The sequence below is a fragment of the Microtus oregoni genome, unplaced genomic scaffold (assembly GCF_018167655.1).
Source record: "Microtus oregoni isolate MIOR12 unplaced genomic scaffold, Mior012 000077F_ref0000221, whole genome shotgun sequence".
In the NCBI taxonomy this organism is placed as follows: domain Eukaryota; kingdom Metazoa; phylum Chordata; class Mammalia; order Rodentia; family Cricetidae; genus Microtus; species Microtus oregoni.
Genome location: NW_024544029.1, coordinates 3,689,599 through 3,755,332, shown reverse-complemented (window position 1 = coordinate 3,755,332; position 65,734 = coordinate 3,689,599). Strand labels below are relative to the sequence as shown.

General features: G+C 50.4%; 2 protein-coding genes and 1 long non-coding RNA gene across 7 annotated transcripts; 2 read left to right on the top strand and 1 right to left on the bottom strand.

Annotated features, from left to right (window-relative positions):
- The first annotated feature begins 6,370 nt into the window (after window positions 1-6,370).
- Rapgef3 (Rap guanine nucleotide exchange factor 3) lies at window positions 6,371-32,108 on the top strand. Of its 4 annotated transcripts, none has more exons than XM_041642581.1 (28): window positions 6,371-6,910; window positions 7,346-7,558; window positions 13,377-13,430; window positions 13,519-13,625; window positions 13,818-13,939; window positions 14,122-14,290; window positions 14,859-14,943; window positions 16,150-16,210; window positions 16,296-16,372; window positions 16,546-16,692; window positions 17,012-17,124; window positions 17,392-17,480; window positions 17,735-17,841; window positions 18,029-18,175; window positions 18,257-18,339; window positions 18,905-18,944; window positions 21,335-21,419; window positions 21,732-21,878; window positions 24,368-24,465; window positions 24,813-24,938; window positions 25,018-25,199; window positions 25,465-25,555; window positions 25,667-25,717; window positions 26,573-26,660; window positions 27,054-27,118; window positions 28,242-28,296; window positions 28,379-28,450; window positions 29,684-32,108. In XM_041642581.1, the coding sequence occupies exons 1-28, from the start codon at window positions 6,905-6,907 to the stop codon at window positions 29,800-29,802; spliced, it is 2,799 nt and encodes a 932-aa protein (XP_041498515.1). In that variant the 5' UTR covers window positions 6,371-6,904; the 3' UTR covers window positions 29,803-32,108. The 4 variants fall into 4 exon arrangements, with proteins under 4 accessions (XP_041498515.1, XP_041498514.1, XP_041498516.1 ...); XM_041642580.1 differs by having other exon boundaries at window positions 17,735-17,856; XM_041642582.1 differs by having other exon boundaries at window positions 6,372-6,910; window positions 17,735-17,813; window positions 18,016-18,175; window positions 29,684-32,107.
- An 8,473-nt stretch (window positions 32,109-40,581) lies between these two features.
- On the bottom strand, window positions 40,582-45,583 carry LOC121441469. Of its 2 annotated transcripts, none has more exons than XR_005973464.1 (3): window positions 45,533-45,583; window positions 41,692-41,799; window positions 40,582-40,875 (listed from the first exon to the last, which is right to left on the bottom strand). It is a non-coding gene; the product is annotated as an uncharacterized LOC121441469 (long non-coding RNA). The 2 variants fall into 2 exon arrangements; XR_005973465.1 differs by lacking the exon at window positions 40,582-40,875 and adding an exon at window positions 41,077-41,588.
- Window positions 40,584-59,208, top strand: Endou (endonuclease, poly(U) specific). Its single transcript, XM_041642675.1, has 10 exons — window positions 40,584-40,638; window positions 45,555-45,677; window positions 49,604-49,666; window positions 50,110-50,247; window positions 50,671-50,842; window positions 51,224-51,423; window positions 55,642-55,755; window positions 56,364-56,470; window positions 57,102-57,244; window positions 58,085-59,208. The coding sequence occupies exons 1-10, from the start codon at window positions 40,584-40,586 to the stop codon at window positions 58,203-58,205; spliced, it is 1,236 nt and encodes a 411-aa protein (XP_041498609.1). The 3' UTR covers window positions 58,206-59,208.
- Window positions 59,209-65,734: the final 6,526 nt, after the last annotated feature.

The following is a 65,734-nucleotide window of genomic DNA, read 5'->3' as shown; positions in this document are numbered from 1 at the left end:
TCTGGCTTCTTTCAGAGTAGGGACCCAAGCGTGGCACCCGGGGAGGTCTAAGTGGCCATGCTTGATGACCCCTTCTGGAGGAGGAAGTGTTGCATCAGCGATGGGGGGAGGCAGTAGAAGCACAGCTAAGCCATGGGCAGGGTAGAAAGGCACAAATATAGATCTCTGCGGGAGCCAAAGGGAGGGAGAAAGGACCAGTGGAAGGAAAGGGGAACCTCACTGACCCCTCTCACCTCAGGGCACCCCCCACAGGCTGCCCTGGATATGTGGCACACAACCTGATTGAAGCAGAACCAGTGTAGTGGGTGAGGTTTGCAGGGATCCCAAAGCCATTTCCCGCTCAGTGGCCACGGTCTCCCACAGAGGGCTCTTGGAATAATGGGCACAGTGAGTGTCTGGAATGGGGCAGGGAATATGGAACTCCAAGGGAAGTCTGGCTTAATTGTCGCCGTAACAAAACACCATGGCCAAAAAGCAAGTTGGGGAGGAAAGGGTTTATTCAGCTTACACTTCTAAATTGCTGTTCATCACTGGAAGAAGTCAGGACAGGAACTCAAACAGGGCAGGAATCTGGAGGGCTGGAGCTAATGCAGAGGCCACGGAGGGGTGCTGCTTATTGGCTTGCTCCCCATGCCTTCCTCAACCTGCATGTTTATAGAACCCAGGACCACCAGCCCAGGGATGGCGCCACCCACCATGGGCTACACCCTCCCGCATTGATCACTAATTGAGAAAACGCCTTACAGCTGGATCTCAGGGAGACATTTCCTCAGCTGAGGCTCCTTCCTCTCTGATGACTCTAGCTTGTGTCAAGTTGACACAGGAAAACCAGTCAGTACCAAAACTGATGCAGGTAGGACACCTGCAGGGAAAGCAACTGGGCAGTGGCTGCAGTTTGTAATGACTCCCAGGCCCATTGGGGAGGGCGCTTCCATGGAGGCTTGAAGAGTCTGGGTAGTCAAGGGATCCGGCCAGAATTCTGGCCACTCCTGCAATGTGTCTATGTGGAGCATCTGACTGGCCCACCCCTTCCCCTGAAGGTAACAAACCCTGAGGAAGAGGAGGAGGAAGACGGAGAGGCTGAAGAGCAGAAAGCAGTCCCTGTCGTCCTAACGTGAGAAGTCTGAATAACTGAGGCCGCTCTCCATCCCAGGCAAAGTCGTCTGTGGCGGTCTCTCGGTTGGATTTATAGACACCCCTTTGGCTCTCTGCTTCCTTCTCTGGTTTCCATCTTTGCACCTCCCCTGGTCTCTGATCAGGGCCTCTCTGAAGGGAGGAAATGGGCAGTGGATCTGGTGCCAGGAAGTCTTGGACTGTGCAGCTTCCTCTCTGGCCCCAGCATTTCCTGAGCAGGATTTGGGGGCAGGATTGGGGCAGGTCTGATGCTGGAGAGAGATTCTATTCCTGGCCTAAATGCAAAGCTGCGCTCCTTCCCCTATTCCTCCCTCCTTCACCCTAGCCAGTACTCAGGACAGCTGGGGCAAGCCAGCAGTCAGGCCTGGGATGCAGGAGGCCTACCCAACAGGACTTCTCTCCCGGGCTCCTGTGGCCACCACCTTGCCAGTATCCAAAAGCAGGTATCAGGGAGGGCTGGACAGAGTCCAAAGGCTCAGCATAGGTGAGGATGGAAACAGGTTAGTAAAGTATGGGAACACTGGAAGAGGGTCCCTGGGAGGAGTGGTGTCTGCAGATGGCCAGGTGGTCTTCCATGGGGAGATTTTAGCTGAGGAAGGCAGAAGGTACTGGAAGGAGGGGAAAGCGAGTCCCAACTGGAGTAGCCATTTCTGAGTACTGACCAAGGTCAAATGGGATGTCTCCAGGACATTTGACGTCTCTTGCGCTCATGTGCGTGTGTGTGTATGTGTGTCTGTCCCTTTGTCTGTCTCCCCTCCTCCTAGAGAAGCAGAAGCCAGGCTATCTGATGTGTTTTGCTCTCTGCTGCAGGCCCTTCTAGACTTCGCCTTATGCCTTCTGTGAGCCTGTCTCCTCCCACCAGCTCTGCACCCGTTGGTCAACACCTCAGGTCTTTTCAGAGAGTGTTTCTTTGCCCCTCTGCCACCCACCGGGATCTTGAGCACCAGCAGGAAGCATGTCCCTATTCATGTTCCAGTAAGATCCCTGCTAGTCCTCAGACCCGCCTGTAAACCCTGCTTGCTCATTTCCCCAACTTAGGGAAGGCAGAGACCAGCCTTCTTCTGCTCACATCCCTGTCCAAAGTGGCCTATGAGTGACCAGTTCTGACCTGTTAGTCCTAGGAAGGTTTGGCTTCGTGCCCATCAACATTCCAGCTCCCTGCCTTTGCCCCCACCCCAGGAATGGGCAGGAGAGGAGAGGAGTAACTGAACTGGAACCACTACTTGGAGAAGGAGCCTAGGAAGAGATTTAGAGGACTTTCCGGAGCCCAGAGGCAGAGTCCAGACAGGGGGGGCGGGGGCTGGGTGCTTGTCTTTATCTTTCCCCATAACTGCTTAGTTCTAGCCAAGGTAGAAGTCCAGTTAAGGCTGGCATCAGACCTTAACTTCTCTGCTGTTTATTGCAGGTCACTCTCCAAACTGCCTCTTTTCTGCAGTTCCACTGAAGGCCACGCGTTAACAGCTTCTTCCACCTCCAATGCTGTGATGAGAGCCTGTGAAGGAATAAGGAATGTGGAGGAAGGCAACACCTTGAAAATAAACCGACAGGACCAACGCTTCTCACTGACCCACATCTGCACAGTGCGGGTCCAGGTCCGCAGTAGGCGGGCATCTGATTTCCAGAGTTCCCCTTGACTTCATCTCCATCTAGAATCACGACGCCAGCAACTATTTATGCCACATACTGTGCTGGCGAGGGAGACGGAAAGATAACCCCACTGGACGTTATATTCCCAAAGTCTTGGTTGGTTGGGTTTTATCTGACTCTCTCTCTCTCTCTTTCTCTCTCTCTCTCTCTCTTCCCTCTCCCTCCCTCCCCCCACCCTCTCTCTGGCAGTCTCTTGTAGTCCAGGCTGACGTTGAACTTGCTATATAGCTGATGACCCCCTTATTCTCTTGCCCCCACGTCTCCAGGGCTGGAATTACATTTACCAATACTCATTTATTCGCTGCTGGCGATGGATTCTGGAGCTTTGGGCATGTTAGGCCAGCACTCTGTCAGCTGGGCTACCCCACCAGCCTGTGCCCAGAGTTTGGGGGTGGCATCAGCTACCTGGTTCTACAGCACAGTTCCTGACAACTCCGGTCAATGTCAAACGAATTCAAGATTGTTATGAATGCTGAGGCACCACACTGAGAGGATGATGGGAGGTGCGGCAGAGGCAACAATCAGGGATGGGAGAGGTGGTTGACAGTAGATAGGAACACGGGCTGTCATTAGGCGCCCGAGTATGGCTCTACAGTTTGCTGTCAGTGTGACCTTGGGTAAATTACTTCACCTTTCTGTGCTCCAGTTCCCTCAGATGCAAATCAAAGGTGTAAGGAAAGAAAAGCGGTTTTTCTGAGAGAGCGAACACTAGGATGAGTGGGCTGCCACCTCTGGGTGGTAGCAGCAGCAGTGAGGAAAGGAGAGGCGTGTTATTGGCTGAACCAACCGCCTAGGTGCCTGATTGGCTGTAGGAGAAGGGCACTACCTTACAGGTTTCTTGCTTAGGCGCTGGCAGGACTCCCGGAGCTGGGAGGCAAAGCTGACTGGAGGAGGCAGGAAGAGAGTGTTGGGCACGTGGAGCCCCCTGAGGCAGGAGGAGAGTGTTGGGCACGTTTAAGGTTCCAGCAGAAATCCAGGAAGCTGTGGGCTCGGTGTGTGCAAAGTCAGCCAAGAGGCCTAGCTGGAAGAGACACAGTCCAGAGTCAAAGCCTGGTTCTCAGCACCCCCTAGGCTTTCCTACCTCCATGCCTAGACACCAGAAGAACCACCATATACCTGAGAGACAGCGGGTCCTAGGGGACCTGTATTCTGGCAGAAGCTCACTTGAAGGGACAGCCCGTATCAAGTGGATTTGATGTGCCCCTCACATCCCTTGTCTGGTCCTCTCTGACCTCCAGAGCCAGAATGGGCAGGGTTGGGAGCATGGCTCCTGATGCGGGCTTTTGTATTTGTAGGAGCTTTCCTAGTGTTTCTAGAGTAGGACTACACAGATTCAATGACCCTTTGGGTAGAATCCCTCAGGGCTCCAGCACTTTCGAGATGGAAGGTCTTGAGAACATTATGTAACATCTTGGAGCGTCAGCTTCCTCATCTGAAAAATGGGATAATGGTAATGTCATTTCACAGGGTTGTTGTGACAATTAAGAGAATATAAATGAAGTATTAAAAACAGGACATAGTGCCTGTTACCTTTAATTATTATTTCTCTGTCTAAGGCACCTACCAGGCATGTAATGGCAGTTGGGGAGGGTGGATGCTGCAACAGGCATGGCATGCTCACCTCCAAGATGGCCCATCTGCCCGGATGTCTTCTTCAGACATCCTTCCCTGTCCCATGGCCCTCAGCCTCAGTGGAACATCTAAGGAGCAGTAATTGCACTGGCTAGGTCCCGTCTATCAATCCCAGGACCCACTGCATGGGCAGGCGACAGGAAACCTGACTCCTGCCAAGAAGGGCTGTCTAATTATTTTTGGTGGCTCAGGTCGCTGCTGACTAGGTAAGCACAAAAGCCAGCATTGTGGCTTCCTAGGACAGAGGGAATGAGAGCAAGCTGGGGCCAGTGCGTTTGGGACAATCATTGCTGCCGTTTGAATGACTTTCTCAGGTGCTTCCTGTGTATTAACTACTTTCCTCCCTGCCGTGACAAACAAAAGCAGCATAGGAAAGGGTTGGAGTCCCAGTTTGAAGGTCCAGGCCCTCAAGGAGAAGGCGTGGCGACAGGGGCATGTTGCACTGTATGCCAGTCAGGAAGGGTGAATGTGACTCTCAGGCCACATGGTCTTTTCATTCACTGAGGGGCAGTGGTCTATGGGGATCATGGTGTCCTCAATCAAGGTGCATCTTGTCTCTAAAATACCTCTAAAGGTACCCAGAGCTTTCCCCCTTAGGTAAAGCAGAGCCAGACAGCCTGGATGGGATCGTCCCTACATAGGAAGCAGGGTCAGGCACATGGTTAGATCAACAGGTAAGCAGGTGTTCTGCCTAGTCTCTCGGCATTGTTCCCTCCTGCCCTAAGTGGGGCAACGGGAGTAGGAAACAGGGACTTTCCTACTCCACAGCCAGTTCCAGGGAACTCTTCTGCAAGACCTTCTAAGCCAGATCCGGTATCCTGAGTGCCATCACGGCACCCCCAACCACAATCCCTGCCCCCCAACATTCCTGAGACTATGTATTTCTTATCCTTTTAGGCCAAGTTTCCAAGTCATTATTCCAAGTTCTAAGAACTTGAGTGGTGGGCAGGACTCCTTCCCAAGTTCCCTTCTTTCCTCGGAGGAGCAGTGAAACCCTCACTAGCGTGTCTCAAAGGGTGGGAGCCACAGACGACCTGGAGTGTTTGTTCAAAGTACGGATTTTCCATTTCATGCCAGTCAGATGGTATCAGAATTGGAGGAGTTAAAACGTTCTTGCTAAAACGCCCCTGGGAGAGAAAAACTGTTGAGACACACACGCATTAAAATTCGGGTTTTTTAATGATGATTAAAATTCTCGCATCAAGAAATCAGTTCTGGGTGGAAATGAACTTAGCTGTGCTAGATTTATCTTCCCCAAGCAGTGGGAAAGGAGAAGAGAATGGACTAAGGGAAGAGTCCTTGAACGCTGGGGGCGAGGCCTGTGCCTTCTAAACCCTCATTAATGTCCTGAGCAATTATCGGGCGCCACGGAAATCGCCGTCTCAGGTCACAGTCTCTGTCCACTCGGAAGCAGGCATGAGTGAGACGAAGTGCCCGCCATCTGTGTGGCACTAGAAATGAGGCCCAGACAGATGTGGGGCCTCGGCTTTTACCTAGCCCGGCATAGGGGAGCCCGGGGGGAGGGGAGGGAGTGAGAGGCGTGACCCTTTAAAGTCCAGCCTGTCTTTGAAACTCTACCATAAATCTAAACCCTGGCACAATCTATGCATCTGCTCGTCCCTCTCTCCGTCTGGAATATGGTCCCTCCCCTCCAGCCTTAACTTCCCAACCCGCGCGATTGGGAGGGCAAATGTGGGAAGCCAGACAGCGGGATTCCCCCACAAGAAGATTGCTGGAGACCCTGAACCCAAACGGGAGGCCGGATGCCCCTGGTCAGGAAGCAGCCCCAGCCCGGATTTCCCTCTCGGGTGGGGCGGCCATGACTCACTCTCTCCCCCTTCCCTAGTTTCCTTGTTTGCATTTCTCCTCCTGGCCACGTGGCGGCGGGTGCAGCCTTTACTGCCCCTAACCCGGCGCCCGGGCTGAGACTGGGGCATTCACCCTAAGGCACTTCCTACCCGCTGGGGCTTCGGGTCCGGAGCCTGAACCCACTGACGTAGTCCCGGGTAGGGACTCCATCGACTGTGGGTCCGGCCCCTTCCCCTATGAGCACCCCTACCGTCAAGCCTGTGCCTCTTCCCCGCCCCCTCGGCCTGTCCAGGGGAGGGGAAGGGGCGGGCAGCGCAGGGGGTGTGACAGCTCCCGCCCGGATCAGTGCCAGCTGCAGCTTCGCTTGAGCGCCCTGTGCCAGCTGGCGCTTACATCTGGAACCGAGGAGAAGGCTCAGAGTTCTTAGTCTTTGGGGAGGGGTGGGGTTCCCCACTCCTCTCAGACCTCTACTCACCCAGATCGAGCCCCTTTGCCTAGCCCTGCATCTTGCTCCTCCAGACAACCTGTCCTGCTGGGAACTGGCCCTTCGCTGCCGCCCGGGTGTCGCTCGCACCCACACCCCTCCAGCATTCCAGGTTGGAGCTGCCCTGGAGCGCTGCGCTCCAGGGATCCTCCAGCCTCTTGCTAGAGCGTGCACCGCTGTGTGAGCTGGAGAAGAAACATGAAGGTGGGTAAGGTGGAGCCCGGGTCAGGGCCAAAGAAAGCTGCTGAAAAGGGCGGGAGAGGAAGCCGACACGTGGGGAGTTTGGGTGGGAGAAGGTGGTGGGGAGGAGAGTTTGAGGCTAAGCTGCTTCTGGGGATCTAGTGTGTGTACAGCCTCAAGCCGGGAGAGGTGGACATGCCTGCAGGACATGGGCAGTGAGGCGAGGCACAATTCCAGGGAGGACTGAGAAGGGCCCCATCTTTGTGAGCCAGCTGGAGACCCCTAGGTGCGCCAAGCCAGCAGGACCCGGGGCAGGTCTTCCTGTCCCTCCCCCGGCTCCTGGCAGGCTTGCTGCACCTCCGCCTGACCAGTCCAAGTGCAGAGCACGCTAAACGTGGTGTAGTGTGGAGATCCAGCTTCTCCAGCCGATGGCTGTCCACTTTTTTCCTTACATCACAGGTCAGCTGGCCAGGTGAGAACCACTGGCAGGTGGGCCCAGCTGTGGTGGAGAGTCCAGCTGTGGGGGCACCGCAGGTGGGAAGTCTCCCTGACGTGGTTCCAGAGGGCACGCTGCTCAATATGGTGCTGAAAAGAATGCACCGTCCCCGGTGCTGCTCTTACCAGCTGGTGTTCGAACACAGGCGGCCCAGCTGCATCCAGGGACTTCGCTGGGTGAGTACCCTCCATCTACCCAGTCTGGACCAGGGCTGGAAGAGTCTGGACTTCAGTGCTGGTGGGCCAGGCAGCTTGCTCTAGGGGTGCGGAGTAAAACATTTGGCAGGGCAGCTTGGAGTTGGTATGTGTGGCAGACCACATAATCAGAGCCTGTGTATGTGGTGTGCTGATCTGCCCCCCCCCTCCGTTAGGGCTTTATCCTTTATCCATCACCTTCTTGTACCAGGCATGGACTTATGTGTTGTGATTTCTTTCTGTGTGGCAGTGGGAGATGTAGGGCCAGGTCAAGTGGGGGTGAAATTAGCTTGGTTACTGTTCTGGACACATCACTGTGGCAACGGTCTCCTTTGGTGAACAATTGAACCGGGCTGATTCTGTTTTTGCTCCTGGGGTGAGGCATTTGTGTAGCTAAAGCTTGGCACCTGGCCACAAGGGACTGAAGAGGTTTCGGAGTGGAGAATGTCTGCTGAAGGAAGGGAGTGGGAAGGATGGGGGCTGGAGGGGGGACACGGTAGAGAAGCCAGTCCCCAGGATACTTTTCTCTCTTCCCAACCACCAGGCTTAACAGTCCTGTCTGTAAGCGGTGTATACGTGTGTGTGTGTGTGTGTGTGTGTGTGTGTGTGTAGGGGCAGAAGGTACTGAGTGGAGGGTGGCATGTGTGTGTGTGTAGGGGCAAAAGTACTGAGTGGAGGGTGGCGTGTGTGTGTGTGTGTGTGTGTGTGTGTGTGTGTAGGGGCAGAGGGTACTGAGTGGAGGGTGGTGTATGTGTGTGTGTGTGTTTGTGTTTGTTGGGGCAAGGGGTAGAGTAGAGGGTGGAGAGAAAGCAGGAGTGGGCAACAAACTTGGAAAGGGTAATTTCTCACCAACAAGTCCCTTTGAGTAAAATCATCACCACTGCCCCCTTTCCCTACCTTATCCAAACACCACTGTCATTTCTAATAAAGGGGGCTGGGTTGAGATAGCCCCAGGTGTGTCTAGAGGAGAAGACCCCCTGCACTGGAGTCCAGTCCCGACTTGCCCTTCTCTCCCTGGATTTTTCTAAAAGGGTGGGAGGAGCACTGGTTCTACCCCACGTCCCTGCTCAGGCTCGGTCACGGCAGGGCGGTAGTTCCTGCTGGGATCTAGCCTCTGGAACCTCCCTCCGGCCTTCCCCTTCAGGCTATAATTACTCTTGCATTTCCTGTCCCCTTCCCAGCTTGGAGAAGCTAGGTAGGAGGTAGGAAAAGGTCAGTTACCAGGACAATGAGGTCACTGGGGACTCTCTTGGGATCCAAAGTCAGGGAGAGGGTGAAGGAAGTCGACGGTCAGTCTCCTAGCTCCCCTAAGACCTCAGAAAGGAAGGACCAGCTTGCACAGGAGGCTGGAAACGTAAAAATAAGGGTTGCTGGACTGTAAACGGTGTCAAAGGTTCAGAAGCAGGCCCAACTCTGCCATTCACGGGAGAAGTGGGAGAGGGCTGGTGACTAAAGTGTTTAGGACTAGAGAATGTTGTCCCCCAGCTCTCTACCATGCTTGCCCTTGAGGGGTGCAGTGAGGTAGGTCCAGTCTACCGCGTGTGTGTGGGAGCTCCTTGGCTGTCTTCGCGGCGGCACCTCTTGACGCTCTTAAGGCTGCTTTGACTCATGAAGTGTTCCTGTGGGGGAACAAGTCCCAGCAGGGTGTGTGCACGTAGGGAGAAAAGAAGGTGAGCCCAGAGCCCAAGAGACAGGGCTGGGTTGTTCACGCTACACCCACCTCTTCAAAAAGCCCGGGGGAAAGTGGGTTAGCCTGAAGAAGAGTTCATTGGAGACCAGACCACGGTTAACGCAGAGAGGACTTACCAACTATGGCTAAGTCAGTACAGCCAGGGGGTAAAGGGCACTTTTGAAAAATACGAGGGGGAGATGAGGTCTTGTACTATATGTGGGAACAGGAGAAAGATCGGGGTGACCATGGGTGGGCCCCACAGACTCAAGCAAAACTGGAATGTTTCTTCCATTCATATGACAGTTTGGGGGTAAGTGTCTCTGTTCCCAAAACAAATCCATCCAAATATAGTGTAAGATCACAATACGTATGCCCCATGCCCTTTAACAGTTCATTATTGTTGCATTCAATATGCTCACAACAGCCTAGTGGGGTCAGTGCTAATGGTTTCGTCCTACGGATGTGAAAAGGGAGGCACAGAGAGGTCAAGCAGCAGGAGAAGGGCTGCACAGCTGCCCAGTGGCTGAACTGGGCTTTGTACCCAAGAGCCACCTACAGAGTAGCTCTGACCCGCTCTCTGTCCCTGCCCTGTGCACAGCCTGGCCTAGGACTTTAGACATGTCCAAAGGAACTGGTCTGGTGGATTTCCACGCTGTCTGGTTCCCTGACTGTCCTTCCAGCCAAGCTCTGATTCTTAGTGATGGAGATGGAGGGCGGGGCTGGCCATCAGACTAGTGCCAGCACCCCTCTGCCACCTCAAATCCCTCCTGCTCTCAGCTGAGAAGCATTATTAGGCAAGGGCTGAGGGTCTGATGACCCACGCCAGTCATTATTTTCCAATTGAGAACCTCAAAATGATACTCAAGGGTCATGAGATCAAGACCAGGGCCAGCTATAGCCCGTATGTCAAGGCAGTAGGATGTTGGCAGAGGCTGCTTGTTTGCTTCCCAGCCACCCAGACCCGAAATAATTATGCAGAAACTATATTAATTACAACACTGCTTGACCAATAGCTTATGCATACTTTTAGCTAACTCTTACATCTTAAATGAAGCCATTTCTATTACTTTGTGTAGCACCACAAGGTTGTGGCTTACCAGGTAAAGTTCTGTCTGGTATCTGCCTCTTTCGGTGGCTATGTGACATCTCTCTGACTCCGCCTTCTTTCTCTCAGTATTCAGTTTAGTTCCCTCTCCCCTTGCTCTAGTCTTCCCTGCCACAGGCCCAAAGTAGCTTCTTTATTAACCAATGGTGATAAAACATATTCACAGCATGCAGCGGGGAATCCCACGTTAGTAGGAAAGTACACAGAAGAAGTAGAGTGCTGGCTTACTGCATTAACTCTTGCTGAGCAGTGGCTGCAAGGCAGGGACCATTCCACGGCCTTGAGATTATTAGCCTTTTTTAATAATACAATAATAACTCCCTGGGATAGGTTTCTCCTTCACGGACAAGAAGTTGGTCCACAGAGAACTTAAGTCAGCATAAGGTCACATGCACCCTGGCTGCCATGCAGAAAGCAGCATTTGAGCTCAGGCATCTGGCTCCAGTGGCCACACAGGTGCCCACTACTGCTCATTCATAGTTCTCTCCCAAGTCCCCAAGGTCCGCATTCACAAGAGCATTGAAGGGGCACAGAAGGGCTATGTTAACAAGAGTGTCCCTTGCTCCTGACGGCAGAATGCCTCTGCCGTTTCTGTGGCTGTGACCTGCCCGGAGGAAGTCCAGGGGTTGAACTCACGAGAGATTACGGTGGGGCTATCTATGCGGGGGCTGTGGACTCAGACAGGCTCTGGTGTGAATGCTATTTGCCACCTGTTAGCGTGGGTTATGCAATCTTTTTCTGGCTGTGAAATAGAATGCAAACACCTGCTTCACATGGAGACGACACCTGAATCACCCCTTTCTGAGCAACTGTGGGACCGTAGGCTCTGCGGGCTCTGGTGCTTTTTTAGTAAGATCACATGCCTTAGGGTTGCACTCTCAGGCTACTGCCCTCAGACTCCCATGCCCGTCCCTTGGGGTAGGGCAGGAAGTGACCAGCTTGGTCATGTGGCCTCTAGGTCAGGATAATTCCAGGAAGGGTTGGCTAAGGGATGGAGCTTAGTGGGTAGAGTGCGGGCTTAGCATGCTCGAGCCTATAAAGTGGCAATTCTTGATATCCTAGCACTGAGGAAGTGAGGCGAGGAGATCAGAAGTTCAAGGTTATCTGCAGCTACTTAGTGACTTTAGCCTGGGCTGCAAGCGACCTTGCCTCAAAACAGCAGCAACAGCAACAACAACCAGAGACTGAAGAGATACAACCACCACCGGAGACTGAAGAGATGGCTCTGTGGATAAGAGCATCTGCTGATCATGCAGAGACCCTGAGTTTGATCCCGAGTAACCCTGTCAAGTGTCTCACAATGACCTGTAACTCCAGTTAGTTCCAGGGACTCTAATACCCTCTTCTACCTTCTATAAGCACGTGCATACACATACACAACACACACATGCACACACACACACAAACACACACAAATAAATCTACCAACAGTAACAGAGCTCACGCTAGAGCCTGGACTGTAGGTACCAAAGGGAGCTGGGGCAGGAACTAGGGTGACTTGGGCATTTTGACATGAATAACAAGAAGTCATTAGCACTCGGGCACTGTTTGTTCCAACACAGGGCCTGGCTGGATAGCATTCCTGCCCTTCCTCCCTTCCTGGCTCCTCCTCCGCATTTCCTGTCCTTAAATCTCTAGGGCTGTGTGTCTGGCACTGGTCTGGGCCCCCATGACCCGGGCAGGGCTACCCTTGGGACACCTAGTGACTTCCGCTCCATGCTGGGCTAGGCACCCATGCCAGACCTCCAGGCCTTTGCCTGGGTATAGTAACAATATGTCTGTGCCTGAGACCTGCTAGTCTCCAGGAGAGGACTTGGATTCTAGCTCCCTAGCCAGTGCTTTTCCAGGTCCTTGGGTTCTGGCAGGTAAGATGGCTGGAATGGGACTGGTAAGGAAACCATTTGGGCGGGAGCTCCAGCCTACCCGTGACTGGCTAGCAGTCCTGTGCGCGCATGGCTGCCTTATGTGGGGTACTCGAATTCACCTCAAGACTTGTTGACCCATAATTCCCTACTCTGCCTACCACACCTAGGATGCAGTGCTATCAGGGAGGTAGACGTGCTTTGTGGGCTGAAAGGGGTGCCTTTGAGGTCTCACAGACAGCAGGGCACAGAGCTGTTCATAAACTCTCCGTTTTCAGGTGGTTGGAAAAGAGGGTTGTGAGGGGTCTTTGTGGTGATATGCCAGGGTACAGGAGTCCCTGGTGGCAACAAAGCTACCAAGACCCTTGTTAACCTGTGTTTCTATGGTAAGTCAGTCTTATGGGTTGCCAAGGCTTTACCCTCCCTTAGAGGGCTGTGGCCTACAGTATCTCCTAGAAAGAAACAAGCCTTCCAGCCACAGCCCCACCTGCGCCTCACTGCATAATGGGAGCTACCATAAAAGCACAGCCATAGGCACAGCAATGGTTAAACAAGGAATCTGTGCCGACCGACGGGGCCTGCCGAAAGCTCGTGGGTTTCTGCGACTTGCTCTTTAGAGATTTCGTATATAGAGCTGTTGTTCAGGATCGCACCATCAGTGCAGAGTCTGGCTCCAGGGTTTATGTGTTCATTAAGTGAGCCACAGCCCTCCAGAGTGCCCTGTGTTCGGGCACGGAGCTGAGCTGGGGGTCAAGCCTATAGTCCCAGCTGGGAGCTGGTGTTCCCAGGCCTCCCAAGATGTTCGTGCCCTGGCCTTTCATGAATCTTGTATCATGTGTTCCAACTTCCTTCAGCGTCACTCCCACAACCACACACAGGGCCTGTTTGCATGGTAGCCTGAGCATGGGTGGACCCTGGGTGAGCAGCGGAGGTGGTTTTAGGGGCTATCACCCGCAGCACACCAGTGTGGGATAAAACCGTCGTCTGAGAGGGGCAGCAGCATGGGGAACAGGCACACTGGGCAAGCAGCACCTGCGTATTTATGGCTAAAGGCTCTTGGATGCATTGAGGCCGAGACTCAGGCAAGGGAAGAAGGGAGAAAGGCAGGAACGGGTCCCACTTCCCTCTCTCTGATCTGCAAATTCTCCCTGCTGCCCTCAGACACCGCTCACCAACAGTGAGGAGTCCCTGGACTTCAGTGTGAGCCTGGAGCAGGTACTGAGCAGAGGAAAGCAGAACTGGGAGGGGGCAGCAGGCTGCGGGGTTCAGGCCTAAGTTTGCCACCACCCCCACTTCATCCCAGGCCACCACCGAGCGCGTGCTCAAGGCAGGGAAGCTCCTCCACCGTCATCTCCTGGCCACCTACCCTACCCTCATCCGAGACAGAAAATACCATCTCCGACTATACCGGTGAGCAGCAAGTGTGGCTCCTGCCTGCCCTTGATGGTTACCCTGGCAGTTTCCATCCCTGCTCTCCTCCAGGCATCGGGGCTCAGCCCCGCTTTGTAGGGGAAGAACTGGGCTTGGGCCCGGATGGTGACTTTGGATAGAGATCCTGCTCACTCCCACTTTGATTGTCTGGCCTTCTTCCATTTCCCACAGGCAATGCTGCTCCGGCCGGGAGCTGGTGGATGTGATCTTGTCTCTGGGGCTTGGCGTCCATTCACGGAGCCAAGCTGTGGGTGTCTGCCAGGTGTTGCTGGATGAGGGTGCCCTTTACCATGGTGAGCTGAGCTCAGATTGGGCACTAGGACTGGGTGGGGGTAGGGAGGGCTGACCTGAGGACTGGACTCTGTTGGGAGCTCTGGTCTGGAGGGGCTATAAGGCATGGTGAGGGTTTTCGTATGAAGTCCAATACCTGGCCTCATTTTCTCTTCTCTGCCTTTCCTGGGTCTTGGCTTCCCAGTGAAACATGACTGGACCTTCCAGGACCGAGATGCCCAATTCTATAGGTTCCCTGGACCAGAGCCAGAACCCGCGGGAACTCATGACATGGAAGAGGAGCTTGTTGAGGCAATGGCTCTGCTCTCGCAGCGAGGGCCTGATGCCTTACTCACCGTGGCCCTCCGGAAGCCGTGAGTAAAAAGCCCTGCCCTCTGTCCCCACCCCACTTTCATGTGGCCTTCAGTTATACCCCAAAGGCGCTCACTTTCACCTGGGAGAGAGAACCTGGGCAGGAGTAGAAGCCTGAACTCAGCTCTCATTGGACTTGCCATGTGACTTCAGCCCCCACATCCTAGGCTGTTTCTCCTTCTATTCCTGTGGGTGTTGGGCCAGAGGGTCTAAAGACCCCCTCCCTACTGACAGAGGGTGTGGAGTTTTGACTGAGTCAGGGTTCAACCTCTAGCCCAACCAGCTACTCACCGGGTGACCTTGGGCCTCTTCAGCCAACTTCCTCTTCTGTCAAGTGAGGATAGCAGTGCCCACATCATAGTTTGAGCATGGAATGAAATAGTGCGTGAAAGGTGCTAGCACAGTGCCCGGGACCTGGGCCTCACCCACAAAGCCTGTTATTGATAACAGTGGATTGACTGATAGTTGCGGAGTTGCCATCTGGCTCCAGGTCCCGGGCCCCAGCAGGCAGGTGGGGTAGCTCTTCTCTGGCTGTGGCCCCAGTTCTCAGGACTTCCTCTGCTCCTCCAGCCCAGGTCAGCGGACAGATGAAGAGCTGGACCTCATCTTCGAAGAGCTACTGCACATCAAGGCAGTGGCCCACCTCTCCAACTCCGTCAGTACACACACGGGCTTGCCCTTAGCTAGACCTCTTCCTCTGGGAGCCCCCGGGCTCCTACGCCTACTGCTGGATGGGGCGTGTGTGTGTGTGTGTGTGTGTGTGTGTGTGTGTGTAACAGTTTCCACCTTTTCAAGCCTATGGCTTGAAGATTTCTTCTCTCTCTCTCTCTCTCTCTCTCTCTCCTCTCTCTCTCTAATTTTATTTGTTTGGTTGGTTGGTTTTGGTTTTTTCGAGACAGGGTTTCTCTGTAGCTTTGGAGCCTGCCCTGGAACTCGCTCTGTAGACCAGGCTGGCCTCAAACTCACAGAGATCCGCCTGCCTCTGCCTCCTAAGTGCTGGGATTAAAGGTGTGCACCACCACTGCCTGGCTTCTTTTTTTTCATTTTTTTAAATTTCCCCTACCTTTTGTTTTTGTTTTGTTTGTTTGTTTTTTGAGTCAGAGTTTCTCTGTGTAACAGCTCTGGCTGTCCTGGAACTCGTTTTGTAGATCAGCCTGGCTTCCAACTCAGAGTGCGTGGGTAACAGGCATGCACCACACACTTTGGCTTCTTTTTTTCTCCCTCCTTTTTATTACAATTTTAAAATTATTTTATTATTTTATGTGTATGGATATTTTGCTCACATGTATGTCTGTATAAACCATGCATGCCTGGTGCCTATGGAGTCTAGAAAAGAGCACTGGATCCCCTGGAACTGGCTGGTTACAGATGGCTGTGAGCTGCCATCTGGATGCTGGGAATCAAACACAGATCCTCTGGAAGAGCATCCAGTGCCCTTAGCCATTGAGCCATCTCTCCAGTCTCTCTACCAAATTTCTTTTCTTTTCTTTTTTAATATTTATTTATTATGTATACAATATTCTTTCTGTCTGCGTGTATGTCTGCAGGCCAGAAGAGGGCACCAGACCTCATTACAGATGGTTGTGAGCCACCATGTGGTTGCTGGGAATTGAACTCAGAACCTTTGGAAGAGCAGGCAATGCTCTTAACCACTGAGCCATCTCTCCAGCCCCCTACCAAATTTCTTACTGTTAGCCTTCAGTCTGAATCTTTCCCCACTTCTTTGGCCATTTTTTTCTCTTTACGTTGTCTCTGGAACATCCCAAAGATAAGCAGCCTTGTCTTTGGACTTGCCCTCTCTCTCAGCCTGACTCTCTTCTCTCTGGGTTGACACTGTTGATCTTCCTTCTCCCACCCCTAGGTGAAGCGGGAATTAGCTGCTGTTCTGCTCTTTGAACCACACAGCAAGGCAGGGACTGTGTGTAAGTCGGGTTGGCCACAGGGTCAGGGGCCATGGGGCAGTGGTGGGTGACAGAAGAGGACTGATGTGATCTGTGCTTCTGTCAGTGTTTAGCCAGGGGGACAAGGGCACCTCGTGGTACATCATCTGGAAGGGATCTGTCAATGTGGTGACCCACGGCAAGGTAAGTTCTCCCTCTAGCCCAGCACAGTCCCCTGGAGTGTCAATGCTCTTTGCTTCATGTCCTCACGGACACTCCTTTTGATAGTCCCAAGGCTGCTGATCCCACAGATGTGTCTGAGTCTATCCCAACAGGGGCTGGTGCTAGGGTGGGCTGTGACTGAGTCCTGGCTTCAGGGGCTGGTGACCACATTGCACGAGGGAGATGACTTTGGACAGCTGGCTCTGGTGAACGACGCACCTCGGGCAGCCACCATTATCCTTCGGGAAAATAACTGTCACTTTCTGCGTGTGGACAAGCAGGACTTCAACCGCATCATCAAGGTGCCATGGGGGTGGGGGGTGAGGACATGGTGTGGTGCGGCCCAGGGTCACTGATGTCCGTGAGAGCTTGTAAGCAGACTTGGGATCCGGCTGGGAGTGGACACCCTCAGTTTGGTGTGAGAGACCAGGGACTGGTGGGTGGCAGAGGCTGGGATTTGGGTCTGTGGAGGGGTTGAGGTTGGGAAGTCTGATAAAGAGGAGTCTTGAGAAGAACTGAGGGGCCTCAGGAGCCTGCAGGCTCGGGGTTTGGAAGGGAGGTGATACAGGAGATCGGAAAAGGAGCCTAGGGCATTGGACACCTGTGTGGCTCCTTCTCCAGGATGTGGAAGCGAAAACCATGAGGCTGGAAGAGCATGGCAAAGTGGTGCTGGTTCTGGAGAGGAGCTCTCAGGGCACCGGCCCTTCCCGCCCCCCAACCCCAGGCAGGAATCGGTAACAAGCCCACCGCATCTCTCCCTACACCGCTCCCCACTGTTCCCCACTTACACACCTCCCCCACCTTCAGCCTTTTGCCTCTTTCTTATGCTGTGTTCTGGGGGTAGGAGGCACTGAAGGACTGGGGGGATGTTTCAATGCCCCCTCTCCAAGATGGAATAGGGCTGGCCAATCGGGAGGCAGGATGGGATCAGTGTATGATGTCTATGCGGACGGAGTGATGGCGGAAGGGCACGTGCCATAGTCAGACTACTTTTCCTCTAGGTATACAGTAATGTCTGGCACCCCAGAGAAGATCCTAGAACTCCTGTTGGAAGCTATGCGACCAGATTCCAGTGCTCATGACCCAACAGGTAGAGTCATAAGACACTACTTTTCTCTGAGTCATCAGGAGGTCACTGTGGCCTGACCTCATCAGGGGCTGGATGGGTCCATGTAGGCAGTTGGCAGGAAGTGCTCCTGGTCTGGGTGGAGAACACTGTAATAGGGGCTGGGCATTGATTCCCTTGCTTGTGCCGTACTTGGGGATGTGTGCTCCCACTGCTCGTATAGCTGTGCTATGACTTGGCTTCTGAAGTTCCTTCCCATCCCTAACCCTGCCCAACAGAGACCTTCCTCAGTGACTTCCTGCTGACCCACAGTGTCTTCATGCCCAGCACCCAGCTCTTCACTGCCCTCTTGCATCAATACCCTTCCAGCCCCAGGGCGATGTGGGTAGGGGATGGAATGGTGTGTGGCAGTGAGGGAAGGAATCCCCATCCAAGTGACTGTTGTAACCCCTCCCCGATGCCCTGAACATACCTGTCCCAGTCTGGCCCTGCCCTTCCTCTGCTCAGGGGTGGTGGGTGGCCTTAGTGGCACAGTGTGGTTCCCTTGACTGGTGCCCACCTTCCATGTGGAGCCGGCAGAGCCTGCTGGAGGCAGCGAACAGGAACGAAGCACCTATGTCTGCAACAAAAGGCAGCAGATTCTGCGGCTAGTCAGCCGGTGGGTGGCCCTGTATGGCCCCATGCTCCACTCAGACCCCGTGGCCACCAGCTTCCTCCAGGTACCTGGGGAGTGCAGCTAGGCTGGCTGGGATGCCCGTGATACGCAGTCACCCCAGGAGCTAACGTTCAGCCTTTCACAGAAACTCTCAGACCTGGTGAGCAGGGATGCCCGACTTAGCAACTTGCTGAGGGAGCAGTGGCCAGAGAGGAGGCGGCATCACAGGTGACCCTCTGACTGACGTTCGTCTGCCCTCTTTGTGCAGCACAGGCTGAGCAGCTGGCACTGGTCCATCCAGGCCTTCAGTCTAGGCCACCTGGCTTATGTCAGGTGTTCTTGTCAGCCCCATTCCATTCCCACACACACTACAGTCGTTCATAGGCTCATCTATACGTTGAATGCACCACATGTTCATATCTTCCATTTGACCAGTTGTATGGACAATGGCACCGATTTTCACCCATCCTGCCCATCAACTCCTTTGCATTTATTTACCTTGCTTCCCCAGACATGTATGGGGGCAACTGGGGTTCAAGGGCAAGAGCTCATTCAGATTCCTGGAGCCTGTGTCTCCCTCCTGCCTCCCCCTCTCTCCTGGAAATCACAAAAGCCAGTCCAGGTCTTAAGTGCATCTTGCCCCCTGCCCTGTGTACCCTCCCCTCTGCATCCCTATGAGCTTCTGGGGAGGGTGAGATGGGACCCAGAGCACTGTGGCCACTGACCCTGAGAGGCGCCCTGCCTGAGGGGTTCTTAGGGGCCCTCTCACCTCCTCTCTCACTCCTCTCTGCAGGTTGGAAAATGGCTGTGGGAATGCATCTCCTCAGATCAAGGTGCCTGCCCTGCCTCTTGTTTTTCCCTCTGCCTGGTCCTCTGCCCCTCCTGCCTCCATGTCCAGAGGGTCCTTGACCTGTGATGGGTGCATCAGGGGAGGTCCTGTTCGAGAGCTACAAGCTTGAGGGGACACTTTCATCCCTTCCCTAAGGGGCTTTTATTCCTTTGGGAGATGGTTCATGCCTGCATTTGTAGCTGGGAGATGAGATGGGTGACTGCGTTCACTCCTGGGACACAAGGGTTTCTGGTGGATGGTATTACAGGAACTTAGATAGTATGATGGCCCGTTCTGGGGGTCCAGGTGGCCAGCCCACTCCCAGATGTGAAGTTGTGGCTGGTGCTAAGATCTGGTTGAAGACTAGTGGGAGAAAGGACTGGGGAGAAGGTGGGATGCATTGGAGAAGAACAAAGTCAGTACCTTGGCTTCAGCCAGCCCCATTAGTCGGAGGCTCTCCCTGGCTCCTGTCTGCTCTCGTCAAAGCTGGCCCCACCTCAGGACCTTAGCGTTTAGCCTTTACATGAACCTTTCTTTGGTTGCTCCTTTGCTTTCTTGCTCTTTGTTCTTTGTTCTGAACAGAGTCAGAACATGAGTTCCCTAGAAGTCTTTCCATTCCCCATCTGGAGCATCCCTGTGTGTCCTCTCTGGTTCCTTCCAAGTATTCTTACCTGCAGACTTGACTGTTACCTCAAACTCCTTATACCCAGGGGTCCCCTCATCCAACCCTTTACTAGTCTCCTGGCTGCCCATCTGAGACCAGGTTCCTCCCACACTGCAGAACTCCTGGTGTGTGGTATGTTCCTGTCTGTCACATCCTGTCAGGATCTCTACTTGTTTTACATACGGCATGTGACTGACACCCGGGAATCAATGTCAGTCAGCCAGCATGTCAGACTCTACGCTGGATGCTGATTGGTGTGGCCGTGGGTTCACAGTCACTTGTGGGCCAGAGCTGTGAATGTGTGAAGTCAATGGAGCCTGAGAAGGCAAGAGGAGAAAGCCGACTTATTGACTTACCATGAGGGCTTAGAGAAGTGTCTCGGGGGCTAAGCTGAGGACAGATAGGGCCCCAGGGCAGCACTGGAGGTAGTGAGGAGGCCAGGATGGTGGGCAGCGGCCAGATTGTCTCCTCCCACGGTCCCAGCTGTGAACCGTTGAGAGGTTGGAGGAGACAGTGATGACTTCTATCCCTGGCTCAGTGTACCTCTCTCTGCTCAGGGCGGTTAGAGGAAGTGAGTGGCTGGACCTGAGGGCTGGGGGGAGTTTAGTGAACTATTGTAGTAGTTAAGAGATCATCCAGGGAGCTGGAGAGATGGCTCAGTGATTAAGAGCTCTGACTGCTCTTCCAGAGGTCCAGAGTTCAATTCCCAGCAACCACAACAGCTCAGCTATCTGTAGTGAGATCTGATGCCCTCTTTTGGTGTGCAGGCATGCATGCAGATGGAGCACTCACATACATTAAATAAATACTGGGTGGGGGAGAGGGCACTGGGGACTCATTTAAATGAAGAACCCAGAAGGAAGTGACAAGGTCTGGGGAGCAGGGAGCAGCCTGAACCCAAAATTGCAGAAAGTAGTGAAGGCAGGATGTGGGAACCCTGGGTGCAAGAAGTTTGGGGCAATGAGTCAGGAAAGGGAATATAACTTTAAGGCCAGAGCCCTGGTGAACCCACAGGTGGTAGCATTTGAACATTGTCTGTGGCACTCGCTGTGGGGACTCAAGGAAGCTGTCTAGGAAGGGACGGGGAGCAGGGGACCAGCTCCATTTAGAGGCAGAGAGGAAGTACCGGATTTGGAGAGAGTATCAAGGCCAGATGAACTCACCATAGGCCGGCCCATCAGAAAGGGTATCTGGTCTTGGCAGCCCACTCTGTCAGGGCAGCTCCTAGAGGACACGGGCATAGAGGGAGCATAGCAAGTTTCTAGCCCCGTAACAGTTGCTGTGTGACCTTTGACATATTACTTAACTTCTCTGAGTCTCATTTATCACATCCATAAAATGAGGATTAAAAATACTTTTCTCCAAGGGCTACTGTTACTATTTCAGTGCCCAGAACAATGCCCCACTTTGTAGCAGATGCTAAGCGGGGAAAGGAGAGAAGAAACTGGGTCCAGGCATTTTTATCCCAGAACAGCTCTGGCCCTGTTTGTGGAGGTGGCTGAACCGTCCCCCTCCCCTGTCCCGCCCCACGGATGACTGGCCTGCATTTGACCTCTGTGTTTCCTCCTGGCTGGCTCCCTGCCCTCCCTCAGCTTGGATTCAGATGACTGACCTGCAGAGCCCCTGGGCCTTAGGACGCTTTGGGGTCGCTGCAGGTGGTGACAAAGGCCCTCCCTGTCTCTCTCTGCACATTTCTGAATGCTGGAGCCTTGTCCTTTTTTCTGTCTCAGGCCAGGAATGCACCTGTTTGGCTCCCTGGCCAGGAGGAACCCCTCCCAAGCAGCATTGGTGGCGCCATTCGAGTTGGGGACAAAGGTGGGTGACTGAGCAAGCCAGGCGTGGACTGATGTCAGCATTGCTGTCTCTGCCTCCCTTGCCCAGCGTGAGGGGTGGCGAGAAGTGTGGTCTTCCCCAGGGCCTTTGCTATAGCTGCCAGGCAGGTGGGGACCTCTGCTACTTCCCTAGGCCTGGGGCTCCCCGCTGGGCCCTCCCACCGGCCTGGTGGACTTCTCCTTAAATTCTCTTTTCTGGACTATGGGAGTCCTGCTACTGATCTATGGCCTTGCTTCTCATGGGGTCGGGAGACCAGGCACCTGCTGACCCATCTCAGCCCTTCCTCTTCTCCAGTCCCCTACGACATCTGCAGACCCGACCACTCGGTGCTGACTCTGCAGCTGCCTGTGACGGCCTCCGTGAGAGAGGTGATGGCGGCTCTGGCTCATGAGGACCACTGGACCAAGGGGCAGGTTCTGGTCAAGGTCAATTCCGCAGGCGGTAAGTTGTGTCTCTGGATCAACTCTCCACCCTGGGAGGGCACCCTCAGATCCACACTGACGCCCTTGAATTCAGATCGTTATATTCATGCCCTGCACTTGTGGTAAGATTCCCACATCTCCTCTGGCTGTGACTCCCTGCACAGGGAGTGTGAACTCTCTGTTTGAGCTCACCACCTGTAAAGCACAGACAATGAGATGCTGTGCCCCTCAGAGCACCTGTGAGGCTTGAATGAGGAATGTGTTTAGAATGGTGTCTGATATGTGTCACTCTCAGACACTCATTTATTCCTAATCACCGTCTCTCAAGGGGAAATTTTATCCCCTTTTTTTAAACCATGGAAACCAGAGTTCAGAGAATCCGGCATATTCCCCGAGCTAGTAGCATTAGCGAGCATGTGGCTAGTCTTTGGTTTATATAGTCCCCATTCATTAAGCCATTCAGCAGATTTCCTGGTTTGCTTTCTGTTTTTTTTTTTTCAATGAAGAGCATGATCAAAATAAATGTGGGGAGGCAAACACACGCTTCATTTTACAGCCCATTGTGAAGGGAGATGAAGAGACTCAAGGCAGGAACTAAAGCAGAAGCCACGGAGGAGTGCTGCTCACTGGCTTGCTCCCCCTGGCTTGCTCAGCCTTTTTTACACCGCCCAGAACCACCTGCCCAGGGTAGCACTGCCCACAGCAGGCTGGGTCCTCCCAGATCAATCATTAATCAAGAAAATGCCCCCACAGACTTGCTGCTGGCCACTCTGACACAGGCCTTTTCCCAAATGAGGTTCCCTCTTCCAAGATGAACCTAGCTTGTGTCAATTGACAAACCAACTAGCAGAGCAAACACTTTAAAAATTAGTTTCTTTTTTATAATTTTTATTTTATGAGTATGGGTGTTTTGCCTAAATGTATGGTCTGTGCACCACCATACATATGTTTGAGTCCCATAAAAGTAAGAAGAGGGGGTTGGATCTCCTGAAGAAGGAGGTCCAGACAGTTGTGAGACACCAAGTGGGTGCTGGGAATCGAACCCAGGTCCTTTGGAAGAGTAACCCAGTGTGTTTAACCACTGAGCCTCCTCTTCAGCCCCCACAACAAACATTCCTGAGGCCCAGCGATGTAGCCACAATGTGTTAGGTGCTCGGATTACTACAGAAACTACAACCGATCAGCCGGATGGTGACAACGGACTGGACTCCCAGAGCTATGTGAGAATTCTAATTTAACCCCTAACCAACTGGGGGACCCTGGCCTCTCTGTGGCTCCATTTCTTGCCTGTCCAGTGGGCATTATCCCTGCAATGTTATGAGCCACAGCGATAGCTGTTGGACTACAGATAACCCACAAGGCATGTCACCCAGAACCTAGCGCATCTCTCCCTAGACGGTCATCCAGGTTATCAGGACCTGCTTTTGGAGAATTTGGTATGTTAAAAAGCCACTGTTATCCTTGAAAAGTGTAGCCTGGGCCTGATGGCCAGAGCCCAACAGTCAGGAACTGGGGTCCTCAGGGAACTATGGCAAGGTGAGGATAAAAGCCCTTTCCCAGAGTCAGCAACACTGTAGCACACCTGTGTGCTCCACTCTAGGAAGCACTGCCCCCTCGTGGTTACCTGGTGAATTACCGCTGGCCAAAGTCTAGTTTATTGAGACCCTACTGTGTGGCCGTCATTTTCAGATCACTGATGAACACCTATCCTGTAACCAATGCTCTGTTACAAATCTCCCTAAGTGTACATTTGCTTATAAGTTACATATAAAAATCACATCATCGACATGTGATTATAAAACTACACACAAACTAGAAATACAGAACAGGTGAGAAAATGGATTAATTAAATCAAGGAGCTGCTTCTTCTCTGGACACATGTGTAGTCTTGTATGCCAGACTTTGGGAGCCACTGGCCAAGGGCCTGGACACTCGAAGACTCAACACCTTGTCCAGCACAGTCAATGAAAGCAACAAGAGGTGTCTAGGGCGTTTCCTAACTGTCAGAGGGCCTTTTTATACACATCATTTTCTTGCAGTAGCCATGCTTCTAAAAGTGACCCGGGGGGCTGGAGAGATGGCTCAGTGGCTAAGAGCACTAACTGCTCTACAGAGGACCCAGGTTCGATTCCCAGCACCCACACTAACAACTGTCTCTAACTCCAAGATCTGACACCCTTACACAGACATACATGCAGGCAAAAACATCAATGCAAATAAAATAAAAATATTTAAAAAAAAAAGTGACCTAGGACGTAGCTGGAGTGAGTCCTACCATCTTTGATTAAGGAAAGAAGAAGCTGAGGGTCAGGAAAGTTGAAGTCTCCCCTAAGACTGACCAGTCTCTGGTGCTGCAGGCAGTGTCAAGGGGTAGGCCTGTGCGCCTACCTGTAAGTCTGGAGTCTCAGCCACTGCCAGAAGAAAACTCTCAGATAGGCAGGGGCCTCCAGCTGGCCCCTGGCTTTCCTCCCAACCGCCTCCCCTCAACACTGCCTCTTGCCTTGGCAGATGTCGTTGGCCTGCAGCCAGATGCCCGCGGTGTGGCCACATCCCTGGGGCTCAACGAGCGGCTCTTTGTTGTGGACCCACAGGAAGTTCATGAGCTGGTAGGGATGGGCAGGTTGCCAGAGCCTGGGGAGCTGTGGGAGGCCGGGTGGGTTCTGGGGGGAGGGCCACAGAGGAGAGAGGGGGTGTTCGGCTCTGCCTGCTCCTGTGTCATCGCGGGGAAGAGAGAAGGAAGGCCTCACCATCTGTGGAGAGTCGGAGGAGAAGAGGGGCTACCCTAACTCCAGCATGAGGGAGTCGTCAGTACAGTGACCCCTTAGGAGAGCCCATTTTTCAGACCCAACAAGCCCCTCCACTTCAAGTGCCCTGTCTGTCCACTGCCCCTCTGACCACAGGTAGAGCCTTTGTCCCAGGTCCTCCCCGTATCTGAGCACTCTTTCCCCGGCAGACCCCACACCCGGAGCAGCTGGGGCCCACTCTGGGTTCTTCTGAGATGCTGGACCTAGTGAGCGCCAAGGACCTGGCAGGCCAGCTGACAGAGCTTGACTGGAGCCTCTTCAACAGGATACACCAGGTGCAGGGGGTGGAGACCAGGAGGGGGCGTGGCCAGGACGCCAGGCCTAGCACGCTGACCAGGCCTCTGCCCCATCCAGGTGGAGCTGATCCATTACGTGCTGGGGCCCCAGCACCTGCGGGATGTCACCACCGCAAACCTGGAGCGCTTCATGCGGCGCTTCAATGAGCTGCAGTATTGGGTGGCCACCGAGCTCTGTCTCTGCTCGGTTCCTGGGCCCCGGGCTCAGCTGCTCCGGAAGTTCATCAAGCTGGCGGCCCAGTGAGTGCCTGTTGGGACAGTGTGCTGTGTGGACAGATGATGGGGTAGAGAGGGATAATGGGATGTGTGGAAACAGTGGCCCTGTGTTGCCAGCCCTGTGGCCGCCCTTTCTTAACCCCCTTCCCTGCCCACTGTGTTGCCCAATCTGCCTTCTCTTTGTTCCCGGGTCCCCAAGAGCCTTTGCTTCCTAAGCCACCCACCCTGCCAAGGCAGCGCTGGGGACATGGCTGCTTCCTCTGAGGGTGCCTGGGTCTTGTGCTCACAGCCTCAAGGAGCAGAAGAATCTCAACTCTTTCTTTGCGGTCATGTTTGGCCTCAGCAACTCTGCCATTAGCCGCCTGGCCCACACCTGGGAGGTAGGTGCCCAGGAGGATCCGATGCCAAGGCTAGGCCTCTGCCCTCCTGGGGGATGTCTAGGGTGGCTCTCTCTTCCCAGTCATGGCCCCTCATCTGTCTTACCTTTACAGCGTCTCCCCCATAAAGTACGGAAGCTGTACTCTGCCCTGGAGAGGCTTCTGGTAAGTGCTGGGGCCATCTCTGAACACTGACTCTTGGCCTTCCACAGCTTTTAGTGCCCACCGAGGGCCTGGATCCCTCTGGCCTGTGGTTGTGGAAGCTGGCGGAGGGTGTGTGGCATAGTGATGGGGGGCCTTGTGGTATACTGTACCCCTTGGTATTCACGTAAGGGATATTTGCCCTGGATATGAGACCACGGCAGGCCCAGGGATGTCCTGGGTCTAAGATTCAGGTGTGGGATGGGGGAGAGGGTCAGAGGATGCCAGACTAGCTCCTCAGTCCGAGGGTTCAGGCTGATGGCCAAGCATGACGGCAAAGACAGGACTGTGGTCTTCTGTTCATTGAGGCTGTGAGCAGGAGACCCACTGTATGTCAGGTAGGAGGGTCGCTGTCCCCTTCAGGACCCTAGAAGGGCTTGTGGGCCGATCCTTTAAGGCGAAAGTGAGGAATGACCTCAGCTGAGCTTCCTAGAACCTTTGAAGGTTTTCTAGAGTCTAGAGAGAAGAGCGCCAAGGTGTTTTTAGTCTTATGAGTCCTCTACAAAACTGGTCACCTCACGGAATGCAAGGGGTTCCAAAGAGTACAGCCACCAGAGAGACAGAGAGGCTGGGAGAGGTTTCCCAGAAACCTCCAGGCCTCCGACTAATCACCGTGAAGATTCCCTGGGAGCATTGGGAACTTAGGAAGCCAGTCCTTGTCCCCCTTTGTCCTACCACAGACCCTGCCTCAGCGAGACCCTGTAGGAAGGGGAAGCTGGCTTGGAGCCTCTGCTATGTGGCCTGGGACCTAGGAGAGGATGGGTCTGTGGTAGGCCCTCGTGTGCAGGACTCCCTCAGGGAAGCTTTTTCTCCTCACAGGACCCATCGTGGAACCACCGAGTGTATCGGTTGGCACTCACCAAGCTCTCCCCTCCTGTCATCCCCTTCATGCCCCTGCTACTCAAAGGTAGGACCTGTGCTCTCTTCTCTGCTTCCATCCCGGAAACATTCTGACAGCTGAGGGGCTGGTATACAGGGAGCACCAAGCTAGTTAGGAGGTAGGACAGGAGCATAGCAGGGCTGTACCGAGAGCTGTGGTTGAAATCCCAAGAGATGTCAGTGCATTGGGATGACGTGGAGATTGCTGGAGGCCAAGGATGTGGGTGGGACAGGCCCTGTGATCCCTGTGATCCCTGTGGTTGGCCCCTCACCTTTCCTGGGGGAACCTCCAGCATTTGGGAGGCAGAGGCAGGCAGATCTCCATGAGTTCAAGACCAGCCTGATCTACCAAGAGAGTTCCAGGACAGCCAAGATTGTTACACAGAGAAATCCTGTCTCAAAAAAATAAATCCCTTTGCAGACATGACCTTCATCCATGAGGGAAACCACACGCTCGTAGAGAACCTCATCAACTTTGAGAAGATGGTGAGTGCGAAGAAAATGGGCTTCCACTTCCGGTACAGGTTGGCAGTATGACAGCTGCCCAAGAAGGGTCGGGTTAGGGGTCAGCTGATAGAGTCTGAACCCTGGTGTGCTTGCAAGTGATCCGAGTACATAAGAGGCTGAGGCAGGAGGATTCTGTTTAAGAATAGCCTGGGCTATTGAGAGACCTTGTTTCAAGAAAAATTAAAGGAGCCAGAGAGATAGCTCAGCGGTTAAGAGCACTGGCTGCTCTTCCAAAGGTCCTGAGTTCAATTCTCAGCAACCACATGGTGGCTCACAAACATCTAGAATGTGATTTGGTGCCTTCTTTTGGTGTGTAGGCATGCATGCAGACAGAACACTGTATACATAATAAATCTTTGCCAGGCGGTGGTGGTGCACACCTTTAATCCCAGCATTTGGAAGGCAGAGGCAGGCAGATCTCCATGAGTTCAAGACCAGCTTGGTCTACCAAGAGAGTTCCAGGACAGCCAAGATTGTTACACAGAGAAACTCCTGTCTCAAAAAAATAAATTAGAACAGAATATTTATTTTTTAACTTTTTAAAATTGATTTTATTGAGCTATACATATTTCTCTGCTCCCCTTCCCTTCTACCCTCTCCCATGGTCCCCATGCTGCTAATGTACTCAGGAGATCTTGTCTTTTTCTACATTCCCATGTAGTTTAGATCCATGTATGTCTTTCTTAGGGTCCTCATTATTGTCTAGGTTCTCTGGGATTGTGAATTGTAGGCTGTTTTTCTTAGATGAGAGAATATTCATTATTAAATCACTCCTCCCTTATTCTACTGCACATGGGAGGGAGGGCTTGCCTTCCTATTGGAACTACTGGGATGACAGCCCTAAACATCACTCTTCAGTGAGAGTCCCTTCTAACCCTTATCTCTTAGCCTTCCCTAATCACCAGCTACTTCCCTGTCTTCCAGCTGCTGCCTTGTTGCTTTTGAGCATCTGGTATGCTGGGTTGAAGCAGCCTTCACCCTGTCTTTTATAGACCCCTTGTCCCTAGGAACGTGGTTTAAAGGGGACTTGACTCCCAGCTTCCCATATGCAGGCCACGCTCTGGGCTCACAGGCAGATCTCATGTCTTTGTGTCACCCACAGCGAATGATGGCCAGAGCCATGCGGATGCTCCACCACTGCCGGAGCCACAGCACGGGTAAGAAGTGGTCCCTCGGTGCCCAGGGAGGCTCAGGCTCAGCATGGCTCTCTCCCTGACTCGCCCCTTCCACCCTACCTAGTGCCTCTGTCACCACTCAGAAGCCGAGTTTCCCACATCCACGAGGACAGCCAGGCATCAAGGATTTCCACATGTAAGTGATGGGGCAGGGGTACAGGCAGTAGTTGGCATAGCCAGGGATGGAGCCGGGTGCTTTTGTACAGTCCATTGGCACTGTATGGGACAGGTGCTACCTCCGGCCTGTGTATTTATCTGATATGCGTTGTATGTGGTTAAAGAATAGTTATAGCATACGGTTCGTATCACGATGCCCATCCCGTGTTCACAGATGCTTCTGCTGATAATAAATTGAGTCCAGGTAGAACACAGATGACAGCTTGGTTCTCCACTGTCTACTCCCTCTCCCCCCACAGCTGCCACTCTGGTGAATTTGGAATTACTCTCTCTGTCTTGTATTTTGTATTTTGTTTGTTGATCGATCGATAGATATTTGAGACAGTCTTATCCTGTAGCCCAGGCTAGGATTCCAAGTTTGTGCCATAACCTGTGCTTTTGTTTTTTTAAATAGCTTTATCTCACACCCACATGCTTCATAATATTACAGTAAACTTTGTTCAGGTTTTATTCTATTTATGTATGTGTGAACATATGCACATGTATATGTGTACAGACGTATGCAGTAGTCAGAGCCTTGGGGGTTGTTCCTCAGGTACCCACCCTCTCCTTTTTGTGAGACAAGCTCTCTCACTGACCTGGGATTTACCAAGTAGTCTCGGCTGGCTAACTGGCCGCAGAGATCTGCTTCCTTCTACCTCACCAGCATGGGGATCAAAGACTCTTGCCGGTTCTGAGGTTTGGACTCAGGTCTTCATGCTTGCAAGACAAACAGTTCATACCTTGAGCTAGCCATCCAACCTTTGGTTGGTTTGTTTTTGTTTTCTTGACCTTTTTGAGCCAAAGCCTTTGCTGGCCTAGAACTTGCTATGTAGCCCAGGTTGGCTTCAAACTCATAAAGATCCGCTTGCCTCTACCTCCTAGTTCTGGAGTAAAGGCACACACCACTATTCGTGGCCATTTTTTTTCTTATCTTTTTGAAACAGGGCCTGGAACTGTCCATCCTCCTGCCTCAGCTTCTGAGGCTCGGGATTATAAACATGTACCATCACATTCAACCTGTTTTAGTTCCCTTTGAACTAGAGAACGGGTACCATGTCCTTGGAATCCAATGGTGGTGGTGGGGACTAGTGTTAAGAGGATGCAGGGTTGGGAATGGAAGCCCCAGAGCTGAGGCTGCTCCCTGGAGAGGGCAGCAGTGGGTTTGGCAAGGTGGCGATGGTGCCCCCCTGATGGCTCTCCTTTCCCCCAGGCTCTGAGCAGTCCCTGAGCACCCGGAGTCCAGCCAGCACCTGGGCTTACGTCCAGCAACTGAAGGTCATTGACAACCAGCGGGAACTGTCCCGCCTCTCCCGGGAGCTGGAGCCATGAGGAGGGACTGGACGGAGCAGGCACTTCTCTCAGAGAAAGCCAGAGCCTGTGGGGCCCCGAGAGGTCCAGAGGCCAGCCACAGCTGGGCAGGGCTCTCCGTGGAGCGGACTGAAGGCCCTGGAGTGGGCAGTCTAGAGGCAGCTGGCCCCTGTGAGGACTGTCAGCTAAGGAGATCTTTGATGTGGAACTGAGCTGGCCATAAGGCCAAGGAAAAGGGGACATGAAGGCCCTGGAGTGGGCAGGGGGGCTGGGAGGTGCAAGGACTCCAAGGTACAATAGAGAGCTCTCCCACCAGGCTTTTTATGCCATCTGTACATACAGCTGTGCCGCCCCGTGGTCGCCAGGCCCCGCGCTTGTGTTTCACGGGGGTCAGAGAGCTCACATCTGCAGCGCGCGTGTGCTCTGGGTGGGGGAGTTTGGCTTTTCTCTCCACTGAGAAAAACGGCTGGGTGTAGGCAGGGCTGTGGCCTAGAGTGGTGGTCCCTGTGGAGCAGCCTTGTTCCCATAAATTAACAAAGATAATGTGTGTTCTGTGGCCTGGGCATATGACAGGGAAAGCCGGTGGAGGAGGAATTTGTTCCCTGGGTACAGAAAGCAGCCCCACCACCTCAGGCTGGGCTCCAGGAAAGCCAACTGTTACCCAAATGGGCTACGGTGCTGTCCTGGGCACTCTGGGGATCATCAGCTCTCTGCCAAAAAAGACTATAAAAGTCCAGATGCAGCTAGCATCCTCTACCTCCTTCTTCCCGGCTCTGCTCCCTCATCTGCCCTTGATCCTGTTGGGTGCTGTGTGTGCTGAGCACAGGGGTGAGGGAAGAGACATAGGCAGAAGACGTGAAAACATAACCGCACCTGTCTAGGCAAAGTTTCATGCCTGGAAACTCCATTCTACGATGCTGCCCTCTCTGCTCTCTTTGTTGGGAGCCTGGAAGCGCTAGGCCAACCTGAAAGAAACCCCACAGCCTCCACCATGACCCTGAGTAAACTCCAGGGCAGCCAGGACTCTCAGGCATCTGGAGGAGGTGTGCTTACAGAAGAAGGGCCGGAGGCAGCTAGGGCAGCCCGGTGCTCCTCCTGTGGTGTAGCAGCCAGCTCAGACTTGACATACTCCGCCTCCCCCTGGTCTCCACACTCTGCCAGACTCTTCACAGCCGGAGGCCACAGAGGCTATGTCAGCTGATCCCAGGAGAGGTCCAAGCTGTTGGCAGGGAGACAGACAGCGCAGGGACATCACCCCCAGGTCTAATGAGCCTGAGCACACCAGTGCATTCTTTGCCTTCATTTGCCCAGCTGTAAGGTGGGCATGATAGAGTCACCAGTGACAAGGCAGAAGGTCTCGCCTCCTCCAGAGTGACTGTCACAGTTCTGTGTCTGTGACCTGGGGGACAAGCCGCATCTCCGGGAGTGGAATCCAAGACAGCTCTCGGGTTAGAACCAACTGCTGGGATGACCAAACCAGTTCTGTTGCCCATGGGCAGGAAGGGAGAATCTGAGGGCAGCATCCTGAGCTGAGCAATCGTGATCGGAGCCCAAGCCTCCGTGAGTCAGGAGTCCCTGAAGCTTTCTTGTCTCCTAAGCCCATTGTCAGTGTCTTCGGTGGAGACCGTGCCAGTCAGTCTCAGCCCTTTGCCATCTCCACAGACTGCAGGGTGAAACCAACCCAGCCTCCTTCACCTGCTTTTATTTCTTCTCCCTGGTCATACTTACCTTCTGGGCTCCAACATCCTGGGCTCCATATGGGCCTTCCAACTGAGACAAGCTGCAGCTTCCAGCCAATCTACCTCAGTCTGGACCTCTTTGACCCTGCTGGGAAAGATTCTGACAGGAGAATAATGCCCTGGACACACAGGGGACACAGACTTGGGAGTGGATGTATGAGCCAGGTCACCGCCTAGGGCACAGGGGACTGAGGAAGAGTCCAGGCTCCTGGTGGCCGTCTCCTGATGTTCAGGCAGAGGGTGGGAAGCTGCTCCTGCTCCCTGGCTTCCCAGACTGTGTGTATCCGTGGGTGGTGGAGGCACCTGAGGCCAAAATAGGAGGGGAAGATCACAGGCTGCTTAAGAGAGACTGAACAGGGAGGGGGCCTTCAAAAAAACTTGTTACCTAAAGAGGTAGAACAGAGGTGTGTGTGTCTCTGTGTCTGTGTTTCTTGTGAGGGAAAACAGCATGAGTGGTCATTGCGCATGCCTGTGGCCTTCCCTGTCTCCCATATGGTTCCCTGTAAGGGCTACAGCCATGGGCCAGGCCAGGCTTGTACTTCACCAGGGGAGGTTATGCTTCTCTAGCTGTGCACAGTGCCTGGTGAGAGGGCAGAGGGGTTGGAGCCAGCCCTCCTCATCCTTCAAGCCTTATTGCCCATCACAGGAAGATTGGCACAAACCTGTGAGCCAGCTCAGAATTCGGCTGGGTGGGAACGGGCCTGCTTCCACAGGTTTGTTGGCTCTGTGTCCCCAGCAGTCCTGAACTGAAGAACACTCACTCTGCTTCCCAGGTAGCAAAAATTAGACATTTTGATGTCGCTGCTGCTGTCGGTAAGATTTGTCAGGGTAATAATAGTCTGAGATTTGAATAGTGCCTCTGGCCTCTCTCCATCACACTTTCACATCTACGGTCTTATTTTTATCCTGATGACAGAATAGGAACTACAGGTTATTTTTTTTTAAACCTTGTTTCATAGTCAGAGGAACTGAGGCACGGAGAGATTTGCCTAAGGTCACCTAACGGCTTAATGACAGGGTGGCTGCGGCAAGTAACTGCATAAGTATCAGCCATGTCCCCGGCGTGTCCAGTGTCACCTCCCTGGATTCCATTGTCTTCTGTAGGAGTAGCCCAGATGTAGAGCCCTTTCTCCCAGTCTCTGTTGCTAGGATCTGGTTTTCAAGGCTGCAGTGGGGGCCTGTAAGTGGGGTCAGTTGCCCTTGCCTTCGCAGATTGGTTCCCCACACCTATCAGAAGAGGAACTTAGAGGGTAATAAAAGCCCTATACTGCCTAGTTCACCTCTTGCCCACCAGAAGATCTGAGGCCCAGAACTGCTCTTGCATGGAAACCCTCCCCCATCAGCCTGCAGAGCCCTGCTTCTTGTCGAAGATGCTCCCAGTTCACCACTAGTGGGATCTGCCTGAATTTCAGACAGGTGTGGCTGTCGGTGGCTGGTGCCAGCTCTGATCTTGTTCACAAGTCCCGTCTTCCACACGTCCACAGACCTGAAAGCACATATGTATTTTAAAGCTCTGCCCCATAGACAAAGAGTTGGTCTCGTTTGCTGGGACTGTGGGCTTGTTCAACCAGACCTGTCTATAGGCCAGTTGATTTGGGGATCCCTCTTTCAGATCCTGGACCCTCCCCGTGAATGGTAGTTCCTCCCTGGCCTAGTTTGGTGGCACCTGAAGCTGAAGGGCTTGCAACCCAGGGCAGGTGGTTGTGTCCCTTGTACTGGTGATGAAGCTGGACTGTGGTGGGAAGCCACACTGGCTCAGCTGCTCAGGAGCACTTTCTCTCCCATGCCTGAGGGGACTTCCTTGCAGGAGCCTTGATAGGGCAGAAGGGTGGAGGGAACACAGAGTGTGGGGCTTTGGGACCCTGGAAGCGGGAAGATAGCATGGTGTGCCGGGTGCTAAGGATTCTGGTTGCTGTAAAGATGGAGACGGGCCAGTGTGGCCCTCAGATCAGTTGGTAGAAATGGGTTGTTGGGGGGGGGGGGGTCTCAGAACAGTGACCACATAATTCAAAGTACTTGGCAAAGAGAAAACAGTATACTTGTACAGAAGCGTGCATAGCCCCACATCAAGCTTGTGAGCACTCTGAGTAAGAGCCCTGCTGGGTTTTTGTTCCCAGAAAGGGATCCTGCACCTTTCTCTGAGAAACCAGAGCTCAGCCTCACATTCGTTTTTTTTTTTTTAAAGCCAAGGCAGTTTTTAAAAATGTATTTATTATGTATACAGTGTCCTGTCTGCATGTTTGTTTACACACCAGAAGAGGGTATTAGATCTCATTATAGATGGCAGTGAGCCACCATGTGGTTTCTGGGAATTGAACTCATGTCCTCTGGAAGAGCCGTCAGTGCTCTTAACCTCTGAGCCATCTCTCCAGCCCCCAGCCTCACATTCTTACATGATCTGCTAACTTAAAAGTGATGCAGTTGATAAGCAAAGTATCTTTTGTCTCCTGCAAGATATAGTGTTTAAAGAACCCTCACCCTTTGCTACCTCTTAGGTACTGTCATTCCCCAAAGCCTGCATTAGTGGGCAGGTCTCCGAGTCTGCCTGTGTGCAGGGGTGGATGACTGCCTGCTTGCTTTTCTACTCTTTGATCGGGTTGTCTAGAGAAAGACTTATTATGTAGATATTTGGCCTAGGAACATTCTAATGAATATTTCTAGTGGTCACTGGGGGACAAACAGAGTTGCTCCTAGGCAATAGCAGTAGAGGGTCCTGGGGCAAGGCCCAGGGTGTGACTTGGAGAGATGGAGTGCTTCAGCAGCTCTGGGGACTAACAGGATGGGGTGGGGGTGGGGCAAGGCAGAGCCAGTCTCACCTGACTTTGCCAGGAAGACCTGAGACACACCCAGCATCCTGCACGGAGAGCCCGTGGGTGGAAAGGCCTCTTGTGTCCTGTCTTCACACCAAGCAGCTGCAGGTGAGAACAGTCAGTGCTGCCACAGCGGTGTTAGGAACATTGGACTTCCAAGGAGTAAGCAATGGCTGTGGGCTGCACCTCAGAAGTCAGAAGGAAGGCTCTAACCAGGAGAGTTAGGCAGTGTGACTCACTGAAGGGCCACTGAACCCGAACACCAAATATGGAGGGTCCTTGTTTTACATTTAAAATTTACATTTATTTTTAATACATATCATGCTTTATATCTCTATTTTAAATCTCTCTCCTATCTATCTATCCATCCATCCATCCATCCATCCATCTTCTGTCTGTCTGTCTGTCTGTCTATCTATCTATCTATCTATCTCTACCTCTCTCAAAAAGAGGTTTTCTCTAGTCATCCTGTCTAAATTGAGCCTCCTCTCTTGAGACTAGGTCTCATATATTCTAGACTGGCCTTGAACTTGATACATAGCTGAGGATGATTTCAAATTTCTTTTAAGGATTGATTTTTTTGTGTATTTATTATTTGTATATACATCCACTTGTGTGAGTTTTATGCCCAGAGGAACTCATGGAGGTCAGAAGAGGGCATCAGATCCCCTGGAACTGGGGTGAGTCAGGGACAGTTGTGAGGACCCTGAACCAAGCCAAGGTCCTTTGCAAGATCACTAAGCACTTTTTTTTTTTTTACATTTTTCTTAGCATACATTAATTATACACAATTGGTTTCATTGTGGCATTTTTATTCATATATATGAAATGTTTTTTTTTTAAATCATAATCACCCCCATTTCCTGGTCTTGTTCCCCTCTCACTTCCACTAAGAACTACTGATTCTCCTGCGGCTGCCTCCAGAGTGCTGGGCTCACAGGCACTCAGCTTATGAAGTGCTTAGGGCGGGCTCTAGGACTCATGTGCCTACCGAGCTACATCCCTGGCCCCTATTTTATTCTTTAATTTTAGCTAACCTAGTTTTGTTACACACGAGGCACTGTTCTACAGGTTCAAGTATGAAGTTCCTCTGTCCTTATGTCACCCTTGCCAGGGTCTCTTGATTCCTTTATTTTGCATCTGTAAGGGAAACTGAGGACGGGAAGATCAGGAAAGCTGCGCAGGGTTGGACAAGGCGGCGAAAGGCGGTAGAGCTGGGTTACAGAGGTGTTTCAGCTTCGGGACCAGTGTCCTTGCACTGTGCCCCAGTGGCCCAAACCAGAGCTTCAGATGTGATTTCCCAGTGTCCTCCGTCTCTCAGATGCCAGCTAGCTCACTTTATAGCTGCTATGCTGTCACGTCTGGCACAGTGACACTTTATTCTTACCATCTGCGAGGAGCATGAATGAATGAATGAATCCATGAGAGAGGCGAGATTCCTCATAACCTGACTCCCTAGCACAATAATCAGGGTCATTTTAACAGAGTGAGTCTTCATGTGTGGGTCAGGAACTGCTCCTGCCAGTCCTGTGTACCGTCACCATCCTTAAGAAGCCAGAGCAGGTCTACTGTGCCAACACACCTGGGGCAAGAAGCTGGTAAGGTGCCTCCTGCCAGCACCTGGCTCCTGGTCAGCCTAGGGCAAGTCTGTTTCTCTCTTTGTCTCACCTTTGCTCACAGCCCTGCTGGCTCCTGGAGGCTCCTTATCTCTGTCTGCCAGGCCCATCCACGTCTTTGTGTGTTGCTGAGCCTAGGTGCTTTTCAAAGCGGGTGGAGCCTGCAATAATAATTTTACTTCATCATCACTGTTGAGGAGCAGAAAAAAAAACATTGGCACAGTTGCCTACCATTCTGCAAGTGTTTCAGGTACGCAAGTCATTACTCTGGAACCCAAAAGAATACGAAGCTATGTCATAAACTTAGAAGCCTATAGAATCCTGGGTTCTTTCTATCCCTGTGTTGACCACTCCTTGAAGTCGTAGTGCCAAAACTAATGCCCTGGTGGTGTGTTGGTTTGATGCTGCTCCAGCAAAGCGCTGGACAATGGATATATTTATAAAGAAAAGAAGTGGAAATTTTCTTTTTTGCTGTCATTTTTGGTTTTGCTATGAATCGTTTAACAAACATTCATCTTGATACGTATATTTTCTTGCCTCACCCTCCAGAGTACTGGGATTTTAGGCATGCTATGGAGGCTAGACGTGCAAGATGGAGTGGTTCCGTTGTTTCAGTCTTTGGGGAGGACCCGGTGACATATGGCATCATAAGGAAGTGCTTGTAGGAACCAGATACCTGTGCTCTAGACGAGGAGGGAAGGCCGCGTTTGCCTTCTGCATCACAGCCCCCTAGGGAGAATAATTGTGGGGGTCCTCTGGGAACTCCCTAGTCCCTTCTGCTGACAGCTGACATCATCCCAGTGACCTCCCATGCTCTACCTCTCAAAGGCCCCCCACCTCCCCATCAACACACCTGGAAGAAACCTCCAAACCACAAGCCCTCGAGAGACACATCACAACCCAGCCATCGCACGGGGGGGGGGGGGGGCAGTGTGTGTGTGGGTGCTTGAGAGTTTAGATCCCACCCACAGTTTCCATTGGTCATAAATACATATGCCAGGAGGCTCTCACCTGGCATATAACCCAGCACTTGGGAGATGGGAGATCAGGTATTCAAGGTCACCTTTGACTTCATAGTGAGTGCAAGGTCAGCCTGGGCTACAAGAGACTCTGTGTCAAAAACAAACAAAGACACAAATGTACACACAGTAGCAAAAAACCCCAGTTCTTTCTTTTATAAAAAAAAATACAACCTCAGCATGGATCCCTGGACCCCACTTCCACCTAATCCCTTCCAGGACAAACTTTGTCGAATTCATGGCACAGAACAATCCATCTGCTGCCTCTGTTTTACCAGAGTCTTCCCTCAAGTCCTTAGTGACAAGGGTCAAGGTGGAAGGTGGCCCAGTCCCCTCCGGCGTTCTTATGTTAATTCCTGACACATATTGACAGTTCTCTAATACAACATCCTAGGAGACACGGGATTCCCACCTGAAGGACTTTCGGAGATGAGCTACAGAAACAGTTGGGTGGGTAAAGGGTTAAGTGGTACTGCAGAGGTTAACTGGTACCTGGAAGAGGGGACTAGGGTGTGTCAAAGGCAAGGGATGGTATCTGGGACAGAGTCTGTGGCGGGAGGGTTCCTGGAGACTGGAGGATGAGTGGTAGATGAACAGCCAGTGAGCAGAGGGCGTTTTAGGCAGAGGTCAGTCGTGGGTGTGGTTGGTTGAACCGCATGCACAGCCCAGGACTCTGAGATGTGTGTGCCCAGGCAATAAGCCTGCTGCGGAAAGTCAGGCTGCCCCCAAACTTCAAAGGGAAAAGTGGGAAGCCGAGTGTGCTGTGTAACATTTAAACTGCTGTAGGAGAGAAACCACATGTGCCCAGTTGTGAGCCATGGTGAGACCAGATGTGGATGGCTGTGCTGGAAGTTCCTCTAGGGCCAGGGCACTCCTCGGGCTGCAGCTTAGACAGCCAGCATCTTTAGGTATTTGGATCCCTTTGGAAGCTGAATCTGGAGTGTCCTTAAAAATATAATCCAGATTTCCGGGAGCTGGGCCAGCTGAAAGTTCTTTCAGGCTCTGCTCCCTGTTGACATTATTTGGTCTTGGTTTCACAAGACCAACATGGTGGAGTAGGCAGGCCTAGGTGCATGTATCTCATTTATATTCCTGGAGCCAGTCTCTCTCAGCTCTCTGATCCTGGCAGGCTGTGGCTCCCAGTGGTAGCTCAATGAATCCAATGACGAGGGAACTACTTCTGAGATCCTGTGTCCTCTGTACCAGCACAAATCAATAGTTTCAGGAAGGCCCGAGCCCATGGACTTGGGGGATGGCTTGCTGTGGAAACATGAGAACCTTAGTTCAGATCCCCAGAATGCATGTAAAGGCCAAGCATAGTACCTGAGTTTGCAGTTCCAGAACTCCTCTGAGGATATTGGGAGGTGGTGCAGACGGGAAATCCCTGGAAGCTCATGGACTGGTCATCTTGGCGAACACAGTGGGAAACTATAGAGATCTTGTCTTAGACAAGAACCAACTCCCAAGTTGTCCTCTGCCTACTCGTGTACTGTGGCATGCATGTGCTAGCATTCATACATAAAAACATACACAGAAAGAGAAACAGAGTCAGAGAGAGACAGAGATAGATAGATAGATAGATAGATAGATAGATAGATAGATAGATCGATGGATGATACAAAATTTTCTAAGGCCTAAACCCAGTTACAACATAGCTCTTAGCATAAAATGGCAGCTCAATAAATACATGGGGCTGGAGAGATGGCTCTGTGGTTAAGAGCACTGACTGCTCTTCCAGAGAACAGAGGGTCAATTCCCAGCATCCACATGGCAGCTCACAACTGTTTGTAACTCCAGTTCCAGGGGACCCAACATTCATAGCAAACCACCAATGCATATAAGATAAAATAAATATAAAATAAAAAAATCACTTGGCAGAACACCCACTTCCCACATCCCTACTGCTAGCTGGCCCCTGGCGCTGGACCTAGCAGACTCAGCCTCTTCCTCCTCTTCCACATCACCACAAAGGCCACAGTCTGCCACCTCCGACTTCAGCATCTCTGTCTGCCCCCTTTTCCCATCACCCTTCATTGTGCGTCTTCCTGCGGTCCTTCCCTGCTTGGATCCCAGTCTTCTGAAGTTTCCATGAGAGCTCCCTGGAAAGAACTCGTCAAGATGGAAGCCTACATTAACATCGATTTGAAGGAGAGCCAAAAACACTGGGGTTCATGTCTAGATGGGCCAGCAGATAAAGTGTTGGAGACACGTTCTGCTTTTACTGCGTACTTGTATATGATTAGTTAGGGTTTTCATTGCTATGATAAAACACCACAACCAAAAGCAACTTGAAGAGGGAAGGGTTTATTTAATTTAAGATTATCAGGTTTCATCTTTGAGGGAAGTCAGAACAGAAACTCAAGTAGGAACCTGAAGGTAGGAACTGAAGCAGAAGCCATGGAGGAACACTGCTCACTGGCTTGCTCTCCATGACTTTTTCAGTCTGTTTCCTTCCTTGCTTCTTTCCTTCCTTCTTCCTTCCTTCCTTCCTTCCTTCCTTCCTTCCTTTCTTTTCTTTCAAGACAGGGTTTCTCTGTAGCTTTAGAGCCTGACCTGGAACTTGCTTTATAGACCAGGCTGGCCTTGAACTTATAGAGATTCACCTGTCTCTGCCTCCTGAGTGCTGGGATTAAAGGCATGAGCTACCACCACCCAGCTTCAGCCGGCTTTCTTATACAACCTAGGACCACTTTCCCAAGTGTGGCACTGCCCACAGTGGGCAGGACCCTCCCACCTCAAACATCAACCAAGAAAAATGCCCTACAGACTCGCCTACAGGCCAATCCTAGAATGACATTTTCTTAATTAAGATTCCTTCTTCCCAGGTGACCTCAGCTTGTGTCAAGTTGACATAAAAACTAGCCAGCACCGAATCTAAGTTCCTCCACTAGTCGTGAATGGGTTGATGAATGCTCCCCTAGGGACTTGATATCCCACCCCCAATATTCCTTATCGATTTTTATCTCTACCAGCACATCTTAGGTCATAAAAGTCCTAAGGGTTGGGAATGAGATCTGTGAGAGGAGGTGAGCTGTCCAAAGAGGATGTGCCCCAACCTTGCAGGGGTGAAGGCATTCAAGTGTAAGTTCAACAAGCACTTGGCATCATGGAAGGGGTTTCTACATGTATGTGAAATGAAACTATGTGACCGCAGTAGTCCCTTGAATCCCAGCTTGGGTCTAGACTTGCAGTTCCAGGCGCGCCATGTCTGTGACTGTGGGTAGGTGGGTATAGGTCACCTGAAGATAAGCACATCAGTGTCCCTAACTTGAGTAAAGAACCTGCCAAACTAGGCTCAACTTGCTGCGTCTGCTAGTGTGGCCTATTTTCTAGCTACAGATAGCCAGCATTACCTGTTTTAAACATCTGACGTGACCTGTCTGCTTAGTCACCTTCTCTCTGGCTTCAAACAGCTGTGGGGCCCCACCTTTCTACCTCCCGTCCATCTGTGATCCATTCCCTCCCCTTTTCCTTCCTGGAAGGATCTAGACACACCAGATCCACAAGTCCTGGTGTCTTTAAAAGGATCTGCCTGGGGACTAAGGCTCATCTGAGGACTGTGACATTCACCTTGATTGTAGTGGGAAGTCCAGCGATCAGTCTGCCGCAGCTGGCATCATGAAGGCCTGCGTCTCCCTGATAGTGGCCATGCTCTGTGGTTTGGCCTGGGCTGGTAAGTCATACTCTGGTGGGCATGGGAGCCAGCCCTGGGCACTTGACAGAGGTTAAATGCTGTCCTAACTCGTTGGACCACTTTGACTTGTCCTGGGTTGAGGTTCTGGGATCTGTGTCTCTGAAGTCGGCTGGTGATGTGGAGGAACTGCAGAGCTGAAGCCTTCGGGGACCACCTCTACCATCACTGGGATAACCAGACTTCATACTTGGCCCAGGTTTTATTTTCCCACGGCCACTGCATGGTGTAAAAGGGAAGGAGGTTGCTGAGTTGGGGTTGCCTGGTTGTCTAGGGTCACTCCCTCCTCTGCAGCCTGGTGATAGGTGAGCCTTAGAAGATGGGTGGTCTCGGGAGGAAACTTGAGTCCCTGACTCAGCAGTGAGGCCTGTCCCACTTGGGACTACACAAATGATTAGAGGACTAGGGTCCCCCCTCCCGGTTAGGGGAGCTAAATAGTAAAGAGAAGGGATGTGCCCTGCACGCGCAGGTAGTGCGGGAAAGGAGGCGGGCGCTGGAAAAGGAAAGGAGCGCTTTCCTGTTCCGTAACTGTGCAAAGAGCTGTTGCTGCTGTGTTAATTAGTGATTAGTGGGTGGTAAGGAGGAGAGCAAGGGAGGGGGCTGAGCTGAGGGGTGTGGGCAGCATCCTCCTCTGCCCCAGGAGAGTCAGAGTTCCTGCAGTTCCACCCTCCCAGGGTGTTCCTGCCGCAGACTATCTACAGGATCAGAGCAGGAGGCCCGAGCAAGCTTGCGAGAAAGGGCTCGGGCCCTTGGAACTTGTCAGGGTTTTAGCATGAATATTTCCAGGAGGAGCTGACTTTTGGTGTCATTCCCCATCTGGGTGTGCACAGGGGGACCCTAAATGTGATTCCTAAACAGAAAGGCCATGGATGAGAAAAGCTGTTCCCATGACACTGCAGGCTCCTCTTTGAGGATTCCGCTCTGCCTGGGTCCTGGGGCCGGAGAGGGAGAGAAGGAGAGGGAAGGGTAGGTGGGCACGGGACCTTACCTCAGGTCTGGTCATCGTAGGGGTGAAGGAGGGCGTGTGGGACTCACCAGTGTGGAAGGGTGATCAGGAGAAGATGGCACAGGAGACATCTGGTCCTTGCAGGAGGTCCCTGAGGGCACGGCTTTAGCGGTTTCAGAGGTGTAGGTAGCTCCGGACTGCTTTGGGTAAAAACAATGGTTAGCCTCTGCTGTAGACAGATGGGAAGAGAAGGTACAGTGGAGAGACACCAGAAGGTAGGGGCGAGTCTCTGCTCCTGTGTTGTTTTAACCAAAATCTCAATCGTTTGTTTTTATCAATAAAGACCTGCTAGCCAGTTCAGTGTAAGAAGTTTTGTTTGAGATGAAATAGAAGAAAATGGAAGGCTTCTGGCATGTTGGCGGAGGAGGAAGGTCAGCCGGTGGTTTATCTGCTTCTACGAGCTAGCAGGCTTTCACTCCAACATCTGACTGCCGAGTCTTTATTGATAAAAATTGAATGATTGAAATTTTGTTAAAAAACAACACTCCTGTTAGTTCTGTCCTAGCATCCAGCATTTTCAGACTTGGGTACCCAAGTATGAGCCACACCAGGAATGATGGGGGCACAGGTCATGGCCTATCAGCCAGATGCCTTCCAAGGCCTTGGCTGTTTCAGGTGAACAGATCAGGAAGCTGGTCTTGGAGATGAAGGTTTTTGGCTCACTAGGTTTCCATGGAGATAACATCTGGGCTTCCCTGAGAGAAAATGTGTGAGGATGTTTCAGTTGTCGAAGGGCCTGAGGGCTGACATACAGGGATCCTGTATCCATCCAGGCTTGGTGCTAAGCTTTTTAATGGTCAGTGGGGAAAGAGTATGAAGGTTGTATCAGGCTATGGTCTTTGAAGATGCAGAGAAACCTAGCTTTTTACAGGGGAAGGAATCAGAATTCCAAATGAGGAGAAGTAGGAAAATCTGAGGCTGAGAGACAAGGTAAAATGAATTAAGGCAGAGAAGAAGGAGAGATTGGGCAGAGAAGCAAGGGGCAGAGCCTGCTGGAGTAGTGACACAGGCCCTAGCTTGGTGAGCAAGACTTATATACAAAGACTTTTTGTTAAAGGGTGGGGACCCGGAGTCAGAACGAGGAGTCATCTAGTGTCCCCAGGACAGCACAGTGAGGTTCCTGTAGAAAAAACACCATGCCAGCCACCCCCATGTCCCAAGGTTACCCTGAAGCAAAAGACACTCACAGAGGAATGTGAGACCTGGTGGCATCGAGTTCTTACTGGGGACAAAGCTCTGAAGTAGATGACAAATCCACACAGCAGGGGCCAGGGGGGAGTGCTCTCCTGAGCTCCACAGCCAACTATTCTCTCTCTCTCTCTCTCTCTCTCTCTCTCTGTTCCTGCCAGCCCTAGAACAGTGAATTTCATCCTTGGACTCTGTCTCAGTGGCCCCATTAAGAGCAAGGCCCCCACTCACTTACTTTCTCTCCCTCTGGACTCTGGGTGTTCTGCCAGGCTGGTGGGGCAAGCAGCTTCCTCCTGAGCTAAACACTTTTTCTCAAGACCTTAGCATTTAGGTGCCAAGTGAGATGACTTAAGATTCATGAAGGGTTCCCTGTGTGCTCAGATGGAAAAGTGGCCTTGGGCTTGGCCTTCTTTAGGACAATCTACTGGACTAATACCCTGCCTTCTTGGATGTGTTAGAGGCCCTGCACACAATAGGCAATGGCCTTAGGACCTGGTTTAACCTTGACCTGACACCTCTCTGCTGTAAATAGACTCCTAGTGACAATGACATCAGCTGGTAAAACATCCCAGAAGCACACCTGCTAACAGCCCAGCTCCTCACAGCATGGCCCAGCTGAACTGGGGGAGGGAGTCAGGCAAGTCGTTTGTGGGCAGGTTCCCTAACCAAGGATGATTGCTGAAACCAGTCTGGATATTTGCGGTCTCCGGTATGGACATGGAATGTGGCCATTGTTTATTTATATAACAAAGACTGAAGTGGTTCTACTCTGTGTCATACGCCACAGGAAGCGCTTTGCCAAGCTCAACTCATTTACTTCTTATGTACATTCTATGAGATAGACTCTGATTTTTTCTCAGTTTTACAGATAAGCAAACAGAGGCATAGAAAGTGAAATAACTTGCCCAAGATCACACAGCTGGGAAGCATCATGGCTGGGATTCCAACTCAGGCGGCTGGGTACCAGAGTCCAGCATCGCTCTGCTATGTACCCCTCATTAGGTGTGACGTAATCACAACCCCAGATCTAACCTGAGACAAAACTCAGATTATTTCTCCCTTTCTAGAGCTGGTACATGCTCAGCCCTAAATCAAGTTTAATCTTACTCCATTCCCTACCCAATAGCAATATAAAACTGTTTATCGATCAACTTAGTGCAAGCTCCTCCTCAATGTACCTCTAAGTTCAAGGCCAATAGCAGCCCTGGTCTAAGTTAGGGTTATATTTCCTCATTGGCCCTATCCAGATGCTCATGGCAACTCTGACTCTTGTGGTTGCTTTTTCAAGACAAGGTTTCCTGGCTGTCCTGGAACTCACTCTGTAGACCAAGCTGGCGTCGAACTCACAGATCTGCTTGTCTCTACCTCCCCAGTGCTGGAATTAAAGGCATGTGCCACCACTGCCTGGCTTCTTGTGGCTGTTTTTTTTTTTTTTTTTGCTTCTTTTGAGACAAAATTTGATGTTGCCTCGGTTGACTTTGAACTTGTTTTTCTACCAAAGCTGGCCTTGAACACCTGATCCTCCTGCTTCTACCTCACAAATCTTGGCATTACAAACATGCCTGGCTTCTGACTCTGGCCCTGACTTCTGTGTAGTTCTCAGCCTGACTCTGAAACCCAGTGTTCCTGATACGCAGGCCTCAGAAGCCTCCATGAAAATACCCCTAAGTCAAGTGTGAGAAGACTCCTCTGCTACCATCTACCCTGCACTCTTAGCTGTCATGGGCGTGGTGGGGCCTGGTTTCTCTTTCATAGAAGCAGTGTGTTTGTATTATTCTTTGCAAAAGTTCTGGTCATTGCCAGGCGTGGTAGCACACTCCTTTAATTCCAGCACTTAGGAGGCAGAGGCAGGATCTCTGAGTTTGAAGACAGCCTAGTCTACAGAGCAAGTTCCAGGATAGCCAGAGCTACACAGAGAAATCCTGCCTCAGAAAACAAACAAAACAAAACAAAAGTTCTGGTCATATGCCCCTTGTGACCAAAAGCTTGCTTCTGTAAACGGTTTGTCTGGAGCAAGGGATGTGGTCTGTGGTTGCATAACAGAATCCTGTCCCAAAGCCCAGTTCTCACCCACATTGGCCTCATTCCCCACCCAAGCACAGAATGCATTCCAGAGGCTGGAAGAAGCAGAGAGTGACACGGGGAAACAGGGTGCAGAAGAGAGGCTGAAGGAGGGGAGAACAAATAGAAACAGGGCAGGAACAGAGTGAGGGGTGGCTCAGGAGTGGTAGGAGGCACCACTGTAGCAGTAGCGACTCTCCCTCGGCCACGGGACAGGCCCACGAAGCTTGTCTTGGTCACTGACCTCTTTCTTCAGCCTGCTGGAAGTTTAAAATCTGAGAAAATTTCACTCCTGAATGAAGCCTTCTTTGGGCAATCTGGAGGCTCCGGCTACGTCTCCTGCGGCTGGAAAGTGACTGTGGACTCCAGTCAGGCTCTCCCTATTGAGTCTGTGACAATCTTACTTCTCACACACTGCTTCTTTGCTTGTTTCTGTCACTGGTCCCTCTAACAGGCACCTGAGACTGAGCCCCTGGTTGGTGCTCTGAGCCTCGGTCATGCTGGGCAGCTAGGAGGTTGTAAACATGGCTGTCCTGTAGGCAGTGATGCCCTTCCTTGTTCCTTCCCGAGCCCTTCTGCAGAGACAATTTAGGGAAAGCATTGGATCCCTGAAGCACTGACCTGGTGATCTTGACTGTCGTAGGAAACCTGGAGTCATGTGCGTCACGCTGTAACGAGAAATTTAACCGGGATGCAGACTGCCAGTGTGATCGTCAGTGTCCCCAACATGATGATTGCTGTGATGACTATGGACATCTGTGCACTGGTGAGGCAGCGTGTGGGATGAAGGGTTGGGACACATGGCAGATCAGACTGTGTGCAAGTCTGGGCTAGTGTCCAGAAGTCCAGAGCAAGGCTGGAAACTGAGGGGAGGATTTCAGGGCAAAGGAGCAGAGTGTGAAGGTCAGGCATGAGGGTCAGAGGTCGGCTCATCACTAGTCTCGGGTTTTCTAGGAAGTTCCTAAATTAAAGTAGGGCACCTGGAAGATCTGAGGGAACAATCAGGATTAATAATATCTTGGGGTGGGGGAGGCTGGAGAGAAGACTCAGAGGTTGAGCATCGGCTGCTCTTCCAGAGGTCCTGAGTTCAATTCCCAGTAATCACATGGTGGCTCACAACCATCTATATGAGATCCAGTGCCCTCTTCTGGCCTGCAGGCATACATACAGGCAGAACATCATATACATAATAAATAAATAAATAAATCTCTTATAAAAACAAATAAGTAAAAACCAAAAAACAGAGTCTTGAAAGTTTAAGCCATAAGACAATACTTTAGTATATATGATATTGTTCACTATCAGTCTCACTGGAAAGCACACGCCTAAGTGGTAGGCAGCACTCATAGTCTACATGACATGAGGAAGACTGTTTGGCCTCTGTGGCTGTCAAAGCACAGACCACTCTTCTCCAGGGAGTGAACCGAGCAACCACTGCTTTAGACTGTGCTTCCCATGTGGGACATGGTGGTGTACACTTTTATTCCTAGCACTCTAGGAGACAGAGGCAGGTGGATCTCTGTGAGTTGGAGTTCCAGGACAGCCAGGGCTACATAATGAGACCCTGTCTCAAAATAGCAACAAAACAAAACAAAAAACAAAGGCATGCCTGGAAGCGTGGGTGAGTCCATGAAAGTCCGAAATAAAGGGATATGAAATATTTATTGGGGGACATTCACAAATAACAACAAGGTAGTGAGCACTAGAGCCACTGTGGTCCTCTGCCCTGAGGGGCAGCTGGAAGCTGCAATTGGATATCTGATCACCACACAAGAGAGTGAGACCTTTCCTCTCCCTCATAAGAGATCATGTCCACACATAGAAGCCACTGAGGCTGGTACCCAAAAACTGTTGGCAGAAAGAAATTCCCACGACAAATGCCCATCCCCAAAGGGTCATTTGTTTCTTTACCAATACACATTTAAAGGCATTTCTCCCTCTGTACTAGGATCGAATCACAGGTCTCAGATATATGAGGCAGGTACCCACCCACTGAATTGTATTCTCAGCTCATTTTCTACTTTTTATTCTGAGACAGGATAAGAAGTGTCCAAGGTAAGCTTTGAACTCACTATGTAGCACAAGTTGACCTTGAACTTGTGATCCTCCTACTTCAGTCTGCTAAGTAGCTAGGATTACAGACCCTTATGCTCAGGCCCAGTTAAGGGAATACTTCTTGACAAATCATTTTTAAATATTTATTTTTATTTGTGTGCATGTGCACATGTGTGCGTGCGTGCGTGCGTGTGTGTGTGTGTGTGTGTGTGTGTGTGTGCGCGCGCGCGCGCGCGCGCGTGCTAGGGAGGCCTGAAGAAGGCCTCGGGTCCCCTGGAGCAGGAGTCATGGCAGTTGAGAGCCACCTGACGCATGTGCTGGGAAAATCTAACTTCCCCTGGAAGTCCAATTGCTCTTCACTGTTGAGCCATCTCTCCAGACCTTGAAAAACCACTCTTTAATAGACTCCTTGTTTAGTTCATTGTTTCGCATGTAAGAAGAGTAAGGAAAGGCCGAGAAGGAGCCAGCACTGTAAATTAATGTGGACCTATTAAATTAAATTAATGTGGATTTATTAAGGAAAAGTGAGAAAAGAAATAGAAAGTGGGAGGGGTTCCAAGGATCAAGGATACTGCCAGGCTGCCATGTTGCCCTATTGGTGCTGTTCTATGAGACTTAGGGTGGGAACTAGCTTAGAACTGAGGTTGTTTTTATTAAGACTGGTAATTCTGAGCACATGGCAGGGCTGGCTAGCCAGCGAGAAGTTCACATACCTTATGTATGGCTCTTCGGCTCCACAGGAAAGGTAATCCTGTGTTAATGGTCCAGCCAAAGGAATCACGATCCACAATGGGCCCTGCCCTCATCTTCGGGAGCTAGTGCCTGTCTCAAGGGTTGCACATTTCCCATGATTCCCTTCTGCCCACCACTTCTGCAGCTTACCTGTTCTCTTGTTGCTGCCTGCTGCTGCTGTGGTTGCTGCTGCTGTGGTGGTGGCAGCTGCTGTGGCTGCTGCGGCTACTGCTGCGGTGCTGCAGTGGTGGCGGCGGCTGCAGATTGCTTCTTTTTTCAGTCCAGTTGCTGCCTCTTTAATTTGGGTTCAGCCCAGCCCAGCCTCCTGAAAGCAGAAAAGAAAATGCTCAGGAGAGACATTTTGTTGGGTTTAATCACAACAACGGGATGGGCGACTGTCTCTCCTCAGCTCCCAAAACCTGATGTTGTAGCTAGAGGAGAAGAGGTGTCCAGGCACAGCAAACCGCCCACGCCGCGAAGCTCGGTGTTTACTCCAGTCATGGCTTTGTCCTTTTGAGATTCTTACAATCCCTCCTCCCTCTGCTTGGGACTCCTTTATGCACGAGAGCCTATGCCTATGTGACATAGCTATATAAAACAGGTATGCATATTAAACGTTTACTGTTATAGCCACATACGGTTGTGCATGCCTGTAACCTTTAGCACTTGGGAAGTAGAAACAGAAGGCCTAGTAGTTCAAGACCATCCTCAGCTACATAGTGAGTTCAGAGCCCGCCTGGGCTACCTGAGGGCCTGTTTCACACAACATTAAAACAAACAAACAAAGGACATTGTAATTCACAACATACTGCAGTCCTGCCCCAGAGCAGACCTGTGTGCTTGGCGACTTTGGGCAGTGTGATGACACGCACAATGCGTGTTGTATGTTCAGAGCCAAAGATGCAGAGAGGTCACATGACACATGATTGGATCCTGCCAGAAACACCTCAGATTTATTATGTTTGATTTGGGGGTTTAATTTTCAGCCATTTCCAGTTCAGAAACGTTTTACTGTTGGCAAATTCTTCATGACACATTCAGTTATACGACCCCCTACAAGGCTGGGACCCACAGTTAAGCTAGTTAGGCCTGCAGGGGAAATGCTCAGCCTCTAGCTTGGGTGGCGATTGTGGCAGAGTCAGCTAGAGTTTACAGACGCTGGCGATTACACCAAGTTGTGATGTAAACTCTTTGAAATGGTCGTGCCTGGGACTGTGGCTTCAGGATCTGGAGTAAGCAGCTGCCACCACCAAGTAGTTTCTGTCACACGCTGGAGCTGGCACGTGGCTAGAATGGCTAGCTGTTTAACCCGAGCATCTGAGACAGCAAGAGAGTCCAAGAGCTGGCAGTTAGGGAGTCAAACTGCCCATCCCCCGCTGGCTTACAGGAAAACATCCGAAGGAGTGCTTACAGTAAGAACTAGAAGAACATATTCTACCATTAACTGATTCTAAACAGATTTTAGCAGTGCTTCAACAATACTTAACACCTGCCCAGCCCACCCCCAGGGAGTCGTGGGTCCCTCCCCTCCCCAGCTCTCTTAATAGGAACAGGATGTTCTGAACCGACAGCCTTGTCATTTGGAGAATGCTGAAATGCTCTATTCATATGTGGTAACTTGAATTGGTTTGCAGTCCTGGTGGGACTCGCCCGCCTCTTCCTCCGCTTTTTATGGACTTTGCTTTTTAGTCCTTCTGAGCACAGCGGGCCCCAAATGCCAAAATGGGAGGACCTTTGTCACCTGGGGGAAATAGTTTTGTTTTCTCTAAGTTTTCAGTAATCTGACCTTGGAAATACCACACATTTCCAGCCCTGAGCCTTCAAGGTGAGGGGTTTGTCCATACACGATTGCTGTGAGGCTGGAAATCCCAGGATGGTTGGTGATATTCTTTTCCTACGTTACAGCTGAAGAAGACCCGCCTGAGCCAAAGGCATTCCTGGATCCAGAGGATGAAATCCCAGTCAGCCGTAAGCATGAACTCCAGATAGTACTCAGGGTGACAAAGGGAGAGGGTGCCACAACAGAGGCAAGGACCCAGGCCCAAGCCAGAAGAATGAGGCTGCATCTGACCAGAGGAGACCCTGGTGTGATCCAAGCAGCCAAGTGACCAGGAGGGTGACCAGGAAAACCCTTGGGGAGGGAAGTAGAAGAGGTTTTATTTTTAGGGTGGGAAGATTATAAAAACAACAGGCCAGAGAGTAGAGTCCTGCATCAGAAAGCAAAGGACTTCCTAACTGCAGGGTGTGCAAGCGATTAGTCCCCTGCCCCTAGAAGACCTTTAGCAAGGAGCCCAGCTACGGGTGTGGGTAGAAGAATTGGTCCGTAGGCTCCTCGCACACCCTCCGGAGGTTGCCAGGGATACACACACACACACACACACACACACACACCCTCTTCTCTGTCCTCTTAGACCTGTATGCTGCACCAAACTCCTGCCAGGGCCGCTGCCGGGAAGCCTACGACAAGCACCAGCCTTGCCACTGCAATGACCGATGCCAAGAGTTTGGGAACTGCTGTGAAGATTTTTACAGCCTGTGCAGTGGCCATGGTCAGTCTGCTCCGGCAGCATAGCCCTCCACACACGGGAACTCCCTAGAGTTCTCCCCGTGTGGTCCTTGGACCCATGATGTCAGGAGCATCTGAGAATCCTTAGGCAAGGCGACTAGCCCTAGGCCTGTGCCCCGAACCTCTGGACTGGGTTCACCACTCTGATTAAATCTTCCAGAGGATTCCGATGCCTGCCTCTGTTTGGAACCTGATGTGGGCTTTCTGTGCGCACCTTGACAATGATCTGTGCTGACCTTAACGGTCTGTTACTATCTTGCCCTCTAACTGCAGAGTATTGGGTGGTGTTCCCCTCACTAGAGCAAGCTTCCTTCCAGAAGGGGCCAAGAGGGAAATGCTATTGATCTTCAGACAGTGCCCTGCCTTCCTCCAGCTCTCAGACCACCCCTCTCCCAATTCCTCTTAGAGGGCTTCTCCCACCGCAGCGATGCTGTAACCAACGAGGACCTTCAGAGTATCTCTGAGACCATCTACAGGGTAGACACCAATAAAGCCCACAAGGAAGACATTGTCCTCAACAGTCAAAACCGTGTCTCCCCATCAGAGACAGGGAACCAAGTGGACCGCTGTCCGGAGCCGTGAGTGCCCCTCACCCCTCACAACCCTCACTCTGTCTGTCCTCCGCCCTCACTTTCAGATCTTGCTCCACAAGTCAAGCAAGCTCAAAGGAGAGGGGGGACAATTTAATTTCCAGAAACAAAGAAATCACCTTGAGGGTAGGTGGGTGGATAGCCAAAAGGTTTCTGTGAATGGCCAGGCTAAGATAATGCTGATCTTACAATCAGTGAGGTAGAAGACAGACCTCAGAGTTGCCTTTCAAAAGCCCCTCACGTTGCCTTTGCTCCTGAACCCTGAACCCGTCCATCTCTCTGTACTGCCCCTGGCCTATGTACAAGATTCTGGGAGAGTGTCTATAGCATGTTCAGGCCTCCTGATGGGTCTCCATCCACCTGCCGCAGGCTTTTCACTTACGTCAACGAGCAGCTGTTCGCCAAGCCTACTTACGCAGCTTTCATCAACCTCCTCAACAATTACCAGCGGGCCACCGGCCATGGGGAGCACTTCGGTGCTCAAGAGCTGGAGGAGCAGGCTCTCTTCCTCAGGGAGGTCATGAAGACAGCTGTCATGAAGGAGCTCTATGGTTTTCTCCATCACCAGAGTGAGTGAGCCACGAAGCTGTGGGATGAGGTGTGACTCTAGGAGAGCCAGACACTGCTGAGGTGGCCGCTGCAGTGGCGGCAGCGGCGGCGGTGGTGGTGATGGTGTAAGAGGGGGTAATAGAGCAGAGACTCTGCATGGAGGCCAGTATCAGCCTGTTGGCATCAAAGACAAGGCTAGAAAGAATCTATAAAGACTGGGTACCCTAGCAGGAGCTGGACGACATTCTGGCTAGCTTAGATCACCCATCTTTAGACTGAACATCAGTTATCTTGTGAGTTTCCTACCTTCTGAAGGGAATGAGCTCACCACCCCAACTCTATCCATACTCTGGGCACTTTTCAGCCCTCTCATAGATTCCAGAGTCATGTCAGAAGCCCTACATTTGGGTAAGCGGAGTTCTCCATACCTCCTTCTCCTGGATGGCAACGGAGAATCAGCAAAGGCTGATTAGGAAGTGGTCTGGCTGGACCACCTCCAGAAACAGATACATGCAAATCAGACCAAAAAAGGTTTTGGCTTCGGGACTTCTTGGCTCTGGTTCTGTTTGTTAGCATCCTCCAGATTCCTTTTCTGAACTCTGGCAAGCTGGGCCGTCTCAGAGGCGGATCTGGACAGGTCTCCTTGGCTGTCCCTGGGGATCATGCCCAGGCAGACCTGCTGCTTTTGGCCTGCAACCTTAGACAACAGCAGAGCAACTTACGAATTCTTGTTAGAGGTGAAACACGGGAGGGGTTCTTTAAGTTCATGCAATCCTGTGATGCCCCCTGGTGTCTGCTCTGTGGTAAACACAGGAGAGACAGAGGCATGCTAATGCTCTGTTACCCTTGAATACAGTTCCTCACATAGTGATGACCCCTAACCACAGAATTATTTTCCTTGCTACTTCATAACCGTTATTTTGCTACTATTATGAATCGTAATGTAAATATTTTTGGAGAAAGAGGTTTGCCAAAGAGGTCGCAAACAGGTTGAGAACCACTGAACCAAACCCAGAGATTTTTTTCTTTCTTTTTCTTTTTCTTTTCTTTCTTTTTTTTTTCAGTAAAAGAATCAGAAGTCTAGCCAGGCTGGAAAACCTAAGTCAGCAAGGAGCCAGAAACAGCCTTCCAGTGCTCAGAACAGACTTCCCAGCACTCACCCCAGCTCTCGCATTCCACATCCCACAAGCCGGCTACATTTACAAAGGCACCAACGGCTCATGCCACATCTCTTCAGCCTTTGAGAGACCAGAGTATAGCCCAGAATAGCTCAGCCAGACAGACTTGGTTTGACACTTGGTTCTGTTACCACTGGTGCAGTTCTGGTGTTATAGTTCAAGGGCATCTCCCAAATTTCACGTATTAAAAATGTAATCTCTAGTGCCATATGTTAATGCTATCTAGAGGTGAGAACGTTGGGAGGTGACTCCAACTGTGGATCCGTGGGTCACTGAGAGTACTCTATTAGAGAAACCAACTCTCTGGAGTATGCTTGCTTTGCCTGGCCGTCTCCCATGCCAGGACTTGTTTGATTTCCTAGACTCCAGAATGCGAGGCAGCTAAACTTCTATTAATCCTAAACTGTGCAGTTGCAGGGATTTGGTTTTAGCAACGTGAGGCAAGCTAAACACCTGCACAGTGCCATTGTAACCTCTCCTGGTCTTATCTATGCCTTAAGGTCTTTGAAGGTTGATGCTTGCAAAACATCAAAAGGGGACACCCAACAAGTACTAATAAGGCTAACTATTTGGTCTGTGAAACCATTCTGTTCATGTCTACTCGGTCTTGTTTTCCAACAGTGTTTTAAGTCCTTGAAAGGAGAGAATATTCCTGGTATCTGTTTTGGATCCTCCACACAATTCTGGAAGTCCCTGATTTAAAACTTCAGCTCTGACTTTTCCCTTGGGGCCCAGTGGCCTTTTCAACAGCTCCACTTGGCTATCTGTTATTTACATAACACAGTATAGAGAGAACTCACTGTTCCTCCTATTCCCCAGACCTGCTCCTCTCTAGATCGCCTCATCTCCTGATCATCACCACAATTCCTCCAGTTCTCATGCATAAAGCCCAGGAGTTAGGGTTGTGTGCGAGTGTGAGTGTGCCTGTGTGTATATGTGTGTCTCTGTGAGTGTGTATATGTGTGTCTCTGTGAGTGTGTCTGTGTGTGTCTCTGTGTGTGTGTATGTGTGTCTCCATGAGTGTGTCTGTGTGTATCTCTGTGTGTGTGTGCCTGTGTGTATATGTGTGTCTCCGTGAGTGTCTCTGTGTGTGTCTCTGTGTGTGTGTATATGTGTGTCTCTGTGAGTGTGTCTGTGTATATCTCTGTGTGTGTGTGCCTGTGTGTATATGTGTCTCTCTCTCTGTGTGTATGCGTGTCTCCGTGAGTGTGTCTGTGTGTATCTCTCTGTGTGTGTGCCTGTGTGTATATGTGTGTCTCTGTGAGTGTGTCTGTGTGTGTCTCTCTGAGTGTGTCTGTGTGTGTCTCTGTGTGTGTATGTGTGTCTCCATGAGTGTGTCTGTGTGTATCTCTGTGTGTGTGTGCCTGTGTGTATATGTGTGTCTCTGTGAGTGTGTCTGTGTGTGTCTCTGTGTGTGTGTATGTGTGTCTCCGTGAGTGTGTCTGTGTGTATCTCTTTGTGTGTGTGCCTGTGTGTATATGTGTGTCTCCATGAGTGTGTCTGTGTGTGTCTCTGTGTGTGTGTATATGTGTGTCTCTGTGAGTGTGTGTATGTCTCTGTGTGTACCATATTTGTGTGTATGTGTGTGTGTCTTTGTATGTATGTGTATGTGCATCTGTGAGAGTCTTGTGTAAGTCTCTGTGTGTATGCTTATGTGTATTTGTGTATGCTTGTGTGTATGTCTCTGTGTGTTTATGTTTGTGTATGTGTGTGTGTGCCTCTATGTGTATGTGCCTATATGTCTGTGTGTGTGTCTTGTGTCTCTGTAAGTGTATATGTGTGTGTCTGTGTGTGTGCTTGTATATATGTGTGCATGTATGTGTGTGTATGTGTGCATATGTGTCTGTGTGTCTGTGAGAGTCTTGTGTGTGTGTGATCACGTCTGTCTGTGTGTTCTTGTTTGTGTTTGTGTATGTGTATCTTTCTGTGTTTGCATGTGTGTGTGTCTGTGTGTGAATAGAAATGCTGTTCACAGTTCTAGAAATGGTAGGGCAGCATCTCACGAGGGCCTTTGTGCTGTGCTGCGGCATCCTGTAAAGCAGAGATCGACCAAGTGAGAAAGGCAAATGAGAGAGCTGAATGTATTTTTGTTGTAATCCGTGCTGGCCCTGAACTCATTTTATCCTGAGGGTGATCTTCAATTTTCATGTGACTACAAGCTTTTACTATCACACCCAGTTCTAAACTCATCTTTTTAAACTTTAAAATCGAAAGGAAGCCATCCACTCAGTGTGGACCCCCACAGAATGGCATTAATTCACCCACTGGCAGAACCTCATAGCCCAATTACCTTATTTATTTATTTTTTGAGACAGGGTGTCTTTATATAACCCTTGCTGTATTAGAACTCACTGTGTAGACTAGGCTGGCCTCAAACTCACAGAGATCCACCTGTCTCTGCCTCCTAAGTGCTGGGATTAAAGGCATGCACCACCACACCCGTCACCCTAACTACCTCTGGAGACACTACATCTTCATTTTGAAGGAGGTATCAAGTGTCTAACAAACTTCTGAGAGGCAAATTCAAGACAAAGTACTTCTGCCAGGTGTGAAGACATGTATCTCAGATTCCAGCATTTGGGAGGCAGACATAATCAGAGCTCTGTGAGTTCAAGGCCAGTTTGGTTTATGTATCATATTCTGGAACAGCCAGGACTGCTTAGAGAAACCCTGTCTAAAAACAATACTCCAAACCCCCAAACACATAGTACTCCTAGATCCCACATCCTTCTCTAGTTGTTATGGGTGCCCTTCATACTTATCTGAGATATTATTTATTATTTCTGTTTATTATTCATGTCTTTCCCTGGAATGCAAGCTGTAGAGACAATCTTCCTCTCTCTCTCTCTCTCTCTCTCTCTCTCTCTCTCTCTCTCTCCCCGTGTGTGTGTGTGTGTGTGTGTGTGTGTGTGTGTGTACTCCTCAGACCCTTGACTTGTAGAATGAAAGTCAGGTCACATTTGGTGAACCCCTCCTGACGCGCTGGAACAGGTACCCTTCCTTGCTTCCCAGATCTCTGATCCAGTTCCTTGCTGAAGAGTCTTGTTTTTCTCTCCACAGACCGCTACAGCTCTGAACAAGAGTTCGTGGATGATTTGAAGAACATGTGGTTTGGGCTGTACTCGAGAGGCAATGAAGAAAGAGATTCAAGTGGCTTTGAACATGTCTTCTCAGGTAGGCTCACTCTGCTTGGCAGAGAAGAGTGGGAGAGATGAAGATGAAGGTGAATGGTTCTGCTTAGGGGCTGGTCAGCCCTAAGCTTTGGTTAACAGGTAGTCAAGCTACCTGGCAGGGAGGAACTCCCAGGTCGAGTATGAGGGGCATCTGAGAAGCCACTCTGAAGAATGACAGACCCTCTAGAATATCTAAGAGGGAAAGAGCTCCCAGGCTCCCAGGATTGCATTTAGTATGAGCCACTGTTGGCTGGCATGTCTGCCTCTGAGCTATCCTCTGCTCCATGGCTTGGTTAGAGGCTTCCTACAGAGGCTATTGTGCCCCCTCATCCTTGTGGTTCTCACTGAGTCTGGCTTGATCCCACGGAAGCAGTCAGAAGACAATGTCAGAGCAGAGGATTGTCTAGGAGGAAGTCTTCTGAGGTCTTGAGCCAAAAAGAGAGAACAGTCGTATGAGGGTATCAGGCAAGGGGCTAATTAAGAGCGGAATAGAATGGAAGTCAGAGCCTGGAGATGGGGGACAGGCTTTGCATGGAATGGTAGAGATTAACTGGAAGGGAAAGCGATGGGAAGGCAGCCCGGACACCCACTTTGGGCTCTTTATTACAGGCGAAGTGAAAAAGGGCAAGGTCACTGGCTTCCACAACTGGATCCGCTTCTACCTGCAGGAGAAGGAGGGTCTGCTTGACTATTACAGTCACAACTACGATGGGCCTGTAAGTGCCTGGGCTGAAGAGGCCTCCTGCTCTTCCTCTGGCTGCCAAGCAATCAGACTTGCTTCTCATTCGGTCCCCCACAGCCACCCAACAGGAACCATGTCCTCATCTGCTAGAGAGCAGATCTCCACCCCAAATCCTAACAGTCAAGCCTCCAAAACTGCCAGGGACAGGAGATAGAGGGTACCACATCCAGCTGGGGGCCAAGGCCTGATTCTTAGACCATAGAACAAAGCATGCATTTACTCCCTGCCTGAATGCCATCCTCAGAGGATGACAGGGATGTCCACCCCGGCTAACTGAGCTAAACTCCAGGTTTCATAAGAAACTTATGCTGCCCTATGCCAGGAAATGACTTGGAGCAATAAACTGGCCTCTTGCATGTGGAGGGTCATAGGGAGCACCAGTTTCCCTACACTCTGGGTTGATCACGTGGGTGTCACTCTGGCCTCGTTGCCACTGGTAGCTTCAGACAGTGGGTCTGAGTGGGATTTGGGCACTTTGCATGGTAGGCTGTCCCTTCTGTCTGTTTAAAGTGTCTCCAGAAGGCTCCTCAAGAACCCCCATAAATACTAACTGACTGACAGTGCCTGGTTCTATCACGTGACTTTTGCTGTCCTTTCTCCCGCAGTGGGATTCCTACCCCGATGTGCTTGCCATGCAGTTCAACTGGGATGGCTACTACAAGGAAGTGGGCTCAGCTTTCATTGGCAGCAGCCCTGAGTTCGAGTTTGCCCTCTATTCTCTGTGCTTCATCACCAGGCCAGGCAGAAAGTAAGTACTGGGGCGACCGAGAGACCAGAGCAGCAGGGGAGTCTCTGACTATATATATATATATATATATATATATATATATATATATATATACATACACGTCATCATCTCGGATGGCGTCAGGAGGCCTTAGGGCCTCCACTCTGGCTGGAAAGGTTGGGGAATCTATTGCTCTTCCCTTCCACAGTGAGGTGGTCAGATTAAACTGGTTGCTGCCAGTCTTCACCCGAGCAGCAGCACTGTCTAGCTCCTTTCCTCCCTCCTGGAGTGAAGCATTCAGTAACGTAATCTACCAGGCAGTCAGCAGTGCGGTTGTCCTGGATCCCTGAACCCCAATTGGCTGGGAGAACCACAGAGTCCCAAAGAGAACAGTTGATAATAACTGGCCTCTGTCACTGAGAATTTGTTTGGGTCCTAATACGTTTTGTTTTCATTTATTTATTTTTTGGGGGGCTTTGTCTCACTGCGTAGCTGGGGCTGTATAGATCTTCTTGTCTCACAGCCTCTTGAGTGCCGAGTTTATGGGCATGTGCCCAAGTGCCTTGCTCTGGTCCTATTATCTCCGAAGCAGAAAGCAAACACCTAATTTCTAAAGCATTTAGCTCGAGGTATTTCTCTGGGAAGGACGGGGAGCACTGTCCCATAGGCAGAGAGACACCAAAGTCCAGATTTGGAAAGCTGGCTAAGCTCAGGGAGTTGGGATAGAGGCTTCGGAATGCGGGCCACTCTGTCTGGGAGGCTGGAATGCTTCTGCTGGGGACGACGAGGTCTTTCCCATCTGGAACAGAGATGGGTGAAGTGGTGGGCTCCACTGACTCGCTTCATGATCTTTCCCTACAGGTGCCACTTAAGCCTGGGTGGCTATCCTCTGAGCATCCAGACCCACACGTGGGATAAGACCACCTACGGAAATGGCAAGAAGTACATTGCCACAGCCTACATAGTGTCATCTACCCAATAGAGTTTGCAGCCAGATGGGCTACGAGGGCAGGGGGCCAAGCCGGATCTAGGTGCTATTTGCTCTTTACTGGGGAGGGGAGGGACGAGTCTGGGAGGAACCCCAAACCCCAGTTTTATGAAAGAGATCTCAACTCTAGAAATGCCCATGTGGGAGAGAGAAGAAAGGATACAATTAGAAAAAAATGTAGAGAATCAGCCAAATCTTTGCTGTCTTATATTCTAGCAACATGAACTAAGAAATAGAGCCCCTCTCTGTCTGGCAAAGGTAGCAGCCCTCGAGAGTTCTTTAAAGCGTAGTGGGGCCATGAGCAAGTCCTTGGCCTCATATTTCCCTTTAATGTGAACGGGAGGGTCTTCCGCCTTTCCTGCTTGGGGCTTGGGGAGAGGGTGATCCGGACAGTATTATGATTGTGAGGTGTCTTCAGGTGTTTGTAGGAAGAACCTGTGGTAGAAATTCGGGGTTTCCAAATGGCTGTCTCTGCAACTGAGACTCAGCCTTGTGCTGGGCCCCAAAGAATCAGGTCTTAGGCCCAAGCAGGAAAGTCTTAGAGAGTCAAATGCATTAGAGTGTGGAGTCAGGGGTTGGGCGGTTGTAAGTGGGCTAGGGCAGGTGGCCTCCTCCATCCTAGATGTCTGTGTGGCCACGTGAGCATATGCTTCTAGAAGTTTCCCCCTTGCAGACATTTAGTGCAGTAACAAACATGTGTTTTGATCCCACATAGAGCTTTGTTTTGTTTCAAAAGAACAGCCCTCATAGGAGGAAGATTGAGCATCCAAGGAAGAAAAGATTCTCTCACTTGGTGTCCCTGGCAATTGTACTAAGGTTTATCCAGCTGCCAGAATTTGGAACATCCTAGGCTGGTAGAAGAGGGACCCTGGGGTTCCTGTTTCCATCTCTGTGACATATTTATTGACCCCTGATGCTCAGGAGCCAGGTGTGGCCCCACAGAGCTAGCCTTGTACCACAGCTGAGAGGCATCATGTTTCCAATTAAAGGCCCTGGAGAAAACCTGAAATGTGTTTCATCCTTGTATATGTTGACTCTGACGGTCTTCTGGCCTCCTCCCTGGAGCAGGAGTGGAGGTCTTTGCAGCCTGGATCACACAGAGTGTGGGCTTGGGTGAAGCCACTGAGGCTCAGAAGACTCTGTAGCCAGGAGGAAGAAGGATTCTTCCTGGTACACCTGTAACACAAGTAAAGGGCATCACACGTGGGGTGAGGGAAGAATGGAGACTGGGGGCTTCAGCCCCAGTACCAGTCCCCTTGATCACACACGGGAGGGGCAGAAGGACACTGGGAAACAGCCTAGGAGGTTCCTGAGTGACTTCTCGCAGACTCTTTAGGCTACCATTTGAGGAAGATATCAGGCAGGACTAACTCCTAGAAGGCACAGACCTGGATGGATAAAGCAGGTTATCCTGCCCTCCTCAGGAGTGTTCCTGGGCAAGAGAAGGGTTAGTGGGACACAGGGGTCAAGGTGCAGATACTGAAGTCAGGTTGTATGTGTCTAGCCAGGGTCTGACCACACGGGCAAATTTCTTGTTCAAATCAGCATCTTCAACAGTAACATGAGGTAGCTACTAACAATCGATGTGAAATTAGCAATGTTATTTGTATATTTATATTATATGAAATTAGACATGTTATTTTTTATAACATGTCATTCTTCTTAACATCCCTTCCTTTCTTTCTTTCTTTCTTTCTTCTTTCCTTCTTTCCTTCCTCCCTTTCTTCCTTCCTTCCTTCCTTTCCTTTTTTTTATTTAGACAGGGTATTTGTAGCCCTGGCTGTCCTGGAACTGACCATGTAGACCAGGCTGACCTTGAAGATCTGCACAGAGATCTGTTGCCTCTGCCTCCCTAGTGCTGGAATTGAAGGTGTATGCCACCACACTTTTGAAAATATTATTTTATATGTGAATATTTTTCCTGCATATATGCCTGCTTGGTCCCTGGAGGCCAGAGGAGGATGTCTGATCCCTTGGAATAGGAGTTCCAGGTGGTTGTGAGCTCTACCCCCATGCAGGCCCTGGGAATTAAAGCCAGGTCATCTTCAAATGCAACAAGAACTCTAAACTGCTGAGTCATCTCTCCAGCCCATGTTTATTATTCCTGTCTGTCTGACATTTCTTAGTTGTAGAGAGCTGCGTGGAGCCGCACCTGATGGTACTGGCTCCCGCCCTCCGAGATCCCGAAAGCAAGTGCTCTCTGTGATAATCAACTCCTAATATTGGCTAAGGCCTGATCACGCAATGATTGTCAGCTGCTTGCATATGCGTGGACCTATGGGCAGTGCCCACCTGGCAATCGGGGGTTGGTAGCCCATGCCTACTTAAGGGCTTGGAGAGGTTTGCCCAGAGAGAGAGAGAGAAATAGAAGGAGAAAGAGAAAGATTGCTGTGGATAAAGTCCTGAATAAAACTGCTGCAAGAAGAGCTCCGGTGTTGCATCTTCCTTGCTGGTCGAGGTGGTCGTGACACTTAGTATTCCTATTTGTCTGACTTATGCACATTTTGCTTTGCACTGGGAGAGGCAAGTCACCTTCCTAGGTTAACTTTAACTTCCACCCACTGATCCCTAATACTTGTGATTCTTCTTCTCTCTAAAAGTCTCCTTTAGACAACTGGGAGACAGAGAGATACAAAGAAGCCAATGTAACCCAGGGTCCATACCTAGGCTTTGCAGGAGAAGTAGCATTTGTTAAGATCTTAGTGTGTCTCAGGCTGTGATAAACAGTGTTTTTATAGACAATGTCTCATTTGGAAGGAACTTTTAAAAAAAAAGATGGGCGTTATTTTTGTTTATGTGTATGTGTCTATATCTGTATGAGTGAATGGCACTCTTGTGCAAGTGAGTTGGAATTACAGATAGTTGTGTGTTGCTCAGTGTGGGTGTGGGTGCTGGGAACAGAGAACTCTGGTTCTCTCAAAGACCAGTGTCTTAAGGTTTCTATTGCTGTGAAGAGATACTATGACCATGGCAAAGTCATGCATTGAAAGAAAAACATTCAGTTGGGCTGGCTTAGTTTTAGAGGTTTAATCCATTATCACCATGGTGGGACACAGTGGCACACAGGCAGACCTGGTGCTGGAGAAGTAGCTGAGAGTCTACATCCTGATTTGTAGGCAACAGGAAGTGAACTGTGACACTGGGTGTAGCTTGAGCATAGGAGACCTTACAGCCTACCTCCACAGTGACACACTTCCTCCAAAAGGCCACACCTCCTAGTAGTGCCACTCCCTTTGGAGGTCATTTTTGTTCAAACCACCCAAGCAGCAAACATTCTTAAGCGCTAAACCATCTGTCTGTCCCCTTTGGAAGCATGCCTAAAAAGTCGAGAGTTGTCTTACTTTTGTCCCTTCCTGCTTGCTTGATTTTAGACAAGACCGCCAGAGCTTGAGATTGTGCTGTGAGTGAAAGCTCTGTGCCCACTAGGAAGCAGGGATTTAGTAGGACCTTATATCTGACACTGGTTGTCATACCTGTCCTGGATTGTTTATACTTGGTCTTATATAAAAGAGAAATAGCAAGGCTGGAGAGCTGGTTCATCAGTTAAGAATATTTGCTGCTCTTGAAGAGGACCTGGGTTCAGTTCCCAGCACCCATATCAGATGACTCATAACCACCTGTAACTCCAGTTCCAAGGGGATCTGATATCCTCTTCTGGCCTCACCAGGCACTCATATGATATACATTCATGTAGGTGCTCTCACAGACATTGAAAAATAAATATATCTTTAAAAAAGTAATAGAGAAATATCTCCTGTCGTGTTTAAGTTACTTTGACTTCAGGCTTTCTTTCACACAACCGAATGGTATAGAGAGTCCCAAAGTTCAAATGCTGTCTCTGTAAACGTGGGTGGTTCATCGCTATAGCCCTAGTACCTAGTACCCTGTGTGAGGGAACACCACCTCTCTGCATCAGTGAGGTAGGAAGAACCTGAGTTTAAGATCTGTGGCTACAGATTAATTTTCAGGAAAGCCTGGGCTGCATAGTATTCTGAAAAACAAACAAACAAACAAACAAACAAAAAACCCAAAAAACCAAAAAAAAAAAACCCAAACCAACCAACAATGAAGTTAATTAATAACCCCTTGTTTGTTTGTTCTTTTGAGACAAAGTTTCTTTGTGTAACAGCCCTGGCTGTCCTGGAACTCACTCTGTAGACGAGGCTGGGCTCGAACTCACAGAGATAAACCTGCCTCTGCCTGCAGAGACCTGGGATTAAGAGTGTGTGCCACCACACCTGGCTTAACTACTCTTTCTTTCTTTCTCCCTTTTTTTTTTTGTTTTGTTGTTTTTCAAGACAGGGTTTCTAGGTAGCTTTGGAGCCTGTCCTGGTACTAGCTCTTATAGACCAGGCTGCCCTAGAATTTACAGAGCGCTGGGATTAAAGGTGTGCGCCACCACTGCCCGGCTACTCATAATGTTTGTCAGAATCCTTCCACACTTAACTGCCTGAAAGAGTTCAGTTATCAGGATATGAAATCAACAGCGCTTGCAACAGTCACTGCAGCATGTCACTTCTGCAGCAATAAGTATTTGTGTGTTTATTTCCAGTGACCATCACAATTTCAACATATAATGCACACAAAGAGATCATTTCTTTGAGTATAACTATTTAGGGTTTAAAAATAAATTCAATTGAGAAAACTATTGTTTATTCACAGAAAAAATAAAAGAAAGACAGTTTGCCAGTTTTATAGAAGCCTATTTAAAGACAATTGTCAACAGGAGTGGAGAACCATGCCATCTAAAGAGAAGCTGGTCATGTCTGAGCTCACAGGGCAGCCATGAGTGGGATGATGGTGCCTCAAAATTAGGGAACAATGACCATGAGATCATTCAGTTACAATTAGTGTTTCTCCTTTTGAATTTAGTCAGTACATACATGGTGGTGTGAATGATGATGATGATGATGATGATGATGATGATTATTGCTTTTTGGGGGCCTACCACCCAGCTCATAAACAAACATACGAAGGCTTATTTTTTCTTACAAATGCCTGGTCTTAGCTCAGTGTGTTTCTAGCCAGCTTTGCTAACTTAAATTATCCTTTCTAGGTTTTTCTCTGGGATTTTACCTTTTTTTATTCTTATCTTTTTTTTTCCTTCTTACTCCATGACTGGTTGTGTTGCTGGGTAACTGGCCCCTGGCATCCTCCTCTTTTCTCCTTTTCTCATTCTTCCCCTTCTATTCTCTCCTATCTATTTTCTCTGTATGCCAGCCCTGCCTATCCTGTCTCTTCTGCCCTAGCTATTGGCCATTTAGGTCTTTATTACACCAAACAGATGTTTTAAGCACTCAAAGTAATACAGTTCTACAGAGTTAAACAAATATAACATAAAAGAATGCAACACGTCTTTGCACCATTAAACAAATGTTCCACAGCGTAAACAAACGTAACACTTGTTAAGCTAATATTCCACAATGGGGTGCGGAGGAAAAGAAGGGGGAGATTCACCACCCAAGGGTACTATGGAGTTTTGTTAGAACAACTGATTGGCCCTTTCTTTTGAAAGTTGTCTACTTTCGATCAGTTCTGCCCAAAATTAATAAAACAAATGTAGTTTCTTTTCTTTTCTTTTTCTTTTTTTAAAAAAAATATCTTTTAAAATTTTACATATCAATTCCAGTTCCTGCTCCTTCCCTTCTTCCCATTCCCTCCACCTTCTCTCCCACCCCACCCCCATCCACTCCCCAGAGAGGGTATGACATATTGATTTGGGGAAGGTCCAAGACCCTCCCTACTCTATCTAGGCTGAGCAAGGTATCCATTCACAGAGAACGGGTTTCCAAAAAGCCAGTACAAGAAGTAGGAGTAACCAGCAGCACAGACACTGAGAGAAACAATCAATAAATGGGACCTCCTGAAACTGACAAGCTTCTGTAAAGCAAAGGACACGGTCAACAAGACAAAACGACAGCCTACAGAATGGGAAAAGATCTTCACTAACCCCACATCAGACAGAGGTCTGATCTCTAATATATACAAAGAACTCAAGAAATTGGTCATCAAGCCGGGCGGTGGTGGCGCACGCCTTTAATCCCAGCACTCGGGAGGCAGAGGCAGGCAGATCTCTGTGAGTTCGAGACCAGCTTGGTCTACAAGAGCTAGTTCCAGGACAGGAACCAAAAGCTACGGAGAAACCCTGTCTCGGAAAAAAAAAAAAAAAAAAAAAGAAATTGGTCATCAAAAGAACAAATAATCCAATAAAAAAATAGAGTACAGACCTAACAGAGAACTCTCAACAGAGGAATCTAAAATGGCTGAAAGACACTGAAGGAAATGTTCAACATCCTTAGTCATCAGAGAAATGAAAATCAAAACAACTCTGAGATTCCATCTTACACCCGTAAGAATGGCCAAGATCAAAAACACGGATGACAACTTATGCTGGAGAGGTTGTGGGGAAAAGGGAACACTTCTGCATTGCTGGTGGGAATAAAAGCTGGTACAGCCCCTTTGGATATCAGTGTGGCGATTTCTCAGAAAACTAGGAAACAACCTTCCTCAAGACCCAGTAATACCACTTTTGGGCATATATCCAAAGTATGCTCAATTGTGCCACAAGGACATGTGCTCAACTATGTTCATAGCAGCATTGTTTGTCATAGCCAGAACCTGGAAACAACCTAAATGCCCGTCGACCGAAGAATAGATAAGGAAAATGTGGTACATTTACACAATGGAGTATTACACAACAGAAAAAAAATAATGACATCTTGAATTTTGCAGGAAAATGAATGGAGCTAGAAAACATCATTTTGAGTGAGGTAACCCAGACACAGAAAGACAATTATCACATGTACTCACTCATAGGTGGTTGTTTTTTTTTTTTTGCCATTACAGAGACTTTTATTACAAAGAGAAATAACTACTTTGTGTTGTTTGTAAAAGCCAACCTACAAACCACAATCCCAGAAAACTTAGACAACAATGAGGGCCCTAAGAGAGACTTACATAGATCTAATCTTACATAGATCTAATCTACATGGGAAGTAGAAAAAGACAAGATCTCCTGAGTAAATTGGGAGCATGGGGACATTGGGGGGGGGGACAGGGAGGGGAGCAGAGAAAAATGTAGAGCTCAATAAAAATCAACTAAAAAAAAGAAAAAGAAGATGAACTGTAACTTAGTTCTATATTAAATCTGAGGTTATCTACATATAAATACATTTAATTTGTTCCCTAAACCTAAATGTGCTTATAATTATTTTGCACATGATTATTCTTATGTATAAGTCATCAATAACTCAAATTTTGAATTAGTAGCCACCAGGGGTTTTAGTGCACTTAATTTCAACTTCCTATTCAAAAAACTTGATTTTAATGTGATAGACAGAAACGTAGCCGACAAACAGCACACTAGAAGCAAACATTTCACTGAACATCAGAAGCCACTGCCAGTAGCCCCGCAGTCTACCCTATAAAACTGCCACCGACATTCAGAGGGTCTAGTTTGGTCCTATGCTGCTTTCTTCCCTGTCCGGCTGGAGTTGGTGAGCTCCCATTAGCTTAGGTAGACT

What these genes read in the sequence shown, in the direction of transcription:
- Rapgef3 (XM_041642580.1), top strand. An exon ending in ACTTCAACCGCATCATCAAG is followed by an intron (nt 16,693 to 17,011) that starts GTGCCATGGGGG and finishes CTCCTTCTCCAG; the next exon opens with GATGTGGAAGCGAAAACCAT. An exon ending in TTCATCAAGCTGGCGGCCCA is followed by an intron (nt 25,200 to 25,464) that starts GTGAGTGCCTGT and finishes TTGTGCTCACAG; the next exon opens with CCTCAAGGAGCAGAAGAATC.
- Endou (XM_041642675.1), top strand. Translation starts at nt 40,584, where the DNA reads ATGAAGGCCTGCGTCTCCCTGATAGTGGCCATGCTCTGTGGTTTGGCC. An exon ending in GTGGACCGCTGTCCGGAGCC is followed by an intron (nt 50,843 to 51,223) that starts GTGAGTGCCCCT and finishes CACCTGCCGCAG; the next exon opens with GCTTTTCACTTACGTCAACG. An exon ending in GTCACAACTACGATGGGCCT is followed by an intron (nt 56,471 to 57,101) that starts GTAAGTGCCTGG and finishes TTTCTCCCGCAG; the next exon opens with TGGGATTCCTACCCCGATGT.